Below are 72,089 nucleotides of genomic sequence, written 5' to 3'. Positions count from 1 at the left end.
ACATGAAGAAGAGCGAAACTGAACCACTGTATTTCACTGAACACAAAAGTAAATTCCAAATAAATCAAGGACTTGAGTGTTAGACCAGAAATTATCAAATACTTAGATGAAAATACTGGCAGAACTCTTTTTCGTCTAAAATTTAAAGGTATCTTCAATGAAATAAATCTAATTACAGAGAAGACTAAATAAAAAAAAATGAACCAATGGGACTACATCAAATTAAACAGCACAAGCTATGAAGCAGGTCTGCAGATGTCTCTTTCTTTATATTCCCCTCCTCTCCCAATTTCCCTTGAAAAAATGGCCGGCAGGTGCAGTGGATTTGTAGTGCCGGGTGCATCTGGGTGACAAGTCTAGCAGATGGAGACTTGTCTCAAGTGGCCTCCCCCAGGGCTCTGTTCTGGCTCCTACGCTATTTAATATTTACATCAATGACCTCCCAGAAACTTCTTCAAGGAAGTTCATCTACGCCGATGACATCTGCTGTGCAACTCAGGCATCAAAGTTTGACATCCTTGAGGAAACACTCATGAAAGACACGTCTCTGATATCTGATTACTGTAAAAAACGGCGACTAATCCCTAGCACTGCAAAAACGGTATCATCTGTTTTCCATCTACACCATGCCTCGGCCTCGCGTGAGCTTAATGTGCAGCTTGGCGATACGAGAATCCGGCATGAAGCCCAGCCAGTCTATCTTGGCGTTACTCTTGATCGCACTCTGTCATTTCACGAACATCTCATAAAAACTGCAGCAAAGGTGGGCGCGAGGAATAACATCATTGCAAGACTGGCCAGCTCCTCATGGGGTGCGAGCGCTTCCACACTACGATCATCATCTCTGGCATTATGCTATTCCACTGCAGAATACTGTGCCCCAGGATGGTTCCGTAGCCCCCATGTCCAATTGGTCGATTCCAAATTATATTCCTCCATGAGGATAATTTCTGGAACCATCCGTTCCACCCCGGTCCCATGGCTGCCAGTTCTTAGCAACATCGCGCCGCCAGATATTCGTCGGGATGTGGCATCATCTAAGTTCATTTCCCACGTCTACGCTCGACCGGACCTGCCAATATACTGGATATCTTTGCCCACCCTGTCCAATGCTTGAAGTCTCGTCACCCAATCTGGTCCCCTACGCCTACACTGAACTTCTCTGTTCCAGACTCTTGGAAACAGAGTTGGCAGTCAGCTGAGGTAAAGAACAAACACCTCATCACAGACCCCTGCAAGCGTCAACCCGGCTTTGACCTAGCACGTTATGATTGGGCCCTCCTCAATCGCTATCGAACAGGCCATGGCTGGTGCACCGCTATGTTCCATCGCTGGGGAGCCAGAGACACCCAAACTGCCCCTGCGGCTACAGACAGACTATGACCCACATAGTCAACGACTGCCACCTCTCCAGATTCAAAGGAGGTCTCGAAACTTTACATCAGGCTCAACCTGACGCTGTTGACTGGCTACGGAAGAAGGGCAAACGCTAGAAGAAGTGCCTGAACTGAGCCCCAACAAAGATTAAATTTTATTTTATTTTAAAAATGTTAAAGGTCTTCTTTTACTTTATATTAGATAAAATTTCATGAGAGAGTGATGAGTGGAGAGAGATTGAGAGGGAGAGAGAGAGAGAGATCAGAATATAACTGTAGTTGATGCAACACCAGGGCTAACACTGAGTTCTTCTTCAGGCATGTGACCCCTGAGCTCTACCAGCTGAATTGTGTCTCCCCACCTACCCACCCCCCACCATAATCTGCCTTTATTTAATAGAACTGAAAGTAAAGAGAAGAAAGAGTACCACATAACTTTAGGTCAGATTTTTGTTGCTAACAGAGTTATGGGAAATCGTGGCTTTCATGGGCTGAGGATATGGTTAAAATTGTAGAGCACCACACTTGCAAACCTGAGACTTTTGATCCCCAGAACTTCATGTACCAGAGTGGTGGTGCTGGTGACTAAACCTGACATTTTGGAGCCTCAGGAATGAAGCTGTTTGCATTGCTAATATGCTATCTTCTTGATTTTCAGGCGTTTTGGCTTTAATATTAACAAAAAATCTTGAAAAATTTTGCTTCAATAATAATTACAATTAGTGAAATAAAAAATAATTAGTGAGTATTTTTCCATGTTCTGCAGTAAATAACATTTTATGCAGTTTAATTTTATTGTTTAAAAGATTTATTTATTCAGGAATCAATGAGAGAGAGATGAGAAGAGAAAGGGAGGGCAGGGGAAGGGAGGGGAGGGGGGGCGAGGAGAGGAGAGGAGAGAATCAGAGCATTGCTTCAGTACATGTGATACTGAGGATTGAATGCAGGAACTCATGCTTGAGAGTTCAGCACCTTTTTACTGAACCACCTCATGTCGCACATGCATATTTAAAAAAACTGTTTTCTCTTCTGTGAGAACGTCAACATCAGAAAGCATAGTAATAACAAATGTTGGAGATGTTGCAGGGCAAATGAACCTGTTTACACTGCTGGTGGGAATGTAAATTGACCCAAACCCTGTGGACTGCACTCTGGAGAACTCTCAGGTTAGAAATGGACCTACCCGATGACCTGGCAATTCCTCTCTTGTGGATATATCCTAAGGAAACAAACACACTCATCTATTTGTAATAACCCAAACTTGGAAGCAACCTAGGTGTCCAACAACAGATGAGTGGCTAAGAAAGTTGTGCTATATATACACAGTGGGTTACTACTTAGCCATTAAGAATGATGAAGTCAGGAGTCCGGAGGAAGCACAGCGGGTTAAGGGCACGTGGCGCGAAGTGCAAGGACCCGTGTAAGGATCTCGGTTGGAGCCCCGCTCCCCACCTGCAGGGGAGTCGATTCACAAGCAGTGAAGCAGGTTTCCAGGTGTCTTTCTCCTCCTCTCTGTCTTCCCCTTCTCTCTCCATTTCTCTCTGTCCTATCCAACAACAACAATAATAATAACTACAGCAATAAAACAAGGGCAACAAAAGGGAATAAATAAATAAACAAATATTAAAAAACCAGTTATGTTGTATTAAAAGAAAAAAAGAATGAAGTCAGGAGTCGGGCAGGTTAAGCGCACGTGGCGCAAAGACCAAAGTAAGGATCCCGGTTCTAGCCCCGGGCTCCCCCCCTTAGGGGAGTCACTTCATAGGCAGTGAAGCAGGTCTGAAGGTGTCTATCTTTCTCTCCCCCTCTCTGTCTTCCCCTCCTGTCTCCATTTCTCTCTGAACTATCCAACAACGATGACAACAATAATAGCTACAACAAAAAGGGAATAAATAAATAAATTAAAAAAAAAGAATGACAAAATCATCTTCTTTACCTCATCTTACATGGAGCTTAAAGGAATCATGTTAATTGAGATAAGCCAGAAAAAGAAGAATGAATATGGGATGGTCTTATCTGTGGGAAGGGCTTAAGAAACAAGAAGAGAATAGGGAAACATAAAGTAGAACTTGGACTGGTTTGGTGTATTGCACCAAAGCAGAGAATTCTTTGGAGGGGGAACAGGGAGAGGGGAGGGAGGAGGGGAAGCTTCCAGATCCTGGTAGATGATAGTGGACCTAATTAAGGGGTGAGAATGCTTTGCAGAGACCTATCTTTGTGAGTTGAGAAATTATACCCATGTGCCAACAACTGTACTATAAACCATCAATCAACCTCCTAATAAAAAAAAGAGAAAAAAACCTGTTTACTCATTCTATACTTATTAAACATCTATATAACTCATACGTGACCAGAGTACATAGGTTTCACAAAGTCTTAGTGGCAATTTTGTTGTTGTGTGTGTGTATTTTACAGAAGTTGAATTGCACATATGAATGAAACTATTTGGTAGTTACCTTTCAGAGAAATTTGGTAGCAGATATACACTATAGCAAGATGAGTCCTTGAACACAAAGAACTAACGGATAAAGCATCTTGACTTTACCTCTTCCTCCCTTCCTCACATTTTTTCAGTTTTTAAAATTTTTTAAAAATTATCTAATATTATTTAATTATTTAATATTACTGACTTAATATTGATTTACAAAATTATAAGATAACAGGGGCACAACTCCACACCATTCCCACCACCAGAGTTCTATATATCCAATCCCTCCATTGTAAGCTACAGCAGTTCTCTTAAGGTTGTAGATATGGGTTAACTATTATTTCTACAACTATCCGCTTATATTTGTATATATTTGCCCACCCCCCCCCATAGTCCCATCTTCTCGTCCTTTCCAAGTCACACACACACACCTATTATTACATCCAAATGCTCCTCCTTTTCCCCCTCTTCTCTCTTTGGGTCCCGATGGACTTGGAGTTCAGAGCCCTCTGGTCATCTTTCCTCTATCATCTCTCCCCCACTGGGAATATGGATCAAAATTCTATTTGGGGTGCAGAAGGTGGTGATTCTGGCTTCTGTAATTGCTTCTCTGCAGGACATGGCTGCTGGTAGGACAATCCATGACCCCAGCATGTTTCTATCTTTTTCTAGTGGGGTAGGGCTCTGGAGAGGTGAGATTCCAGGATAAATTGGTGAGGTCATCTGCCTAGGAGAGTCAGGATGGTATCTACAACTTGGTGGCTGAAAAGTGGTAAGATACAAAGTGGAACAAAATGACTAATGAGCAGCAACTAAAAAGTAGGACAAGAGTAGGAGAAGAGCAAATGAGAAGAGGGATCTTAGACTAGAAAAAAGTGTGGAAGTCCATTTAAGGTATGTTCCTAAAGACGCTTGACTCTCATAGCTTTTGCTGGAGTTTGATAGCTAATATGGAATTGGAAAAAATACTGTCTGAGAAGATGGTGTCAGAGTTGAGAAAAGGGCTAGAAAGTTGGATTAGGGCAGAGAGTAGTTCCCAATCTTGAAACAAATCTGTGAATAAAATTCACATGGCACGAAGCCCAAGGACCAGCGTAAGAATCTCCACCTGCAGGGGGGTCGCTTCACAAGTGGTGAAGCAAATCTGCAGGTGTCTATCTTTATCTTCCCCTCCTCTCTCGATTTCTCTATGTCCTATCTGGCAATAACAACAGCAATAACAACAATAACAATAGCAACACAGCAACAAAATGGAAAAAATGGCCTCCAGGAGCAGTGGATTTATAGTGCAGGCACTGGGCTCAAGAAATAACATTGGAGTCCTCCCCCCCAAAAAAGCCACAAACAACTGGGAGTCGGCCGGCAGCGCAGCAGGTTAAGCACAGGTGGCACAAAGCACAAGGACCAGCTTCTGGTTCCAGCTTCTGGCTCCCCACCTGCAGGGGAGTCGCTTCACAAACGGTGAAGCAGGTCTGCAGGTGTCTATCTTTCTCTCCCCCTCTCTGTCTTTCCCTCCTCTCTCCATTTCTCTCTGTCCTATCCAACAACAATGACATCAATAATAATTACAACAATAAAGCAACAAGAGCAACAAAAGGGAATAAATTAATATTTAAAAAAAGAATGAGAACTAAAAAATATTACAGACTTAAAAAAAAACCTGTTTACCCCATCCTGACCCAGGGCATATATATGTAAATATTTAAATATGCACATGTATACATATTTCTGGGTGGTTTCTCTTACTTTGTTTATTATGGGATAGAGACAGAGAAGAACTTAGAGGGGAGAAGGAGACAGAGAGACGCTTGCTGATCTTCACTGCTCATGAAGCTTTCCCCCACCAGGTGGGGACCAGGAGCTTGAACCCTGGTCCTTGCCCACTATAATGTGATTGCTTAACCAGGTGCACCACAGCCTGGTCCCTGATATCTACTCTTCTCTAGCAACTTTGAAATATGCAGTATACTGGGAGTCGGGCGGTAGCCGCAGGTTAAGCGCACATGGAGCAAAGCGCAAGGACCAGCTTAAGGATTCCGGTTTGAGCCCCCGGCTCCCCACCTGTGGTGAAGCAGGTCTGCAGGTGTCTATCTTTCTCTTCCCCTTTTTGTCTTTCCCCTCCTCTCTCCTATCCAACAATGACAACAATAATAACTACAACAATAAAGCAACAATGACAACAAAAGGGAATAAATAAATATTAAAAAAAAGAAATATGCAGTATAGTGCTACTAACTACAATCACGCTAGACTTAAGTGTGAATGGCAGTACGATTATTTTATTGCTATTGTCATCACTGGGGCTTTACTGCTTCAAAGCCGACTTTTTCAGATAGACGGAGTTAGAAACAGGGAGAGACAACAAAGCACAGAAACTTCTTTCAGTGGGGGCCAGATTGGAACTTGTGTCAAGTGTATGACAAAGCAAACACACTATCCAAGTGAGCTATCCTGCTGTCTTACCAATGATTTATTTATTTTTAATCCAATGCGTGCCTTTTGAATCTCTGCACAATTGCCCACCCTGCATATTTTGCCTTTGGCTCCCACCTATCTGTTCTCTGGCCTATGAACTCTGATGACTCTGAAAAAGAATTTACATAAATCTGAGTTCACAGGGCATTTACATTTCTCTACAAGACTTATTACTTATTAGCATAATGTTCTCAAAATCCTATATTTTTAATTTGTTAATGGGTGATAATAACCCATTGTGATGTATGGCACATTTTCCTTGTTCATTCTCTGTAAACAATTAGGTAGTTTCTACATCTTATGTATTGTAAGTATTGATATAATAAAATGGGACTGAAGATATATAATTGAATTAGAGGTCTTTTTTCTTTCTTTCTTTCTTTCTTTCTTTCTTTCTTTCTTTCTTTCTGTCTTCCTTTCTTTCCTTCCTTCCTTATTTCTTTACTTCTTTATTTCTTCCTTTCTTTCTTTTCAAGAGTCTCATGCTCTACCAACTGAGCTAGCCAGGCTGGTCTTTTTTTCTTTTTAACAAGAGCACTGATCAGCTCTGACTTATGCTGGTGCGGGGGGTTGGGGCTTTCTTTTTCTTTTTTTTAAATTTTTTAAATTTTATTTATTTACTTTCCCTTTTGTTGCCCTTGTTGTTTTTATTGTTGTCGTTGTTAGATAGGATAGAGAGAAATGGAGAGAGAAGGGGAAGACAGAGAGGGGGAGAGAAAGATAGACACCTACAGACTTGCTTCACCTCCTGTGAATCGACTCCCCTGCAGGTGGGGAGCTGGGGGCTCCAACCCGGATCCTTTTGCCCGTCCTTGCGCTTCACACCACGTGCGCTTAACCTGGTGCGCTTAACCTGCTGCGCTACTGCCCAACTCTGGGGTTTTCTTTTTCTTCACATAAATCCCAAGACATGAAATTGTTGGATTATATGGTGCTTCCATTTTTCAGTTTTGGAGGAACCTCCATACTGTTCTCCATAGTGGCTGCACCCAATTTATAGTCCCACTAACAGGGCACAGGTGTCCCCATTTCTCCACATAAATGTAAAATTTAATTATTTCTTATCTCTGATACTAGGTATTGTGACAGATGTGAAGTGGTATTTAATTTTAATTTATATCCCCTTGGTGACTGTTGATTTAGAGAATTTTTTCACCTATCTATTTGCAATATGCTTATCTTCTTTTTTTAAAAAAATATTTATAAAATAAAAAATATCGACAAGACCATAGGATAAGAGGGGTACAATGTCACAAAATTCCCACCACCAGAGTTTTGCATCCCATCCCGTCCCTTGAAAGCTTTCCTATTCTTTGTCTCTCTGGGAGCATGGACCCAGAGTCATTATGGGGCGCAGAAGGTGAAAGGTCTGGCTTCTGTAATTGCTTCTCTGCAGAACATGGGTGTTGGCAGTATGTCCATATTCTTCTTTTTTTAAAAAGAATTTAAAAAATCTTTATTTGATAGTGAAGTGGTGAAGTAGTGCTGCAGGTGTCTCTCTTTCTCCCTCTCTATCATCTCCTTCTCTCTCAATTTCTAGTCGTCTCTATCCAATAAATAAATAAATAAATAAATAAAATAAAAAATTTTAGATTGGGTTGTTCTTAATTATGTGAGTTCTTTAGATATTGTGAATAATCATTCAGTGTATTATTGCCTTTCATTTTTTTCTTTGAAAGTTTATTTATTAATGAGAGAAGGAGAAAGAACAAAAGCATTAGTCTGACACCTGTGGTTCTGGAGATCAAACTTGGGACCTTAGATCTGAAGAATCCAAGGTTTTATCTATTGCACCACCTCCCAGACTATTGTTGTCTTTCATTTGGTAATGATTTTCTGCTGAGTCACCTCTACAGAGATGCTGTAGATGTTTTATTTCTTTGCAGATCTCTTGGAGTTTTATCAGTAGTGACTGTTCACATTCATATTTTGTCAAAAGACAGTGGTGATGTGGGGGGGAGAGGGAGTGATTTCATATTTGAGTAGATGAATCAGAAGTCAAAAACATCTTTTCCCTGGCATTGTGTGATAGAAACCAGGACAGGATAAATAATTTATATATTTTTTAAATTTTTTATTTTTTAATTCATATTATTTTTACATTGTGACTCTGTGCATGGTAATACTTTAATGAGGAGGTAGAATAAGTATGAAAACAATCACTACAAAGACTCCTTTGATAGTTCTAATTAAATGGAAGGAAGTGTTATTTCTCACAAAACTGAGTAATTGTAGTATAAAAAGATACATTAGACAGAATGCCATGTGAAATCTTAGCTGAATACCTTGTCTATATGTCTATTACTATACTTAGCACATCTCATAATTGTATATTTATAGTTTTTGAATAATCTTGACATGTTTTGAATTTTATTATATATATATGTATTTTTTTTCCCCACTGCTCAGGTCTAATTCATGGTGGTACAAGGGACTGAACCTGGGACTTTGGAGCCTCATGCATTAGAGTCTCTGCAAAACCAATATGCTATCTACCCCTGCTCTGTGTTTTGAATTTTATTAATGCGTCTAAATCTATTTCCTTGTAATTCTGTAACTCCAACCTATTTATAAAGTCAGCACTTAATGCAATTCTTGGTACATGATAAATCTTCAGGAAATATAAAACAAAACCAAAAAAGCATAGGCATCTTTAGTTTGTCTACCCACCATGAATAATAGTCCATAATCTCATTTGTATTAAGGAAGAATGATTTATTAAAGCAATGTACAACATGGAAGGATGGACACTATGTCCCAGATAATACTCTTCATGCTGTCATTTTTGTCTCATTTAAAAGGATTTTGATTGGCTGGTGTTATGAATCAAACTGCCAACGCCCATGTCCAATAGAGAAGCAACTACTACCTTCTGCACCCCAAAAAGAATATTGGTCCCTATCCCCAGAAGGGGAGAAATGTTAGGGGAGGATGACTAGAGGGCTCTGAAACCAACTTCCATCAGGACCCAGAGAGAGAGAAGTTGAAAAAAGGAAAGGCCTTCAGAAGTGTAGGTGTGACTTAAAAAGGAAGAGAATTCAGGACCACAGAAAAAAGGGACAAAAATATAGATAGATAGACAGACAGACAGTTATAGAAACAATAGTCAATCCATGTCTGTGACCTTGCGAGAACCACTACATGTAACCACATTTTCCCTTTTGTGCTCACATTCTCCCATAACCCAATAAAATAATAAAAGGTCCCTTTCTCCTATGTTTCTGGTGGTCGGAACAGTGTAAAATTGTACCCTTGTTATTTATTTTTTCAAAATATTTATTTTATTTATTTATTCCCTTTTGTTGCCCTTGTTATTTTATTGTTGTAGTCGTTGTTGGATAGGACAGAGAAAAATGGAGAGAGGGAGGGGAAGACAGAGAGGAGGAGAGAAAGATAGACACCTGCAGGCCTGCTTCACGGCCTGTGAAGGGACTCCCCTGCAGGTGGGGAGCCGGGGTTCGAACCAGGATCCTTATGCCGGTCCTTGTGCTTTGCACCACCTGCGCTTAGCCTGCTGCACTACAGCCCGACTCCCCCCTTGTTATTTTGTAACTTTGTAAATCACTAATAAAAAACAGAAGAAATAAAATAAAAGGCTCCTGATTGCATCAGGCCTGTTTCTAAGGTCAAATGGTGAGGTTAAGTGTTTATCCAGATGGTGTTGAGGATACTACATGTTGTCCAGTTGAACTGCAAGTTCAAATGCAAGTTTTTGGGTTGAGCAGTCAGAGTTCCAAGTTGAGGTGCAAATCAGTATTTCCTTAAGAGATAATTGATCTTCTCCTAAAGTATTTTAATCTTTTATTGCTCTGTTACAAATATCCTTGAATAAAACAATTGATTTATCTTCTGTTGGTAAAGATCCACATTATTTATTTAACTTTCTACACTGATTGTTTTTCCATTAATTCATGATATTGCTGACCAATTTTTTTACACACAGTATTTTCTTTATTGCACTCTTTACATCTTTATTTCTTAAAGTATAGATCAGTGGGTTAAGACTAGGTGTTACTATTGTGTAAAAGAGTGTAAGGAACTTTCCCTCATCTAGGGAGGTGCCATTATTCTGTGGCTTCATGTACATATAAATGACTGTCCCATAAAACAGAGTTACTACTGTGAGGTGAGAGCCACAAGTATTGAGGATCTTGCGCCATCTTCCTGCTGACTTGATCCTCATGACAGCTTGAGTGATGACTCCGTATGAGATGAGAATGAGTGAGAGAGGTACTAGAAGAAACACCACTCCAAGAGTAAAGACAACAATCTCAAGTACTTTTGAATAGACACAAGCCATTTTGATCAATGCTGGCATCTCACAGAAAAAGTTGTCCACCTCTCGGTGCCCACATCTTGGTAGTTTCAAAATTAAAGAGCAAACAGTTAAGGCACCAGCAAGACCACTTAACCAGGTGGTCAGCACCATCTTCTGGCAGAGCTGAGGGTGCATGATGACTGTGTAGTGAAGAGGTTGGCAGACAGCAGCATAGCGGTCATAGGCCATCACAGCCAGGAGGAGACATTCTGTGGCTCCCAAGTCAAGGGCAAAGAAGAATTGCAGCACACAGCCTCCATAAGTAATGGACTTTTTGGGACCCCAAAGATTCACCAACATCTGGGGTACAATGCTAGTTGTATAACAGAGGTCCAAAAAGGACAAATTGGATAAGAAGAAATACATGGGAGTATGGAGGTGAGTGTCTAGATAGGACACAAGAATGATAGTTGTGTTTCCTACTAGAGTCACAAGGAAGAAGATGCAGACAACCCCAGAGATGATGTGCTCTAGTTGAGGCCAATTAGAAAACCCCAGAAGAATGAAGTCTGTTGTTGAACTTTCATTGCTTGTTTCCATTGTTTCTTTCGAAAGGCTAGAAGACAATATCAAAGTGACATAAATACTCTTGTGTTGTATGCTTTACATTGGGTTGTCCTAGCTCTCCCCCGCCAAGAGAATTGGATCAGTCCTGTTAGTTTCGCGGGCCGCTTGGCCCCGCCCCAAGGAACCCCGAGAGAGTTCCAGAGTTGCAGAGTTCAAGAGTAAGAGAGAGTGCTTGGCGCCACCGCGGGGGGGGAAAGAGGCAGCAGAGTTCTGTTTGGTGATTAGTTTGGTTTAGTTTATGAATCGTTGTTCCTGAATAAAGAAATACAGCTTCCGTGCCCAGCCGTTGTCTCCGCGTCTCTGTTACCCACCCGTGAAGCTAGCCTGGCTAGCAGGAGCCGCTGAATTTTAACAACACTCTTGGTTTTAGGTAGGACTAAGACTCTCTAAAGATTAGTCTGGGTATATAAAACTCATGTACTTGCATACTTCCTCCCATCTGTAGTCCTTGTCTTTGTATGTTATATATGTAGAGTGCTCAAATCTTCTTAGCATTTATTTATATCCAGATTTTGAAAAACAATATGTTAAATCCAATCACACTGTATTGGGAGTCTCTGAAAACTTGCTATGATATGCCATTGATGGCTTGGTATATTTTAATTGTATAACTAATCCATTATTGTGATGGAATTCTCAGGTTGAGATATATTTTGAGGAGTCATTTCTCCTTTCAACTATATCATACATATTATATGATCATAGCAAAGGTTTTCTTATAAAAGGAGGTAAATATCTGCAAGAAGGATATTTCAGAGCCCCTAGTTTTTGTAGAAGTTTGGATAAATTTAGATTTATGTAATTGGCTAGTTTTGTTTATTCCTCAGTGGACTCAATTAAAGCAAATCCAAAGGTTCATTCATCATTTTTCTGAAAGCCATCTGAGATTAAAATATTCCCAAAGAACACTTTTTTTTTTTTTAACATGAGCATTGTTCAGCTCTGGTTTATGGTGGTGTCGGGGATTGAGCCTAGGACTTTGGAGCCTCAGGCATGAGAGTCTCTTTGCATAATCATTATGCTATCTACTCCTGCCTGAACATTTTGTTAATATAGAGAAATGCGGGAGAATATGGGCTGAGGCCAAATAAAGAATATATTGCTACCTTTCAAAGAATGACATTAGAATATTAAAGCCCACCTGCTCTATATTCATTAACTGAGAAAGAATGTCAAAAGTACCCTTCTGAAAATGGAAATTCTCCAGTCAAAAGTACAAAACTCAAGTACTTTGTTAATTTGAAAATCCCTAAGTCTTACAGATCTTCTCAACTATATTATTATATTGGTGGAAACACATCTTCACTCAGTAACACTTCAAGTGTACATTAAGCATTTTCTTTTTCTTTTTTTTTTACACCAAGCATTTTCTATGTGGTGGGCATGTGTGCACTGAGGACTTATTTTGACTTGTTAATAAGAAGAGACTTAATAAGTAAATGAATAAGTTGAATGTTGATTTACCTTGTTCATGAATTGAAAACAGAGTTCTTGCATTATTGAATGTGATATTCAAAATTACTATAAAGACCCTATTCAAAAGTAAAAAAAAAAAAAGAAGAGGTAAAAAATGAAATGTCATGGTAATTTTTGGATGAGACATGCCCTTAATTAGCAGAAACACTTTCAATATTTACTTTCAAACATTTAGAACTATTTACTATTCATAGTCAAAACCATTATTATTGTCAACCTTCTTCCCCTGTATTCTTTCTTCTGTTAAGCATTGTAGATGTATTTGTTCTTGCATCAACTTCAGTTTTTACTGCTGAATGTTCTGTTTATTTGCATGTGCTGGTTTGACCACAAAATCTCTATTGTTTGCATATATAGAAGTTATATGTTTATTCTTATACCTTTCATGATTCTTGCAGAATCTAAGTGGTTTTAGTGATTATTTGCAAAAATCAAAAATTGATATAGTTTCCTTGGTTACTACAGAGATATTAAGAGCATTTGTTCTAGCATCTTTTCACCTGACAACTCCACACAGTTAGCAATCTTGATGATTCAAACAATAGGCGGTCCCTTATGCCAGGTTTGTTATATGCTAATAAAGATAATGATAATTCCTTCTTCAAAGGAAGGGTACAAAGGTTAATATTGTAGAGACCCAAAGTGGATGGGGCTGGAAGTGATTATACTAACAGAAATAAGTAAAGAGGTGAAAAACAACTAGTGGAGAGTTTGACTCACCTTTTTTTTTTTTTTTTTAATTTTTAACTTTTTTTCTTGCCTCCAGGGTTATCGCTGGACTTCTACTGCTCCCAGAGGCCATTTTGCCCATTTTTGTTGCCCTTGTTATTATTGTCATTGTTGCTGTTGGTTAGGACAGAAAGAAATTGAGAGAGGAGGGGATGACAGAGATGGGGAGAAAAAGATAAATACTTGCAGACCTGTTTTACTTCTTGTGAAGCGACCCCCATGCAGGTGGGGAGCTGGGGGCTCGAACCTGGATATTTACTCCAGTCCTTGCGCATGTGCGCTTAATCAGCTGCACTACTACTGCACATCCCTGAGAGTTTTATTCATTTGTGGAATATTGATAACCAAAGCAAGGGAACTTACAAAGAATATAGCAACCAAACTATCTTTTAGCTTTTGTGAAAACGGTGGTGGTTGTGGAGGGAGGGCACAGGGGAACTACGGTGATGGACTGGGGTGAATTGCACACACATTATAGGTGTGAAACTATGCTCCTAATTTTTAAAAAGTTATTTATTTACCACCAGAGCTTCTACGGGGGGCTGGCGATTATACTACAGCTCCTAGTAGTCATTTTATCTTTTTAAGTTAGAACAGAGAGAAATAGAGATGGAGGAGAGTAAAGGAGAAAGAGATACCTGCAGTAGTTCTCTAAGGCTTGAGAAGCTTCTGCCTCGACAGGAGGGAACTAGGGGCTTGAACCTAGACTCTCACACATGGTGGCATGAGCATTCTACATAGTGTGCCACTGCCTAGGCCCCACCCCTGAAATTTTATACTTTGATGTCAATTCCACACGTAGAGCAAAGGAGCTGCTCTGTGTATGTCACTCACGACAGAAGCCCTTGAAATTTTATACTTTGTATACCAGATGATTACTCAATATTAATAAAAATTTAAAAATAATTGTGAAAGCACTTGGTATTGTGCTTGACTTGTTATTAATTAGAATATTAAAAGCTACTAACTACAGTAGAAACTCAAGAATTACTGATATGTCCATAATTAACATAAGCACATCAAAACATAAAAAAGCTACTAGAAGACATAAAATGAGAAATGGTTATCAACACAATAACAGTAATGGACTTTAAACTTCACTTATGCTACTTGGGAGGTGGTTAAGCAGGTGTGGCACTGATTCCCCAAGAATGAGGTCCCTCCTATCTTCAGTCCTGCTACTTCAGTCCTGTACTACTCTCTGTTTCTCTCTCTCTGCCTTTCTCAGTGTGTACCTTTTTCTCTCTCTGTGTCCCTATATATTTATATTGTGAAATAAAAATTAAAAAATGGTAACATCAATATAGTGATCATTCAGACAGAGAGTTAACAAGAAAACAAGTTATTTTTTAAATATAAATAGGTTATGTTCTAATATGAAGAAACAAAGATGTGACATATTATTCAAGTTAAACATTTGTTCTTTTTTATTTTATTTTATCAGTTTCTCTTTTTTATTTTTTAATTTTTTTAAATAATTTATTTCTTTATTGGGGAATTAATGTCTTACATTCAACAGTAAATACAATAGTTTGTACATGCATAACATTCCCCAGATTCCCATTTAACAATACAACCCCCACTATGTCATTCATCATCTTTCATGGACCTGTATTCTCCCCACCCACCCACCCACCCCAGAGTCTTTTACTTTGGTGTAATACTCCAATTCCATTTCAGGTTCGACTTGTGTTTTCTTTTCTAATCTTGTTTTTCAACTTCGGCCTGAGAGTGAGATCATCCCATATTCATCCTTCTGTTTCTGACTTATTTCACTCAACATGATTTTTCAAGGTCCATCCAAGATCTGCTGAAAACGGTGAAGTCACGATTTTTTACAGCTGAGTAGTATTCCATTGTGTATATATACCATTACTTGCTCAGCCACTCATCTGTTGTTGGACACCTGGGTTGCTTCCAGGTTTTGGCTATTACAAATTGTGCTGCCAAGAACATATGTGTACACAGATCTTTTTGGATGGATGTGTTGGGTTCCTTAGGATATATCCCCAGGAGGGGAATTGCAGGGTCATAGGGTAGGTCTATTTCTAGCCTTCTCAGAGTTCTCCAGACTATTCTCCACAGAGGTTGGACCAATTGACATTCCCACCAGCAGTGCAGGAGGGTTCCTTTGACCCCACACCTTCTCCAGCATTTGCTGCTGTTACCTTTTCTGATGTATAACATTCTTACAGGAGTGGAGTGATATCTCATTGTTGTCTTGATTTGCATTTCTCTGACAATCAGAGACTTGGCGCATTTTTTCATGTGTTTCTCGGCCTTTTGGATCTCTTCTGTGGTGAATATTCTGTCCAAGTCCTCCCCCCATTTTTGGATGGGGTTATTTGTTGTCTTGTTGTTGAGTCTGGCTCAACAACAAGCTCTTTATATATGTTGGTTATTAAACTCTTGTCTGATGTATGGTATGTAAAGATCTTCTCCCATTATGTGAGGGGTCTCTTGGTTTGGATAGTGGTTTCTGTTGCTGTGAAGAAGCTTTTTAATTTGATGTAGTCCCATAGGTTTATACTTGCCTTAGTCTTCCTTGTAATTGGATTCGTTTCATTGAAAATGTTTTTAAAATTTATGCGGAAAAAAGTTCTGCCAATATTTTCCTCTAAGTATCTGATAGTTTCTGGTCTAACATCCAAGTCCTTGATCCACTTGGAATTTACTTTTGTATTCGGTGAAATACAGTGATTCAGTTTCATTCTTCTGCATGTTTCAACCCATTGTTTCCAACACCATTTGTTGAAGAGACTCTGCTTTCCCCATGTAATAGTCTGGGCCCCTTTGTCAAAGATTAGATGTCCATAAGTGTGGGGCCTCATTTCTGGGCTCTCAATTCTATTCCACTGGTCAGTGTGTCTGTTCATGTTCCAGTACCAAGCAGTTTTGATGACAATGGCCCTATAATACAGTTTGAGATCTGGGAGTGTGATGCCTTCGGTTCTGTTCTTTTTTCTCAAGATTGTTTTGGCAATTCTAGGTCTTTTCTGGTTCCAGATAAACATTTGTAGCATTTGTTCTATTCTCCTAAAAAATGTGCTTGGGATCTTGATGGGGATAGCATTAAATTTGTAGATGGCTCTGGGTAATATATTCATTTTGATGATGTTAATTCTTCCAACCCATGAACATGGAATATCTTTCCACTTCTTTGTGTCTTTTTCAATTTCTTTGAGTAGTGACTCATACTTTTCAGTATACAAGTCTTTCACTTCTTTGGTTAGGTTTACTCCTAGATATGTTATTGTTTTTGTTGCTATAGAAAAAGGAATTGATTTCTGGATTTCAATTTCTTCTAACTTAGTGTTTGTATAAGTAATGCCACTGACTTTTGAATGTTAATTTTATAGCCTGACACCTTACTGTATTGCCTGATGATTTCCAAAAGCTTCTTGCTGGATTCCTTAGGTTTTTCCATGTATACTATCATGTCATCTGCAAATAAGGAGAGTTTGACTTCTTCTCTTCCAATCTGTATGCCTTTAATTCCTTGCTCCTGCCTGATTGCTATGGCAAGAACTTCCAACACTATGTTGAATAGTAATGGTGATAGTGGGCAGCCCTGTCTAGTACCTGATCTGAGTGGAAATGCTTCCAGTTTTTCACCATTGAGTATGATGTTGGCTATAGGTTTGCTATATATAGACTCCACTATCTTCAGGAATTTTACATCTATTCCCATTTTTTGTAGTGTTTTGATCATAAAGGGATGTTGTATTTTGTCAAAGGCTTTCTCTACATCTATTGATATGACCATGTGGTTTTTGGTCTTGCTTTTGTTGATGTGGTGGATCACATTGATTGATTTACATATATTAAACCAATGCATGCCTGGGATAAACCCCACTTGGTCATGATGAGCAATCTTTTTGATATACTGCTGTATCCGGTTGGCTAGAATTTTGTTCAATATTTTCGCATCTATGTTCATCAGAGATATTGGTCTGTAGTTTTCTTTTTTGGTTGTGTCCCTGTCTGCTTTTGGTATCAGGGTGATGTTGGCTTCATAGAAGCTGGCAGGGAGTATTCCAGTGTCTTCAATCTTCTGGAAGACTTTTAAAAGTAGAGGTATTAGTTCTTCTTTGAAGGTTTTGTAGAATTCATTTGTTAAACCATCTGGTCCAGGACTTTTATTTTTGGGAAGATTTTTGATAACTGTTTCAATTTCATTAGCTGTCATGAGCCTGTTCATGTTATCCACTTCCTCTTTACTTAGTTTTGGAAGTTGGTAGGTATCTAGGAAATCATTCATTTCTTCCAGGTTCTCTAACTTGGTGGCATATAGTTGTTCATAGAAGCCTCGCATGATATGTTGAATTTCTGCAGTGTCTGTTGTGATATCTCCTTTTTCATTTACTATCCAATTTATTTGGGTCTTCTCCCTTTTTTGTTTTGTGAGTTTGGCTAAAGGTTTGTCGATTTTGTTTACTCTTTCGAAGAACCAACATTTACTTTCATTGATCTTTTGTATGGTTTTCCTATTCTCAATGTTATTTATTTCTGCCCTAACTTTAGTGATTTCTGGCCTTCTGGTTGCTTTAGGATTCCTTTGTTGTTCTTCTTCTAGGTCTTTAAGATGTGCAATCAGGCCGTTTATTTGTGCCTTTTCTTGTTTCCTAATGTGTGCTTGTATAGCTATGAACTTCCCTCTTAGGACTGCTTTAGCTGTGTCCCAAATATTTTGATAGCTTGTGTCTTCATTTTCATTGAACTCTCGAAACATTTTGATTTCTTCCTTGATTTCCTCTTTGACCCAGAAGTTGTTAAGAAGTGTACTGTTGAGCTTCCACATTTTGGCACTGTTACTAATCTTTTGTTGATTGTTAAGTGTTAGTTTAATTCCACTGTGGTCTGAGAATATGTTTGGGATGAAATCAGTGCTCTTGAATTTGCTGATGCTGTCTTTGTGGCCTAACATATGGTCTATCCTTGAGAATGATCCATGTGGATTTGAGTAAAATGTGTATTCCAGTTTCTTGGGATGAATGACTCTGAAAATGTCCAATAGTTCTAGTTTATCTATCTCTTCATTTAGCTCCCTTATGTCTTTACTGATTTTCTTCCTGGATGATCTGTCAAGTTGAGAGAGTGGGGTGTTGATGTCCCCTACTATGATTGTGTTACTGTTAATATATTGCTGTAGCTCTTTCAGTAGAAGTTTGATGTATTTAGATGGCTTCTCATTGGGTGCATAGATATTAATAATTGTTAAGTCCTCTTGATTGACTGATCCTCTGAGCATTAAGTAGTGTCCATTCCTATCTTTTTTAATCTTATCAATTTAAAGTCTATCATGTCAGATATGAGAATAGCTGTTCATGCTCTTTTTTGTGGGCCATTGGCTTGTATGATAGTTTTCCATCCTTTCACTTTAAGTCTGTGTTTGTCTTGTTGCGTTAGGTGAGTTTCCTGTAGGCAACATATTGTTGGGTTGTGTTTTCTGATCCATCTTCCTACTCTGTGTCTTTTAATAGGTGAATTCAGGCCATTGACATTTATTGATATCAAAGATTGAAGATATTTTAACGCCATTCTTGTAGAGTTTTAGAGTGTTTTGATATATGTCCTATTTGTGGTGGTCTGGTTGTTTATAGGAGACCTTTCTGAACTTCTTTCAGGGCAGGCTTGGTGATGGTTGCTTCCTTCAACTGTTGCTTGTCTGAGAAGGTTTTGATGCCTCCATCTAGTCTGAATGACAGTCTAGCAGGATATAGTATTCTTGGCTGAAAGCCTTTCTCATTGAGCACTCGATAGATATCTTGCCATTCTCTTCTGGTCTGTAGTGTTTGTATGGAGAAGTCTGCTGCTAATCTTATGGGTTTTCCTTTGTAGGTGACTCTGTTTTCTCTTGCAGCCTTGAGGATCCTTTCTTTATCCTTATTCCTTTCCATTCTAAGTATGACATGTCTTGGTGTCTTTAGGTGTGGGTTAATTCTGTTTGGGACCCTCTGGGCTTCTTGAATCTTTATGTCTTTGGTGTTGTCTAGACTACAGAAATTTTCAGCTATTATGGCCTGGAGAAATGCTTTCTTCTTCTCCTTCTCTTTCTTCCTCTGGTAAGCCAATAGTGTGTATATTGTTTCTTTTGAAGTCATCCCATAGGACTCTGTTGTTGTTTTCAGCATCTCTTAATCTCTTTTTGAGATCTCATAGTTCTTTTTTAGTTGTCTCTAATTCATCCTCAATCTTGCTAATTCTGTCTTCAGCCTCATAGATTCTATTCTCTCTACCCTCTACTGCTTTCTGGAGTTCATCTATTTTGTTGCCCTGCTCTGATACTGTTTTAGCTTGTTCAGCTAGTTGCCTTCTTAGCTCAGAGATTTCAGCTTTCAGCTCTCTAATAACCATGAGATAATTAGAATTTTCTTCCATATTCTCATTTGTTGGTCCTGCATTTCTGATTACAATTTTTTCAAATTCTTTACTCACTCCTGTTATTTCCTTAGCTAATGTTTGGATGTTGAACTCGTTGTTTTGTGCTTCACCCTCTGGAGGACTTTTAGCTGGACTCTTGTCCTGGTTCGAGTCTCCAATATTTTTTCTTGTTGTTTTAACCATTTTATATAGTATGTTATGAGTTCCCTTTATCAGTACTTTTCAAATTATTGATCACTATTGCCTGGATTGACTTGTGTCTAAGTAAGTTAATTAAAGGGTTCACAGTGTTGGAAGTTAACAGTTGTTTCAATCCCTGAGTTGGAGCTCAGTGGTGTAAAAGCCTCTTTTTTTTTCTTCCCTGTAGGCTATGGGAGCCTGAGGGCTTTTAAACTATCAATAGGCTTCTTAGCTTAATCACTGACTCCAGACCAAGAGATAAAGCAGGGTGTGGCAGAGATAATCCAGTGGTTATGCAAAGAGACTTTCACAGCCCCTCAGCTATGCCACTGAGGTATAGGTCTTCTCCTGAGTTTCCTGGTTAGATCTCTGTCCCCTGGTGTCCCTCCCTGTTGCTGCTCCAGATTCTGAGGGTAGTAGCAATGGAGACTCAGAGTTGCACTTGGTGAGTCTCTGGGGAGTCCTCTCCTCCCTTCAGCTGTCCCCTTGTTGGTGGAGCAGACTGGAGATGGTGTCTCCACTGATAAACTGTTGAACTGTTAGCAGTCACTTAATCTCTCCTTAGGCCCTTCTCTCCTCTCTGTCACCAGCCACGCGTGTTTGTACTCACGGGTGATTTACTGGGTTCCTGTGGTCATTCTAGTCCTGTCTTGTTTCAGTCTGGGTGGTCTCCTTTGGTATTCCTAGTTGATCCGGGAGAGGAGAGGAGAGGAGAGAAAGCGATCTGCTGCTCGTAGCTCTGCCTCTCTGTTCTTTTTTTTTCCCTTAGGATTTATAATAATTCTCCCTCACAGTACTAGAGTATTAAAGAAAAAGTGATTCTGCACAAGCATAAATTGTCCAAAGGTTCCTAGTATTTTTAGTTATTTCTGAAAATTTAACATACTAAGATACCATACATAGTAGTATCTAGTGGTCAATAGAATTATAGCTCCGGTTATTTATTTATTTATTTATAAAATGGAAACACTAACAAGACCATCGGTTACGAGGGGTACAATTCCCACCATCAGAGCTCCATGTCCCATCCCTTCCCCTGATAGCTTTCCTATTCTTTATCATCCCTCTGGGAGTATGGGCCCAAGGTCATAGTGGGATGCAGAAGGTGGAAGGTCTGGCTTCTGTAATTGCTTCCCCGCTGAACACGGGCATAGCTCTGGTCTTTTATCTGTATTCTGAATCTGAATCTTCTCAGCTCTTTTTTTTTTCTTTCTTACTTTTTTTTTTTTTTTTTTTTTGAATGGTGACGATGGTCCTCATGCTGTGCCTTCATTGTTCCATCAACATTGGCTGCAACAAGTAGTGTATATCATTCTACTGCTTTGGAAGAATCTCTAATGACCTTGTATTAGCTTTCAGTTTTAGATGGTACTCAATGATACATAAGTGAACTCTTATAGCTCTTATTATGTTATTTGCATCAATTGCTGAGAAATAGGCACTGTTTTAAATACTTTATATCTTTTCTATTTCTCTTTCAATGAACATTGTAGGCTACACAGATGTATCTAGTCCATATCTTCAAATTCAATGATTTTTCTCTTTGGTCATCTCCACTTTATTTACTTAGCACATACAGTGATACTCGTGTTTGCTATTGTATTTTCATGTATGTTGTATAATTTCCACTGAGGTTTTTTTTTTGGGGGGGGGCTAGGAACAAAGTCTGACAGGAAATTCCCTAGTGGGACCCATAGACTAGGTCTCAGGTCTGGGAAGACAGTGAGACTTCTGCTCTTAATTCTTACTGTGCGTGCTTTTCAGTGATACTCTCGTTCATCAATATTTTCTGGTAGAGCAGGAGAGGAAACAAGTTCTAAACTGACACATTAATTGGATATAGTAGAAACAGAACATTTGTCCCAAGTGAATATATATAATCTTTTCTATATATTTTCCAGGAATATATATAGTAGGGTCTTTTCAAGAATAGTGGCTGGGAGTCGGGCGATAGCACAGCGGGTTAAGAGCATGTGGCACAAAGCGCAAGGACTGGCAGAAGGATCCCAGTTCAAACCCCTGGCTGCCCATTTCACAGGCGGTGAAGTAGGTCTGCAGGTGTCTTTCTCTCCCCCTCTGTCTTCCTCTCCTCTCTCCATTTCTCTCTGTCCTATCCAACAATGACGACATCATCAACAACAATAACTACAACAATAAAACAACAAGGGCAACAAAAGGGAATAAATAAATAAATAAATAAATAAAAAGAATAGTGGCTGAGCAAGTATGAGCAATATATGTGGTATATATACACAATGAAATACTACTCAGCTATTAAAAATGGTGCTTTCACCATTTTCAGCCCATCTTGGATGGAACCTGAAGAAATTATGTTAAGTGAAATAAGTTAGAAACAGAAGGATGAATATGGGATGATCTTACAGGCAGAAGTTGAAAAATAAGATCAGAAGATAAAACACCAAGCAGAACTTGGACTGGAGTTGGTGTATTGCACCAAAGTAAAAGACTCTGGGGAAGGGGGTGGGGAGAGTTCAGGTCCTGGAACAGGATGGCAGAGGACGTAGTGAGGGTTGTATTGTGTGGAAAATTGAGAAATATTATGCATGTACAAACTATTATATTTACTGTCGACTGTAAAACATTAATCCTCCAATAAAGAAAAAGAAGAATGAAACCTGTTGAAACTCATAAGTCTATCAGTTTATGAAGACTCAGATTATACCAGATATATCTTATGATCATGATTACATGGAACTGCAAATCAATAATGAAGAGAAAGTTGAATGTGTTGATACCAGACTACAAGTTCCTAAGCAAGGTGGTGGTGTCATGCGTGAAGTACTGGGCTTTTTGGGGGTCAGGTGGTAGCACAGCTGGCTAAGCAAACATGGCGCAAAGCGCAAGGACCGGCTTAAGGATCCTAGTTCCAGCCCCACGACTCCCCACTTGTAGGAGGGTCTCTTCAGGTGTCTTTCTCTTCCTTTCTCTGTCTTCCCTTCCCCTCTCTATTTCTCTCTGCTCTATCCAACAACAACGACATCAGTAACAACAACAGTAATAACTACAACAATGAAACAAGGGTAACAAAAGGGGAAAAGTAGCCTCTAGGAGCAGTGGACTTGTGGGGCAGGCACTGAGCCCCAGCAATAACCTGGAGGAAAAAAAAATAGTACTGGGCTCTCAAGCATGTGATCTTGAGTTCAGTCTCCAGCATTACAAGTACAGTAGTGATTTTAATTAAGAGAAAGAAATATTTTTCACTTTCTTTCTTTTCTTTCTCCCTTCCTTCTTTTCTTCCTCCTTTCCTTTCTCCTTTCCTTCCTTCCTTCCATCTTCCTTCTCCTTTCCTCCCTCCCTTCCATTTTCCTTCCTTCCTCCCTTCCTTCATAGAGTGACAGAAATAATTGAAAGGGCAGGGGGATAGAGAGGGAAACAGACACCTGAGCAATGTTCCATCATTTGTGAGGCTTCCTCCTTGTAGGTGGGGACCAGGAGCTTGAACCCAGGTCCCTGAGCATGGAAATGTATGTCATCTATGAGAAACAACAATGCTGGTTCCCCCACCCCCTACCCCTGAAAAAAAGCTTTAAAAATGTGAATAACTTAAAATTGTGTGTGTGTGTGTATTTTTTTTTTTTTTTATCAGAGCACTGCTCAGCTCTGGTTTATGGTGGCCTGAGAGATTGAACCTGGGATTTTGGAGCCTCAGTCATGAGAGTCTCTTTGTATAACTATCATACTATTTAGCCCCGCCCATTTATTTGTTTGTTTTGTTTATTTATTTCCTTTTTGTTGTCCTTGTTGTTTTTATTGTTGTGGTTATTATTGTTGTTATTGATGCCGTCGTTGTTGGATAGGACAGAGAGAAATGCAGAGAGGAGGGGAAGACAGAGAGGGGGAGAGAAAGATAGACACCTGCAGACCTGCTCACATGCGCTTAACCCGCTGCGCTACTGCCAGACTCATTTATTTGTTTGTTTGTTTGTTTATTTATTTATTTATTTTTTAATGAGAGAGATACAGACAGAAGGAGAGAAAGAGACCAGAGCATTTTTCAGCTCTGTCTTATGGTGGTTCTGGGAATCAGTACTGGGATCTCAGAACCACAGACATGTAAGACTTTTTGATAACCTTATGCTATCTCCCAAGTGCCAGCCCTCCCCACTCCTTAAAACATAAATTGGACTGGGGAGATAGCATATTGATTGTGCGAATGATTTTCAAGCCTGCAGTTCCCAGGTTCCAAGTTCAGTACCCAGTACCGCTGTATGTAAATCAGAGCTGAGCAGTACACTGACAAACAAAACAAAATAGAACAACAAAAGCCAAAACCACAACAGTAAACAAACATATATCATTCCTTCATGTTCTCAATAAAAACTTCGGACTAACTGAAACTTTGGTGTGTTTTTGATTTCCCTCCTATATGTACTTTCTTGTAGCTGTTTCTATTCTACTCCCACCCATACTGACTTTTATTATTTATGAGAATCATGTAGATTTTCATTCCCAGTGCCACCCTCTCTACCAACTTTCCTCCTTCCCTTCCTTGTTCCTTCCATCTTATTTACTTCCTTTTTTTTTTTTTTTTTTGAAGATTTCTTTTATTTATTCCATTAGGTAGAGATAAAGGCAAAGAAAGAAAAGAAAAAGAGACCAGAGTGACCCTGTGGCATATGTTGCTAGGATTGAATCTGAGACCTCATACTCCAGTCCAAAGCTTCACCACTGCACTAACTCTTCAAGTTTTATTATGTTATCTTAATAAATATTTTACCTTCTCTTACTCCACAAATGAGCTAATATCTCTATTCTTAAAAAAAAAAAAGGCTAATTAGGGGAGGCAGACATAGTGTCCTATTTTTCCTTGTGTGTTGTCCAAATTTGAGCCTAGGCCCCACTGTGTTGAAGGAAGATTTGTGCAGTGTTTTATTTCCCTCTCCCTATTTGTGGAAAAACACAAAGAACAATGGTTATTTAATCTAACACAATAAACATTCAGTGCAATCACATTGTTTATCATAACTGTAGTGACCTCTTTCACATATAGAAAGAGGTGGGAGAGGTGTCACAACCTTTATGCAAAAAGACTGTCATGCCTGAGGCTCTAAGGTCCCAGGTTCAATTCCCCCACAACACTATAAGCTAGAGCTGAGCAATGCTCTGGGGGGAAGAGGGGGAAAAGTGATAATATCTACTAGGGAATATAAAAACACCAGATAATCAAAATAAGCCCAAGGAATAAAGAACAACAACAACAAAAAGGGCATTGCTATACTTCTTGATTTCTTTTATTTCTTTTTAAAGGTTTATTTATTTAATTAATTAATTTATTTTCCTTTTTGTTGCCCTTGTTGTTTATTGTTGTTGTTATTGCTGTTGTTGTTGGATAGGACAGAGAGAAATTGAGAGAGGAGGGGAAGACAGAGAGGGGGAGAGAAAGAGACACCTGCAGACCTGCTTCACCACCTGTGAAGTGAACCCCCAGCAGGTGGGGAGTCGGGGGCTCAAACTAGGATCCTTAAGCCAGTCCTTGCGCTTAGCACCATGTGCACTTAACCCACTGTGCCACTGCCCAGCTCTCTATTTCTTGATTTCTGTCTATATTGAAAAAAGATAGTAATAAGAAGCATGATAGTGGAATGAAGTTAGAAACACAGTTCCATCACATAGAATTGAGAGCCCAGAAATAAATCCACACAGACATGCATAATTAAGTTATATCAAAGGAACCCAAGGATAAAATGGAGTAAGGAAAGTGCCTTCAGTAAAAGGTGCTATGTGAACTGCACTGAGGGAGGAAACCCATCTCTTTCATAACAAACACAAAAAATTAACTTATAATAGGCTAGAGAATAGATTTTAAGACTGGAAATGAAAAATACATAAAAGAGTAGGTTACAAAGTCTTCAACACTGTTTTTAGTATATTTATAATAGCAAGGTGAACAAAAAGGACATCATTAAATTAATGTAGAATGAAAGAGTTATTAAAATGAAAAGGTGGGACCAGGGAGACGTCATAATGGTTATACAAAGTGCTTTTATACTTGGGGTTCTGAAGTGCCTATTCAAACCCTGGCATCACTGTAAGCCTGAGTTGAGCATTGCCTGGTTTAAAACAAAAGATTATATATGGGAGTCGGGCGGTAGCGCAGCGGGTTAAGCGCAGGTGGCACTAAGCACAAGGACCAGTGGAAGGATCTCGGTTCGAGCCCCCGGCTCCCCACCTGCAGGGGAGTCGCTTCACAGGTGGTGAAGTGGCTCTGCAGGTGTCTGTCTTTCTCTCCCCCTCTGTCTTCCCCTCCTCTCTCCATTTCTCTCTGTCCTATCCAACAACAATGACATCAATAATAATTACAACAACAAAAACAACAAGGGCAACAAAATAAATAAATTAATTAATTGATCAAAAAAAAGAAAAAAAAAGATTATATATATAAGATGATGTATGTCTTTGCTGCCTGGCAGGTGGTTCAGTGGCTAGAGCTTTAGCTTTTAAAATGTATAAAGAGCTAAAAATTGGATCTTTTAAAATAAATTTTCAAGCAAGAGGCATATTGCTGTAAATATTCAAAGTCAGGGAAGAAAAAGGCAATATAAAAATATGTTAGTTCCTGGAATTACATATAATGAAGTGGCTAGCCTCTCTCTTAAAATCAATCAATCCAAATCTAATATAATAATTAAAAAAATCAAGACAGTTAAGAACCTAGCTTTTATGGTCAGAGAACCATAATTTCCTTCCTTCCTTCCTTCCTTCCTTCCTTCCTTCCTTCCTTCCTTCCTTCCTTTCTTTCTCTCTTTCTTTTTTCTTTTCTTTTCTTTTTCTTTTTTGAGTATAACTAATCAATTACCTCACAGTTTGAACTTGAGCAAGTTAAGTAACTCTCTAAGTATTAGTTACTACCTTTGTAAAGCAGTTGTTCTAATAGAATCTGTTTTGTAGAGTAGTTATCAGAATGAAAAAATAATGTTAAGTGTAAAATATTTACTACAATGTGGAGCAAAGAAAGCATTCAAAAACGTTAATACTCACTATTAACTCTTGCTGAAATTTAGTATAACCCTAATTCCCAAGTGGACATTAGTATACTGGTGTTAGGCCTCACACACCTTTCCCATCTTCCCTTTCCTGTTTTCTTAAATTACACATTTTAAAATTTATAAATTAATTAATTTGTTAAATTATGATAGAGACATAAAGATACGGGAAGGAGAAGAAAGAGAGAGAGAGAGAGAGAGAGAGAGACACCTGCAGGACCACTCTACTTCTAGTGAAGTTTCCCCTTTACAGTTTAGGGCTGGGGGTTTGAATCCAGCCCCTTTCACTTGGTAACTGTAACTTGTGCACATCCCTTTCATGTGAAACAGAGGCTTTCGCTGAGGCCTATTTTTTCCCCACCATATAAGACAAATGTATCTGAATTTATTTAAGTTGTCATCAGGAGGAACTCACAGTTGCCAGGATTTCATGGAGTCTACATGTAGTCTTTTCCCTTGAAGATGATCCACCACTTCATTGACAGTTCAGAAAAACTCTTCTTCATGGCATCGCCTCTCAGAAGTATTGGGCTATCCTACCACCAGTTTCCTATGCTAACAAGCGATCACATTTGCTTTTGAAAGCAACAGCTGACTCAGACTCAATAGAAACATGTTGATAAGAAATGTGGGTGATGGAGCAACACTAAGTGTGGACTGGTGGAAGAGTTGAGAAATAAGTTTTTGTTAAATATATTTTCTATAGGGTATTTGTAGTTGTTTGGTGTGTGCTCTGTTTACAGGACTGTGAAGAGGGAAGTATTTACAACACCAAGGGCTACTGTTCTGATGTGATTCAGACCTGAGGGACTGATATTCCACAGAGGTGATTAAGAAATCTATGACTGTGATCAGAAGGTTATCCAAAAGCCAATTTTATGAGAAGTTCCCTTAGGAGATTTTTCTCCTTTCTTTTATGCAATTTAATTTCAGGAATGAATTTATTTATTTACTGTATACAATTTAGGATTGAAGGTAGAACAATAATACAAATCATACATATTTATAAGTTAGCACATTTAATTAAGTTTGTTCAACAGGTAAGATAACAAACAAATTGGAGGAAAACACTTTCCTTGTTTTGTAGAGGCAGGAAAATAAGTAGCCAGCAGCATAAAATCATGGGATAATTATAGTTCTTCAATGATGAGTCACACTGTGGTTATTCTGTTTTTGAGGAATGAGTAATATCATAAACACCGTTGAAGTTCCTATTTAGTTGGAGAACTGGAAACTTACAAACAACTTAGCTTACCTATATAGCTCAACAAAACCTACAAGATTCCCAGGAAATCACAATCCTGATTTTTCTGTTCATCACATTTTTGCCTTAGAATGTAATTTATGGGAGTCGGGTGGTAGCGCAGTGGGTTAAGCGTAGGTGGCACAAAGTGCAAGGACTGGCATAAGGATCCTGGTTCCAGCGCTCCCCACCTGCGGGGGAGGGGGGGTCGTTTCACAAGCGGTGAAGAGGTCTGTGGGTGTCTATCTTTCTCTCCCCCTCTCTGTCTTCCCCTCCTCTCTCCATTTCTCTCTGTCCTATCCAACATCAACAACAACAATAATAACTACAACAATAAAACAATAAGGGCAACAAAAGGGAATAAATAAATATTAAAAAAGAACATAATTTATATGTGGACACACTCACATGAACATTGAAATAGATTAGGTATGCTTGAACCTTTACAAAGAGTATTGTATTTATTATATTAACATATTATATTTGCTTTGAGGATTTTGTATTCATTTTGTTATTAATTATTTAATGTTCTATACACATAAGAAAGTGTGTATGCCTACACTCCACTTACATCCTTTGCTTATAATGTCCAGTATGTCAATATGTTACAACAGTTTTGCCACTTGCAATTTTATGATAATAGTTTTTGGCTCATATGACAATATTAAGTTATGTTGAACATTTTTTGATAAATCTCTTGAGAACTTATTTGTAATAATATCTTCAGGGTATAGATTGAGAAGAGGAATTGCAGGATTATTGTTAGATTAAGATATTTATTATGGAATAAGTGAAAACTTATATTAACAAGTCATTTTATTACAAAATGGCTACAATTTATCCTACCTTTGGTGTGTATTAATTCTTCAGTTGATCTATTCAATACATATCCCAACACCTGTTCTCACAGAATAGCTAACTGCTATTTTAGTTTCCATTCCCTAATAAGTGATGATTAGAACTTATTTAATGGGGGCTGGGTGGTGGTGGACCCAACTGATTTCACACTTTACCATGTTTGAAGATTCTGTTTAAGCCCCAGCTCCCCCCTTGTAGGAGGGGATCTTCGTGAATGGTACAGTAAATATAGCAGGTTTCTCTCTGTCTCTCTCCCTCTCTGCCTCCCTCTTCCACCTAGATTCTGTAGGTTCATGATTAGTCAACAACTTGTTTGGCTTTATATGTTAACTCGTCTTTCAGCCACCAGGTTCCAGATGATACCATGATGCCAGCTGGACTTCCCTGGACAGATGACCCCACTAATGTGTCCTGGAGCCCCACTTCCCAAGAGCCCAGCCTCACTAGGGAAAGAGAGAGACGGGCTGGGAGTATGGATCGACCTGTCAACACTCATGTTCAGCGGGGAAGCAATTACAGAAGCCAGACCTTCCACCTTCTGCATCCCATAATGACCCTGGGCCCATACTCCTAGAGGGTTAAAGAATAAGAAAGATATCAGGGGAGAGGATGGGATATAGTGTTCTGATAGTGGGAATTGTGTAGAGTTGTACCCCTCTTATCCGCTGTTTTTTGTCAGTGTTTCTTTTTTATAAATAAAAATAAAAAATAAACAACAAAAAAAGAAGTGTTCCTTGAATTAATGAATCATCTTTTATTGGTTATGAGACAACGAGAAAGGGAGACATAGAAATAGAGAGGCGAAACAAAAGGATACTTAATTACCTATGGAACTTCACTTTGTCTTTGTTGGTCTTCTGTGGTGTTAGGGATTTGACTCAGGACCTCAGCAATGCAAAACAGGTGCTCTACTAGTAGGCCACTTCCCAGATACTGGGACATATACTTTAGCTCTCTGTGTTCTTATTCACGACTTTCCACCTTACTCATGACTTTCCTGTCCATTTTTTAATACATAGTATTCTCTTTATTGCACTCTTCACATCTTTGTTTCTTAAAGTATAGATCAGAGGGTTAAGACTGGGTGTAATGATTGTGTAAAAGAGTGTAAGAAATTTCTCCTCATCCAGGGAAGTGCTATTATTTTGTGGTTTCATGTACATATAAATGGTTGTTCCATAAAATAGAGTTACTACTGTGAGGTGAGAACCACATGTATTAAGGATCTTGTGCCATCTTCCTGCTGACTTGATTCTCATGACAGCTTGAGTGATGACTCCATATGAGATGAGAATGAGTGACAGAGGTACTAGAAGAAGGATCACTCCAAGAGTAAATACAACAACCTCAAGTATTTTTGAATAGACACAAGCCATTTTGATCAATGCTGGCATCTCACAGAAAAAGTTGTCCACTTCCCGTTGCCCACATCTTGGCAACTTCATAGTCAGGGAACAAAGAAGTAAGGCACTTCCTAGACCACCTATCCAGGAGGTCAGCACCATCTTCTGGCAGAGCTGAGGGTGCATGATGACTGTGTAGTGAAGAGGTTGGCAGACAGCAGCATAGCGGTCATAGGCCATCACAGCCAAGAGGAGACATTCTGTGGCTCCCAAGTCAAGGGCAAAGAAGAATTGCAGCACACAGCCTCCATAAGTAATGGACTTTTTAGGGCCCCAAAGATTCATCAACATCTGGGGCACAATGCTAGTTGTATAGCAGAGGTCCAAAAAGGACAAATTGGATAAGAAGAAATACATGGGAGTATGGAGGTGAGTGTCTAGATAGGACACAAGAATGATGGTTGTGTTTCCTACTAGAGTCACAAGGTAGAAGATGAAGACAACCCCAGAGATGATGTGCTCTAGTTGGGGCCAATTAGAAAACCCCAGAAGAATGAAGTCTGTTGTTGAACTTTCATTGCTTGTTTCCATTGCTTCTTTCGAAAGGCTAGAAGACAATATCAAAGGAACATAAATACTCTTGGTTTTAGGTAGGACTAAGACACTCTGAGATTAGTCTGGCTATACAAAACTCATGTATTTTCATAATTCTCTGATCTGTAGCCCCTGTCTTTGTATGTTACTCATGTTGAGTGATCAAATTATCTTAGCATTTAATTATATCCAGAGATTGTTCAACATCATGTCAAATTCAGTCACTCTGTATTGGGAGTCTCTGAAAAGCTTGCTATGATGGCTTGGTATATTTTAATTAGAGAACTTATCCACTATTGTGAATGAATTTTTTAAAAAGTATTTATTTATTTTCATTTTTTTTTGCCTTTGTTTTTTTAAACTCTTTAAAAATATATATATTTTTTGTGAATGAGAAAGGAGGAGAGAAAGAACCAGACACCTCTCTGGTACATGTGCTGCGGGGCGTTGAACTCAGGACCTCATGCTTGAGTGTCCAATGCTTTGTCCACTGTGCCACCTTCTGGACCACTTAAATGCTTTAAAATTTTAAAAAATATATTTTCTTTATTAATGAGAAAGGAGGAGAGAGAGAAAGAACTGCACATCATTCTGGTACATGTGCTGCTGGGGGTTGAACTCAGGACCTCATGCTTGAGAGTCTAATGCTTTATCCACTGTACCACCTCCTGGACCACTGTGAATCAATTTTAAGGGTGAGATAAATTTTGAGGAATTGTTACTCCTCTGCACTACATCATATGTATTACATGATTATGGCAAATGCTTTGTTATAAAAGGTTGCAAAAAGTGAAATGACATGGCATATTTTTGGGTGAGACCTAACATTAATTAGTAGAAATACTTTCTTATTCACCTCCAAATATTTAGAACCAATCATTATTCGTAGTCAAAACCATTGCCATTGCCAACTTTTTCCTTCTGTATTCTTCTGTTCAACATTATAGATGTATTTGTTCTTGCATTAATTTCAGTGTTTACTCTTTGTTGTTTGAATTTTTTTTTCTTGACAGAAATTTCCACTATTTGCATACACTGAAGTTATGCTTATTTTCATATTTTCCATAATTTTTGCCAAATCTGAATGGTTTTGGTAATGTTTGCAAAGTCATAAGTGGTCATAATTTCACAGTTCCTTGGTCTCTACATAAACATTAAGACCATTTGTTTTAGCATCTTTTCATCTGACCATTCCATACAGTTAGCAATCTTGGTGATTCAAACAAAAGGCACTTCCTTATGCCAGGTGTGTTATGTGCTTATTAATAAAGATAATGATAATTCCTTCTAAAAGGGAGGGTGTAAAGCTTAAGATTGAAAGATGCAAAATGGATGCAACTGGAGGTGAAACAAGTGAAAAACACTTGCTGGAGAGGCTTACTCATTTGTAGAATACTGAAAACTAAAGCAGAAGAACTTTCAAAGAATATAGCAACCAAACTATTTCTTGAAGCCTTTGTACTATTGTGGAGGACACACATGAACTAGAACAATAAATGATGGATGAATTGCATACATATGATAGGTGTGAAAGTACATCCCTAAATTTTATCTACTTATTGGATTCGACTTCCGGAGGCAGAACTACAAACAGCAGATCGCTTTCTCTCCTCTCCTCTCCTCTCCTCTCCTCTCCTCTCCTCTCCTCTCCTCTCCTCTCCTCTCCTCTCCTCTCCTCTCCTCTCCTTTCCTCTCCTCTCCTCTCCTCTCCTGAATCAACTAGGAATACCAAAGGAGACCACCTGGGACCGAAACAAGACAGGACTAGAATGACCACAGGAACCCACTAAATCACCGGTGAGTACAAACATGTGTGACTGGTGACAGTGAGGAGAGAGGAGCCTAGGGAGAGATTAAGTGACTGCTAACAGTTCAGCAGTTTATCAGTTGAGACACCACCTCCAGTCTGCTCCACCAACAAGGGGACAGCTAAAGGGAGGAGAGGACTCCCCAGAGACTCACCAAGTGCAACTCTGAGTCTCCATTGCTACTACCCTCAGAATCTGGAGCAGCAACAGGGAGGGACACCAGGGGACAGAGATCTAACCAGGAAACTCAGGAGAAGACCTATACCTCAGTGGTATAGCTGAGGGGCTGTGAAAGTCTCTTTGCATAACCACTGGATTATCTCTGCCACACCCTGCTTTATCTCTTGGTCAGGAGTCAGTGATTAAGCTGAGAAGCCTATTGATAGTTTAAAAGCCCTCAGGATCCCATAGCCTACAGGGAAGAAAAAAAAAGAGGCTTTTAAACCACTGAGCTCCAACTCAGGAATTGAAACTACTGTTAACTTCCACCACTGTGAACCCTTTAATTAACTTACTTAGACACAAGTCAATCCAGGCAATAGTGATCAATAATTTGAAAAGCACTGATAAAGGGAACTCACAACATAATATATAAAATGGCTAAAACAACAAGAAAAAATATTCGAGAATCAAACCAGGACAAGAGTCCAGCTAAAAGTCCTCCAGAGGGTGAAGCACAAAATAACGAGTTCAACATCCAAACATTAGCTAAGGAAGTAATAACAGGAGTGAGTAAAGAATTTGAAAAAATTGTAATCAGAAATGCAGGAACAACAAATGAGAATATAGAAGAAAATTCTAATTATCTCATGGTTATTAGAGAGCTGAAAGCTGAAATCTCTGAGCTAAGAAGGCAACTAGCTGAACAAGCTAAAACAGTATCAGAGCAGGGCAACAAAATAGATGAACTCCAGAAAGCAGTAGAGGGCAGAGAGAATAGAATCTATGAGGCTGAAGACAGAATTAGCAAGATTGAGGATGAATTAGAGACAACAAAAAAGAACTATGAGATCTTAAAAAGAGATTAAGAGATGCTGAAAACAACAACAGAGTCCTATGGGATGACTTCAAAAGAAACAATATACACATTATTGGCATACCAGAGGAAGAAAGAGATGGAGAAGAATAAAGCATTTTCCAGGCCATAATAGCTGAAAACTTCTCTAGTCTAGACAACATCAAAGACATAAAGATTCAAGAAGCCCAGAGGATCACAAACAGAATTAACCCACACCTAAAGACACCAAGACATGTCATACTTAGAATGGAAAGGAATAAGGATAAAGAAAGGCTGCAAGAGAAAACAGAGTCACCTACAAAGGAAAACCCATAAGATTAGCAGCAGACTTCTCCATACAAACACTACAGGCCAGAAGAGAATGGCAAGATATCTATAGAGTGCTCAATGAGAAAGGCTTTCAGCCAAGAATACTTTATCCTGCTAGACTGTCATTCAGACTAGATGGAGGCATCAAAACCTTCTCAGACAAGCAACAGTTGAAGGAATCAACCATCAATAAGCCTGCCATGAAAGAAGTTCAGAAAGGTCTCCTATAAACAACCAGACCACCACAAATAGGACATATATCAAAACACTCTTAAAACTCTACAAGAATGGCGTTAAAATATCTTCAATCTTTGATATCAACAAATGTCAATGGCCTGAATTCACCTATTAAAAGACACAGAGTAGGAAGATGGATCAGAAACACAACCCAACAATATGCTGTCTACAGGAAACCCACCTAACTCAACAAGACAAACACAGACTTAAAGTGAAAGGATGGAAAACTATCATACAAGCCAATGGCCCACAAAAAAGGCCAGGAACAGCTATTCTCATATCTGACATGATAGACTTTAAAATAGATAAGATTAAAAAAGATGGGAATGGACACTACTTAATGCTCAGAGGATCAGTCAATCAAGAGGACTTAACAATTATTAACATCTATGCACCCAATGAGAAGCCATCTAAATACATCAAACTTCTACTGAAAGAGCTACAGCAATGTATTAACAGTAACACAATCATAGTAGGGGACCTCAACACCCCACTCTCTCAACTTGACAGATCATCCAGGCAGAAAATCAGTAAAGACATAAGGGAGCTAAATGAAGAGATAGATAAGCTAGAACTGTTGGACATTTTCAGAGTCATTCATCCCAAGAAACTGGAATACACATTTTACTCAAATCCACATGGGTCATTCTCAAGGACAGACCATATGTTAGGCCACAAAGACAGCATCAGAAAATTCAAGAGCACTGAAATCATCCCAAGCATCTTCTCAGACCACAGTGGAACTAAACTAACACTTAACAATCAACAAAAGATTAGTAATAGTCCCAAAATGTGGAAGCTCAACAGTACACTTCTTAATAACCTCTGGGTCAAAGAGGAAATCAAGGAAGAAATCAAAATGTTTCGAGAGTTCAATGAAAATGAAGACACAAGCTATCAAAATATTTGGGACACAGCTAAAGCAGTCCTAAGAGGGAAGTTCATAGCTATACAAGCACACATTAGGAAACAAGAAAAAGCACAAATAAACGGCCTGATTGCACATCTTAAAGACCTAGAAGAAGAACAACAAAGGAACCCTAAAGCAACCAGAAGGACAGAAATCACTAAAGTTAGGGCAGAAATAAATAACATTGAGAATAGGAAAACCATACAAAAGATCAATGAAAGTAAATGTTGGTTCTTCGAAAGAGTAAACAAAATCGACAAACCTTTAGCCAAACTCACAAAACAAAAAAGGGAGAAGACCCAAATAAATCGGATAGTAAATGAAAGAGGAGATATCACAACAGACACTGTAGAAATTCAACATATCATGCGAGGCTTCTATGAACAACTTTATGCCAACAAGCTAGAGAACCTGGAAGAAATGAATGATTTCCTAGATACCTACCAACTTCCAAAACCAAGTAAAGAGGAAGTGGATAACATGAACAGGCTCATGACAGCTAATGAAATTGAAACAGTTATCAAAAATCTTCCCAAAAATAAAAGTCCTGGACCAGATGGTTTAACAAATGAATTCTACAAAACCTTCAAAGAAGAACTAATACCTCTACTTTTAAAAGTCTTCCAGAAGATTGAAGACACTGGAATACTCCCTGCCAGATTCTATGAAGCCAACATCACCCTGATACCAAAAGCAGACAGGGACACAACCAAAAAAGAGAACTACAGACCAATATCTCTGATGAACATAGATGCGAAAATATTGAACAAAATTCTAGCCAACCGGATACAGCAGTATATCAAAAAGATTGTTCATCATGACCAAGTGGGATTTATCCCAGGCATGCAAGGTTGGTTTAATATAAGTAAATCAATCAATGTGATGCACCACATCAACAAAAGCAAGACCAAAAACCACATGGTCATATCAATAGATGTAGAGAAAGCCTTTGACAAAATACAACATCCCTTTATGATCAAAACACTACAAAAAATGGGAATAGATGGAAAATTCCTGAAGATAGTGGAGTCTATATATAGCAAACCTACAGCCAACATCATACTCAATGGTGAAAAACTGGAAGCATTTCCACTCAGATCAGGTATTAGACAGGGCTGCCCACTATCACCATTACTATTCAACATAGTGTTGGATGTTCTTGCCGTAGCAATCAGGCAGGAGCAAGGAATTAAAGGCATACAGATTGGAAGAGAAGAAGTCAAACTCTCCTTATTTGCAGATGACATGATAGTATACATGGAAAAACCTAAGGACTCCAGTAAGAAGCTTTTGGAAATCATCAGGCAATACAGTAAGGTGTCAGGCTATAAAATTAACATTCAAAAGTCAGTGGCATTCCTCTATGCAAACACTATGTTAGAAGCAACTGAAATCCAGAATTCAATTCCTTTTACTATAGCAACAAAAACAATAAAATATCTAGGAGTAAATCTAACCAAAGAAGTGAAAGACTTGTATACTGAAAATTATGAGTCACTACTCAAAAAATTGAAAAAGACACAAAGAAGTGGAAAGATATTCCATGTTCATGGGTTGGAAGAATTAACATCATGAAAATGAATATATTACCCAGAGCCATCTACAAATTTAATGCTATGCCCATCAAGATCCCAATCACATTTTTTAGGAGAATAGAACAAATGTTAGAAATGTTTATCTGGAACCAGAAAAGACCTAGAATTGCCAAAACAATCTTGAGAAAAAAGAACAGAACTGGAGCCATCACACTCCCAGATCTCAAACTGTATTATAGGGCCATTGTCATCAAAACTGCTTGGTACTGGAACATGAACAGACACACTGGCCAGTGGAATAGAATTGAGAGCCCAGAAATGAGGCCCCACACTTATGGACATCTAATCTTTGACAAAGGGGCCCAGACTATTACATGGGGAAAGCAGAGTCTCTTCAACAAATGGTGTTGGAAACAATGGGTTGAAACATGCAGAAGAATGAAACTGAATCACTGTATTTCACCGAATACAAAAGTAAATTCCAAGTGGATCAAGGACTTGGATGTTAGACCAGAAACTATCAGATACTTAGAGGAAAATATTGGCAGAATTCTTTTCCGTATAAATTTTAAAGACATTTTCAATGAAACGAATCCAATTATAAAGAAGACTAAGGCAAGTATAAACCTATGGGACTACATCAAATTAAAAAGCTTCTTCACAGCAAAAGAAACCACTACCCAAACCAAGAGACCCCTCACATAATGGGAGAAGATCTTTACATGCCATACATCAGACAAGAGTTTAATAATCAACATATATAAAGAGCTTGCCAGACTCAACAACAAGACAACAAATAACGCCATCCAAAAATGGGGGGAGGACTTGGACAGAATATTCACCACAGAAGAGATCCAAAAGGCTGAGAAACACATGAAAAAATGCTCCAAGTCTCTGACTGTCAGAGAAATGCAAATCAAGACAACAATGAGATATCACTTCACTCCTGTGAGAATGTTATACATCAGAAAAGGTAACGGCAGCAAATGCTGGAGAGGGTGTGGGGACAAAGGAACCCTCCTGCACTGCTGGTGGGAATGTAAATTGGTCCAACCTCTGTGGAGAACAGTCTGGAGAACTCGCAGAAGGCTAGAAATGGACCTACCCTATGACCCTGCAATTCCTCTCCTGGGGATATATCCTAAGGAACCCAACACATCCATCCGAAAAGATCTGTGTACACATATGTTCTTGGCAGCACAATTTGTAATAGCCAAAACCTGGAAGCAACCCAGGTGTCCAACAACAGATGAGTGGCTGAGCAAGTAGTGGTATATATACACAATGGAATACTACTCAGCTGTAAAAAATTCACCATTTTAGCTGATCTTGGATGGACCTTGAAAAAATCATGTTGAGTGAAATAAGTCAGAAACAGAAGGATGAATATGGGATGACCTCACTCTCAGGCAGAAGTTGAAAAACAAGATCAGAAAAGAAAACACAAGTCGAACCTGAAATGGAATTGGCGTATTGCACCCAAGTAAAAGACTCTGGGTTGGGTGGGTGGGGAGAATACAGGTCCATGAAGGATGATAAACGACATAGTGAGGGTTGTATTGTTAAATGGGAAACTGGGGAATGTTATGCATGTACAAACTATTGTATTTACTGTTGAATGTAAAACATTAATTCCCCAATAAAGAAATAAATTAAAAAAGTTTTATGTACTTATTTATCTATTTACTTATTTATTTCCACCAGGATTATTAATGGTCTGATGATAATATCACAATTCCTAATGGTACTTTTATTTTTTCTTTTCTTTTCTTTGGTAGGATAGAGGAACACTGGGGGTTGGGAGAGTAAGGGAAAGAAAGAGAGATGGTGAGAGGGAGAGAGAGAGAGATACCAGTAGCAGTACTCTAAGACTTGAGAAGCTTTTGCCTCAGCAGGTGGTGATGGGGCTTGAACATAGGCTTTCACACATGGTAATGTGAGTGTACTACCCAGTGTGCTATTGTCTAGGGCCCATCCCTGAAATTCTGTATTTTGGAAATCAATGTTAAATCAATATTAATTAAAAAATTTAGATACTGTGAAAACACTTGGTATTGTGCTTCATTCATTATTAGAATATAAAAAATGACTGTAGTAGGAACACAAGAATTACTGATATGTACATAACTAAAAGAAGAACAAAAAAACATAGAAAGAGATACTAGGAGACATAATATGAGAAACAGACATCAACACAGTCATAGTAGTGTAACTTAAACCCCATGTATGCAGCCTGAGACACAGTTTAACCAGTGTGGTACTGAGTTCTCATGTCTGAGGTCCTTGTTTAATCCAGGTACTGAATTTGTCAGAGTACTAGTCTTCTGTCCTCACTCCCCCTTCTCTGTCCCTACATATCTACATTGTGAAAAAAATCTTTAAAAAAAAAATCTGACATCAATATAATGATCATTCCAACAGAAAGTTAACAAGGAACTTAGTTCTCAACTGATACATTAATGGATATAATAGAAATACACAGGAAATTTGTCCCATGGTAGAGGAATGTACGTTCTTTTCTTCTCCATGGTACATAGAATCTGTTTTATGAATAAACCATATGTTGAAACTCCTAACAGTTATTTATGAAAACTCAAATTATGTCAAGTATATCTTTTTTTTTAAAATTAAGTCTGAGACTTTATCATCTACAGAATGGTGAGTCTGCAGTATTTTTATTTATTTAATTAAATTTTTAAAAAAAATTATCTTTATTTATTAGATAGAGACGGACAGAAATTGAGAGGATAGAGAGGGAGAGACAGAGAGACACCTGCAGCTCTGCTTAACCACTCATTAAGCTTTCCTCCTGCAGGTGGGGGCAGGGGCTTGAACCGGGTCCTTGCTCACTGTAACATATGTGCTCAACCAGGTACGCCACCACCCAGTACCCATCAGGTATATCTTATGATAATAATGACATGGAATTCAAAAGCATGATATTGGAATGAAGTTAGAAACACAGTTCCATCACATAGAATTGAGAGCCCAGAAATAAATCCACACAGATATGCGTAATTAAGCTATATCAAAGGAACCCAAGATAAAATGGAGTAAGGAAAGTGCTTTCAGTAAAAGGTGCTATGTGAACTGCACTGAGCGGGGAAACCCATCTCTTTCATAACATACACAAAATTTAACTAAAGACTGGAAATTAAAATTTAATTATAAATTTTGTAATTTATTAATTTTGTTAAGTTATGGTAGAGATAAGGAGAAATAGGTAGAGGGAGGAAAGAAAGAGTGAGAAAGAGAGACACCTGCAGCACCACTCCACTGCTTGTGAAGTTTCCCTTTATAGTCTGGGACTTTATAGTTTGACCCACTCACTTGGTAACTTGTGCACTTGCCCTGTTACATCCTTTTCATGTGAAACAGAGGCCCTTGCTGTATGACATCTTTCTTTCTACCTTCTGTTTTGACTCCATATCTTTTTCAGTTGCAATAGCTGAGAATACTAACTAGTAGACAAATGTATCTGAATTTATTGAAGTTGTCATCAGGAGGAACTCACAGTTGCCAGGATTTCATGGAGTCTACATGTAGTCTTTTCCCTTGAAGATGATCCACCACTTCATTGACAGTTCAGAAAAGCTCTTCTTCATGGCATCGCCTCATGGGCTATCCTACCACCAGTTTCCTATGCTAACAAGCGATCACATTTGCTTTTGAAAGCAACAGCTGACTCAGACTCAATAGAAACATACTGATAAGAAATGTGGGTGATGGAGCAGCACTAAGTGTGGACCGGTGGAAGAGCTGAGAAATAAGTTTTTGTTAAATATATTTTCTATAGGGTATTTGTAGTTGTTTGGTGTGTGCTCTGTTTACAGGACTGTGAACAGGGAAGTATTTACAACACCAAGGGCTACTGTTCTGATGTGATTCAGACCTGAGGGACTGATATTCCACAGAGGTGATTAAGAAATCTGTAACTGTGATCAGAAGGTTATCCAAAAGCCAATTTTTTATGAGAAGTTCCCTTAGGAGATTTTTCTCCTCCTCCCCCCTATTTATTTATTTATTTATTTATTTATTTATTTATTTATTTGTTATTACTATTTTAAAATATTTATTTGTTTGTTCCCTTTTGTTGCTCTTGTAGTTTTATTGTAGTAGTTATTATTGTTGTCACTGATGTCATTGTTGTTGGATAGGACAGAGAGAAATGAAGAGAGGAGGGGAAGACAGAGAGGGACAGCGAAAGGCAGACACCTACAGACCTGCTTTACCACTTGTGAAGCGACTCCTCTGCAGATGGGGAGCTAGGGGCTCGAACCGGGTTCTTCATGCCAATTCTTGCACTTTGTGCCACATGTGCTTAACCCGCTATGCTACCGCCCGACTCCCTATTTAAAATTATTTATAAAAGTATCGACACCATTAGAATAAGAGGGGTACAATTCCACACAATTCCCACTATCAGAGTTCTGTATCCTATCTCCTCCTTTGAAAGTTTTCCTTTTCTTTATCCATCTGGGACCATAGACCCAGGATCATTATGGGGTGTAGAAGGTGGAATATCTGGCTTCTGTAATTGCTTCTTCGTTGAACATGAATGTTGGCAGGTCAATCCATACTCCAAGCCTGTCCTAGAGGTTCCAGGATTGTGAGAATATGGGCTTTATAGAGAATGGGGAAAGTTTCCTGCTGTCTTGGGGTTTAAGAATGCAATAGAAAGTTATTATTATAACCAAGTTATTTGGAAATCTGGTTGACTCTGAAAATCCCATCATTAGGATTTTCAGTATCATACAAGACCTCACCATAATTTATGTCACTTAATGCTATTAACTCTCTCTTTTTAAAATAAATTTCTTTTATGTCATTTAATTTTAGAGGTGAGTTTATTTATTTATTTATTTATTTACTGTATTCAATATATTGTTGAAGGTAGAACAATAGTACAAACCATACATGCTTTCAAATTAACAGATCTAATGAAATTTATTTATTTAACAAATAAGATAAACAAGTTGGAGGAAAACAGTTACTTTCCTTGTATTTGTAGGCACAGGGAAGAAAGTATCCAGTTGCATAAAATTATGGAATAAGGGGTAACATGCTGGTCCACCAGGTTAAGCACACATAATACTAAGCGCAAGGACACAAGCAAATACTCAGGTTCAAGCCCCTGGCTCCCCACCTGCATGGTGGGGGTGGGTACTTCACAAGCAGTGAAGCAGGTCTGCAGGTGTCTTTTTCTCTCCCTCACTATCTCTCCCTTCTCTCTCAATTTCTCTTTGTCCTATACAATAAAATGGGAGAAATGGCCACCAGGAGCAGTGGGTTTGTAGTGCTGGCACTGAGTTTCAGTGATAAGCCTGGAGGCAAAAACAAACAAACAGTGGTCTAGGAGGTGCCACAGTGGATAAAATGCTGGTCTCTCAAGCATGAGGTCCTGAGTTCAATCCCAGGAAGCACATGTACCAGAGTGATATCTGGTTCTTTCTCTCTCTCTCTCTCTCCCTCCTATATCTCTCATTAATAAATAAATAAAATACATAAAAAACAAAAACCAAACATATAGAGTAATCCTAGTTCTTCAGTGGTGAGTCATACTGTGGTTGTTTTGTTTGTAAGGACAGAACAGGGGAACACCTTTGAGGTTACCACTCAGAGAACTGGAGACTGAGAAACAACCTAGGCAACTTAAATGCCTCAACAATCTTCTACCTAACAAATTATCAGGAAATCACTATCCTGAATTTTATATTCATCACATCTTTGCTTTAGAACATAAGTTATATGTTGACATACTTATATGCATAAGTGAATATTGAAATAGCATGTATTTAAAATTAGTTGTGTTTGAACTTTAACAAAGAGTATTATACCATATATATATGTTTATACACATGCTTTTGAGTTTTTTCATCACTTTGTTACTCAGATTATTTAGTGCTTTATGCACTTAAATCATTAGTGTACCTAAACTTTATTTACATCATCTGTGTATCAATATGTTACAACAGTTTTGCCATTCATTGACTTACAATTTTGCCGATAACAGTTTTTGGCTCATATGACAAAATTCAGTTATGCTGAAAAATTTTCCCATAAATCTCTTGAGAGCTTATTTGCAATAATGCCTTTAGGGTATATATATTGAGAAGAGGAATTGCTGGATTATTGTTGGATTAAAATATTTATTATGGAATAAGTGAAAAATTAGATTAGCAAGTCATTTTCTCAAAAAAGACTGTAATTTATCATGTCCTTGATGTGTATTAATTCATCTATTGATCTATTCAATACACAGTCCAACACCTGTTCTCACAGACTTAGTTAGGTGCCATCTTAGTTTCCATTTCCTTAATAATTGGTGATTAGAACTTATTTTTATGGAGATTGGGTGGTGGTGTACCCTGTTGAGTGCATACATTACCAAGGCTGAGAACCTGGTTTCTGCCCTCACTCCCCACCTGCCAAGGAGAAGATCTCTAGCAGAGAATAAGTACTGCATGTATTTCCCTCTTTCTTCCTCTCTGTCTATCCCTTTCCCCATAAATTTCTCTCTTCTTATCAAATCAAGACAAAAAAGAAAAAAAAAAGGTGGTCAGGAGGTGGATTGTTGTGCAGGCATGGAGACACTGTGATAACACCAGTGGCAATAAAAAAAAAGTCTTTATTTTTTATTTTATTTATTTGTTTGTATTTTTAAACTTCATTTATTTATTTATTCCCTTTTTTTGCCCTTGTTGTTTTGTTGTTGTTGTTGGATAGGACAGAGGGAAATGGAGAGAGGAGGGGAAGAGAAAGACACCTGCAGACCTACTTCACTGCCTGTGAAGTGACTCTCGTGCAGGTGGGGAGCCAGGGGGCTCAAGCCAGCGGCTCGAACCGGGATCCTTACTCCGGTCCTTGGGCTGTGCGGTACTATGCTTAACTCACTGCGTTACTGCCCGACTCCCCAAAATTTATTTTTATTAACAGTTTCAATGTGTAATTTCTTTCTATAAAAACCTGTCTGTAGATTAAGACTATTCTGCTTTGTTGTTGTTGTTGTTTTGTGTTTTAATCCTGTGCCTTGGGCTTTTTGGCCACACTACCATGACTTAACAATAGGGACTACATTTTATATTTGTAGTTGTATTCATTTATCATCTTACTATTTCTTACAACTTATTTACCCAGTCAGAATCTAGTACAATTCTTGGTGCATGGTAAATGCTTAAGAAGTGTTTTTTTTTTTTTTTAATTTTTATTTATAAAAAGGAAACACTGACAAAACCATAGGATAAGAGGGGTACAACTTTGAACAATTCCCACCACCAGACCTCTGTATCCAATCCCCTCCCCTGATAGCTTTCCTATTCTTTTTTTTTAATTCCCTTTTGTTGCCCTTGTTGTTTTTATTGTTGTAGTTATTGATGCCATTGTTGTTGGATAGGACAGAGAGAAATGGAGAGAGGAGGGGAAGACAGAGGGGGAGAGAAAGACAGACACCTGCAGATGTACTTCACCGCTTGTGAAGTGACACCCCTGTAGGTGGGGAGCCGGGTGTTCGAACCGGGAACCTTAGGCAGGTCCTAGCGCTTCGCAGCACGTGCAGTTAATCCGCTGTGCTACCCCCTGACTCTCAACTTTCCTATTCTTTACCCCTCTGGGAGTATGGACCCAAGATCATTGTGGGATGCAGAAGGTGGAAGGTCTGGCTTCTGTAATTGCTTCTCAGCTTTCCTATTCTTTACCCCTCTGGGAGTATGGACCCAAGATCATTGTGGGATGCAGAAGGTGGAAGGTCTGGCTTCTGTAATTGCTTCCCCGATGAACATGGGCGTTGACAGGTCGACCCATACTCTCAGCCTATCTCTCTTTCTTTCCCTAGTGGGGAAGGGCTCTGAGGAAGCGGAGCTCCAAGGCATATTGGTGGGGTTGTCTGTCCAGGGAAGTCTAGTCGCATCCTGCTAGCATCTGGAACCTGGTGGCTGAAAAGAGAGTTAACAATATAACCCCCCAACACTTCATCTGCACTATTCCAGGCTTTAGGCCCATGATTGTTCAAGAAGTGTTCCTTAAATTAATGAATCATTTTATTGGTTATAAGACTGTGATATAAGAAGACATAGGGATAGAGAGATGAAGCAAAGGAATAATGCACTGCCTATGGAACTCCACTTTGTGGTTATTGGTCTTCTGTGGGTTTGGGGATCAAACTCATTGTCTTACCCATAGCTCTACCAGTGGGTCATCTTCCTAGCTACTAGGAAATATTGTACTTTCGCTCTCTCCATTCTTACTCATGTGTTTCTACCTGACTCACAACTTTTCTGTCCATTTAAAAAAATACATAGCATTCTTTTTATTGCACTCTTTACATCTTTGTTTCTTAAAGTATAGATCAGTGGGTTAAGGCTGGGTGTAATGATTGTGTAAAAGAGTGTAAGGAACTTGCCCTCATCTAGGGAGGTGCTATTATTCTGTGGTTTCATGTACATATAAATAGCTGTTCCATAAAACAGAGTTACAACTGTGAGGTGGGAACCACAAGTATTGAGGATCTTATGCCATTTTCCTGCTGACTTGATCCTTATGACAGCTTGAGTGATGACTCCATATGAGATGAGTATGAGTGAGAGAGGTACTAGAAGAAATACTACTCCAAGAGTAAAGACAACAATCTCAAGTACTTTGGAATAGACACAAGCCATTTTGATCAATGCTGGCATCTCACAGAAAAAGTTGTCCACTTCCCGTTGCCCACATCTTGGCAACTTCATAGTCAGGGAACAAAGCAGTAAAGCACTTCCCAGACCACCTATCCAGGAGGTCAGCACCATCTTCTGGCAGAGCTGAGGGTGCATGATGACTGTGTAGTGAAGAGGTTGGCAGACAGCAGCATAGCGGTCATAGGCCATCACAGCCAGGAGGAGACATTCTGTGGCTCCCAAGTCAAGGGCAAAGAAGAATTGCAGCACACAGCCTCCATAAGTAATGGACTTTTTAGGGCCCCAAAGATTCACCAGCATCTGGGGCACAATGCTAGTTGTATAGCAGAGGTCCAAAAAGGACAAATTGGATAAGAAGAAATACATGGGAGTATGGAGGTGAGTGTCTAGATAGGACACAAGAATAATGGTTGTGTTTCCTACTAGAGTCACAAGGTAGAAGATGAAGACAACCACAGAGATGATGTGCTCTAGTTGGGGCCAATTAGAAAATCCCAGAAGAATGAAGTCTGTTGTTGAACTTTCATTGCTTGCTTCCATTGTTTCTTTTGAAAGGCTAGAAGACAATATCAAAGGGATGTTGCGGAGGAATTATTCTGATGCAGTCTCTGCCCCCAGATTTTACCACGCCCCGCAAAATCCTAGCAGTGCCCCTTTCAACCAATCTTGGCCCCACAGTCACCCCTGATTGTCGCCCAATAAAAAGCCCCCTCTCCCCCTCTCTGGGCTCTCAGCTCCCCCTTTCTCAGGTCTCGCTTCCTTCTCTAGCCCAGTGGTCAGGTAGTGTGACGGCCATTGTTGGCTGACTCCACGTGGCCTGAGCCACCCCCCTCCATCCTATAATAAAGATTTGTGTACCCCCTTGCTCTGGACGTCCACTCTCTTCTCCGTGGTGCAGCCCGACACGTGACCACTACAACAACAAAGGGACATAAATAATCTTGATTTTAGGTAGGACTAAGACACTCTGAGATTAGTCTGGCTATACAAAACTCATGTATTTTCATATTTCTCTGATCTGTAGCCCCTGTCTTTGTATGTTACTTATGTTGAGTGATCAAATTATCTTAGCATTTATTTATATCCAGAGATTGTTCAACATCATGTTAAATTCAATCACGCTGTATTGGGAGTCTCTGAAAAGCTTGCTGTGATATTCCATTGATGGCTTGGCATATTTTAATTAGAGAACTTATCCACTATTGTGAATGAATTTTTAAAAAAGTATCTATTTATTTTCATTTTTTTGCCTTTTTTTTAAACTCTTTTTTTTAAAAAAATATTTTCTTTGAGAATGAGAAAGGAGGAGAGAGAAAAAGAACCAGGCATCACTCTGGTACATGTGCTGCGGGGCGTTGAACTCAGGACCTCATGCTTGAGTGTCCAATGCTTTGTCCACTGTGCCACCTTCTGGACCACTTAAATGCTTTAAAATTTTAAAAAATATATTTTCTTTATTAATGAGAAAGGAGGAGAGAGAGAAAGAACCGCACATCATTCTGGTACATGTGTTGCTGGGGGTTGAACTCAGGACCTCATGCTTGAGAGTCTAATGCTTTATCCACTGTACCACCTCCTGGACCACTGTGAATCAATTTTCAGGGTGACATACATTTTGAGGAATTGTTACTCCTCTGCACTACATCATATGTATTACATGGTTATGGCAAATGCTTTGTTATAAAAGGTTGTAAGAAGTGAAATGACATGGCATATTTTTGGGTGAGACCTATCATTAATTAGTAGAAATAACTTTCTTATTCACCTCCAAATATTTAGAACCAATCATTATTTGTAGTAAAAACCATTGCCATTGCCAACTTTTTCCTTCTGTATTTTTCTGTTCAACATTATAGATGTATTTGTTCTTGCATTAATTTCAGTGTTTACTCTTTGTTGTTTGAATTTTTTTTCTTGACAGAAATTTCCACTATTTGCATACACTGAAGTTATGTTTATTTTTATATTTTTCATAATTTTTGCCGAATCTGAATGGTATCGGTAATGCTTGCAAAGTCATAAATGGTCATAGTTTCACAGTCCCTTGGTCTCTATATAAACGTTAAGACCATTTGTTTTAGCATCTTTTCATCTGACCATTCCATACAGTTAGCAATCTTGGTGATTCAAACAAAAGGCACTTCCTTATGCCAGGTGTGTTATGTGCTTATTAATAAAGATAATGATAATTCCTTCTAAAAGGGAGGGTGTAAAGCTTAAGATTGAAAGATGCAAAATGGATGCAACTGGAGGTGAAACAAGTGAAAAAGTGAAAAACACTTACTGGAGAGGCTTACTCATTTGTAGAATACTGAAAACTAAAGCAGAAGAACTTTCAAAGAATATAGCAACCAAACTATTTCTTGAAGCCTTTGTCAAAAGTATAGTAATTGTGGAGGGCACACATGAACTAGAACGATAAATGATGGATGAATTGCATACATATGATAGGTGTGAAAGTACATCCCTAAATTTTATCTACTTATTTATCTATTTACTTATTTATTTCCACCAGGATTATCAATGGGGTCTGATGATAATATCACAATTCCTAATGGTACTTTTATTTTTTCTTTTCTTTTCTTTGGTAGGATAGAGGAACATGGGGGGTTGGGAGAGTGAGGGAAAGAAAGAGAGATGGTGAGAGGGAGTGAGAGAGAGAGAGATACCAGTAGCAGTACTCTAAGACTTGAGAAGCTTTTGCCTCAGCAGGTGGTGATGGGGCTTGAACATAGGCTTTCACACATGGTAATGTGAGTGTACTACCCAGTGTGCCATTGTCTAGGGCCCATCCCTGAAATTTTGTATTTTGGAAATCAATGTTAAATCAACATTAATTAAAAAATTTAGATACTGTGAAAACACTTGGTATTGTGCTTCATTCATTATTAGAATATAAAAAATGACTGTAGTAGGAACACAAGAATTACTGATATGTACATAACTAAAAGAAGAACAAAAAAACATAGAAAGAGATACTAGGAGAAATAATAAGAGAAACAGATATCAACACAGTCATAGTAGTGTAACTTAAACCCCATGTATGCAGCCTGAGACACAGTTTAACCAGTGTGGTACTGAGTTCTCATGTCTGAGGTCCTTGTTTAATCCAGGTACTGAATTTGGCAGAGTACTAGTCTTCTGTCCTCACTCCCCCTTCTCTGTCCCTACATATCTACATTGTGAAAAAAATCTTTTTAAAAAAAAGCTGACATCAATATAATGATCATTCCAACAGAAAGTTAACAAGGAACTTAGTTCTCAACTGATACATTAATGGATATAATAGAAATACACAGGAAATTTGTCCCGTGGTAGAGGAATATACGTTCATTTCTTCTCCAGGGTATATAGAATCTGTTTTATGAATAAACCATATGTTGAAACTCCTAACAGTTATTTATGAAAACTCAAATTATGTCAAGTATATCTTTTTTTTTTAATTAAGTCTGAGACTTTATCATCTACAGAATGGTGAGTCTGCAGTATTTTTATTTATTTATTTAAAATTAAAAAATATCTTTATTAGATAGAGACAGACAGAAATTGAGAGGATAGAGAGGGAGAGACAGAGAGACACCTGCAGCTCTGCTTCACCACTCATGAAACTTTCCTTCTGCAGGTGGGGACAGGGGCTTGAACTGGGTCCTTGCTCACTGTAACATGTGTGCTCAACCAGGTACGCCACCACCCAGCACCCATCATGTATATCTTATGATAATAATGACATGGAATTCAAAACCAACCATGAGAAGAAAGTTGAAAAATCACAAATGTGTGGATACCAGATCACATGGCCCTAAAAAAATAAGGAGGTGTTGTAGTAGATAATGCATTGCACTCTCAATCATGTGATCCTGACGTCAATCTCCAGCATCACATGAGCCACATTATTCTGATACAAAAAGGAAACATTCCATTCCTTCTTTCCTTCCTTCCTTCCTTCCTTCCTTCCTTCCTTCCTTCCTTCCTTCCTTCCTTTCTCCCTTTATCTCTCTCTCACTCTGTATTTCTCTCTTTTTTTCTCTCCCTCTTGTTCATGCTCTGTTCTTCCTTTATTTATAGAGACAGAGAGAAATTGAAAGGGCAAAAGGATAGAGAAGGAGACAACTGCAATACATTCTTGTTGTTGAGCCTCTTGTGAGGCTTCCTCCCTGTAGGTAGGGACCAAGAGCTTGAACCAGGTCCTTGAGCATGGAAATGTGTGTGCTCTATGAGGTGTGATAATGCTTGGCCAAAAAAACAAATTCTTTTTTTCAAATGTGAGTAACTTAAAAAAGTTACTTATTTATTTTTTATGAGAGAGAGAATGAGAGAGAGAGAGAGACCAAAGCACATCTCAGCTCTAGCTTATCTTAGTGCTGGTAATTGAATCTGGGATCTCAGAGCCACAGGCAAGAAAGACTTGCATAACCGTTATGCTATCTCCCAAGCTGAGACCCCCACCTTGAAAATATATATTGGGCTGGAGAGATAGCATAATGATTATGGAAATTACTCTTATGCCTGAGATTCCCAGGTCCCAGGTTCAGTCTCCAGTACCATGGTAAACCAGAGTTGAGCAGTGCTGTAGTAACTAAACAGAACAAAAATAAACAACAAAAAGCCCATAACAACAACAAACTAAAATCAGTTGTGTATGCTCTCTATAAAACCTTTGGACTAATTGAAACTTTACTGTGTATTTGATTTCCCTCTTATATGTACTATCTTGTACCTGTTTTTATTGTAATTCAATCTACATTTACTTCAATTATTTCTGAGAATCATGTAGATGTGTATTCCTTGTCCCTCCCTCCCTTTCTTTTCTCTTTCTTCTTTCCTTTTTTTTTTTGATTTATTTTATTTATTTCATTAGACAGAGATAGAGGCACAGAAAGGAGAAAGAGGCCAGAGTGGCAGTCTGGCATATGTGTTTCTGGGATTGAACCTGACACCTCATGCTTCAAAGTCCAAAGCTTCACCACTGCACCACCTCTTAGTCCTCCATTCCTGGCTTTTTAACATGCTAACACTACTAGCTTTTTAAATTTGATTATATGTTATCTTTTAAAAAATATTTATTTGTTTATTCCCTTTTGTTGCCCTTGCTGTTTTTTTTTTATTGTAGTTATTATTGTTGTTGTCGTTGTTGGATAGGATAGAGAGAAATGGAGAGAGCAGGGGAAGACAGAGAGGGAGCGAAAGATAGACACCTGCAGACCTGCTTCACCGCTTGTGAAGCGACTCCCCTGCAGATGAGGAGCTGGGGGGCTCAAGCCGGCATCATTACGTTGGTCCTTGGGCTTTATGCCATCTGCGCTTAGCCCGCTACGCTACCGCCCGACTCCCTATTATATGTTATCTGTTTAAAAATATTATTTATTTATTTATTCACTTTTGTTGCCCTTGCTGTTTTATTGTTGTAGTTATTATTGATGTAGTTGTTGTTGGATAGGACAGAGAGAAATGGAGAGAGGAGGGGGAGAAAGAGTGGGGGAGAGAAAGACAGATACCTGCAGACCTGCTTCAACGCCTGTGAAGCGACTCTCCTGCAGGTGGGGAGCTGGGGGCTTGAACCAGGATCCTTATATGCCAGTCCCTGCGCTTGGCGCCAGGTGCGCTTAACCCGCGGCTCTACCGCCCGGCTCCCTATATGTTATCTTGATAAATATTTTACCTTCTCTGACTCAACAAATAATATCGCTAATCTTTAAAAAAAAAAAAGAAAAGAAAAGACAAAACTTATTTAGGCTTGGTAAAATAGCTCATTTTATTAATGCACTAGTTTTCCCTTTGTTTTATTCAGGTTTGAGCCTAGCCCCCATTACACTGAAGGGAGCCTGGTGCAGTGGTTTCTTTCCATCTCCTTATCTCTGGAGAAACAACAGCAGCAACAATGGTGATTTATCTACTGCAATACACATATTCAAGGCTCACTCTCATTATAACTTTAGAGACCTCTTTCACAGAAAGTAATAATGGGAGGAGGAGGTTTCATGATTTTTATGCAAAAAGTCTGTCATGCCCCACAAGAACCAGTTCAAGCCCTGGCTCCCCACCTGCCGGGGAGTTGCTTCATATGCGGTGAAGCAGGTCTGCAGGTATCTATCTTTCTCTCCCCCTCTGTCTTCCCCTCCTCTCTCAATTTCTGTCTTATCCAACAACGACAACATCAACAACAACAACAACAACAATAATAACTACAATAACAATGAAAAGCAACAAGGGCAAACAAAGGAAAAACAAATAAATAAATATTTAAAAAATTAGAAAAAAAAAAAAAAGACTGTCATGCCCGAGGCTCTAAGGTCCCAGGTTCAATTCCCCCGCAACACCATATAACAAATCTGAGCAATGTACTGGGGGGAAAAAAGAGTGATAATATTTACTAGGAAATATAAAAACACCAGATAATCAAAACAAGCCTAAGAAAAAAAAAAGAACAAAAAAAGGGCATTGTTATACTTCTTGATTTCTATGTATATTACAAAAGGATAACAATAAAAAGCATGATATTGGAATGAAGTTAGAAACACAGTTGCATCACATAGAATTGAGAGCCCAGAAATAAATCCACACAGATATGCGTAATTAAGCTATATCAAAGAAACCCAAGATAAAATGGAGTACGGAAAGTGCTTTCAGTAAAAGGTGCTATGTGAACTGCACTGAGCGAGGAAACCCATCTCTTTCATAACAAACACAAAATTTAACTAAAGACTGGAAATTAAAATTTAACTGGAAGACTAGAAATGGAAAAATACACAAAGAAGTGACAAAGCCTTCAACATTTTTTTTGGATAGTTTTATGGCATATTTACAATAGCAAGGTGAACAAAGGGGACATCATTAAATTAATGGAGAGTGAAAGAATTATTAAAATGAAAAGGCGGGGCATTGTTATGCAAAGTGCTTTTATACATGAGGTTCAAATCCCTGGCATCAGAGTAAGCCAGAGTTGAGCACTGCCTGGTCTAAAATAAAAGATTATTACAAAAAATTATGTACGTCTTTGCTGCCTTGGAGGTGGGTTAGTGACTAGAGCTTAAGCTTTTAAAATGTGTAAAGAAAAGCGCCAAGCGGTGGCGAAGCGGGTTAAGCGCACATGGCACAAAGAACAGGGACTGGGTTAAAGATCTCCACTTGCAGGGGGTTCACTTCCCAAGCAGTGAAGCAGGTCTGCAGGTCTGTCTCTCCTCCTCTCTGTCTTCCCCTCCTCTCTTGATTTCTCTTTGTCCTATCTGACAGCAATAACAACAACAATAATAACAGCAACAATAAACAACAAGGGCAACAAAAAGAGAAAAAAAATAGCCTCCAGGAGCAGAGGATTCATAGTGTAGACACTGAGCCCCAGCGATAACCCTGGAGGCAAAAAATAAAATAGAATATATAGAGATATTAATTGGATTTTTAAAAATTATTTTTCAAGCAAGAGGTACATTTCTGTAAATATTGAACGTCAGGGAAGAAAAAAGCAATATAAAAATATAAGTTAGTGGTTCCTTGGAATTCCATATAATGAAGTATTGGGTAGCCTGTCTCTTAAATCAATCCAAATCTAATATAATAATTAAAAAAATCAAAACAGCTAAGACCCCAGCCTCTAGCTCAGAGCATTGTGATTTTCTTTCTTTCTTCTGTTTTAAGAGTATAATTATATAATTACCTCACAGTGTGAACTTGAGCAAGCTAAGTAATTCACTAATTATTAGTTACTACCTTTGTAAAGTAGTTGTTCCAATAGAACCCACTTTGTAGGGTGGTTATCTGGATGATGAAATATTAAGTGCAAAATATTTAATACAATGTGGAGCATAGAAAGCATTCAAAAACTTTAGTACTCACTATCAGCTCTCACTGAAATTTAGTATAACCCAAATTCCTGGTGGATATTAGTATACTGACGTGTAGGCCTCACATACCTTTCCTATCTTCTCTCTCCTATTGTTATTATTATTATTTTGCCTCCAGGATTATTGCTGGGGCTTGGTGCTCGCACCACAAATCCACTGCTCCTGGAGGCTATTTTTTCCCCTTGTGTTGCTCTTGTTTTATTGTTGTTGTGGTTATTATTATTGTTGTTGTTATTGATATCATTGTTGTTGGATAGGACAGAGAGAAATGGAGAGAGGAGGGTAAGACAGAGGGAGAGAGAAAGATAGACACCTGCAGACCTGCTTCACCGCCTGTGATGCGATCCCCCCTCTGCAGGTGGGGAGCCAGGGGCTTGAACCGGGATCCATGCACTGGCCCTTGCACTTTGCACCATGTGTGCTTAACCCATTGCGCTACTGCCTGACCCCCTCCTCTCCTGTTTTTTTAAATTATAAATTTTGTAATTTATTAATTTTGTTAAGTTATGGTAGAGATAAGGAGAAATAGGTAGAGGGAGGAAAGAAAGAGTGAGAAAGAGAGACACCTGCAGCACCACTCCACTGCTTGTGAAGTTTCCCCTTTATAGTCTGGGACTTTATAGTTTGACCCACTCACTTGGTAACTTGTGCACTTGCCCTGTTACATCCTTTTCATGTGAAACAGAGGCCCTTGCTGTATGACATCTTTCTTTCTACCTTCTGTTTTGACTCCATATCTTTTTCAGTTGCAATAGCTGAGAATACTAACTAGTAGACAAATGTATCTGAATTTATTGAAGTTGTCATCAGGAGGAACTCACAGTTGCCAGGATTTCATGGAGTCTACATGTAGTCTTTTCCCTTGAAGATGATCCACCACTTCATTGACAGTTCAGAAAAGCTCTTCTTCATGGCATCGCCTCATGGGCTATCCTACCACCAGTTTCCTATGCTAACAAGCGATCACATTTGCTTTTGAAAGCAACAGCTGACTCAGACTCAATAGAAACATACTGATAAGAAATGTGGGTGATGGAGCAGCACTAAGTGTGGACCGGTGGAAGAGCTGAGAAATAAGTTTTTGTTAAATATATTTTCTATAGGGTATTTGTAGTTGTTTGGTGTGTGCTCTGTTTACAGGACTGTGAACAGGGAAGTATTTACAACACCAAGGGCTACTGTTCTGATGTGATTCAGACCTGAGGGACTGATATTCCACAGAGGTGATTAAGAAATCTGTAACTGTGATCAGAAGGTTATCCAAAAGCCAATTTTTTATGAGAAGTTCCCTTAGGAGATTTTTCTCCTCCTCCCCCCTATTTATTTATTTGTTTATTTATTTATTTATTTGTTATTACTATTTTTAAATATTTATTTATTTGTTCCTTTTTTTGCTCTTGTTGTTTTATTGTAGTAGTTATTATTGTTGTCACTGATGTCATCGTTGTTGGATAGGACAGAGAGAAATGGAGAGAGGAGGGGAAGACAGAGAGGGGCAGTGAAAGACAGACACCTACAGACCTGCTTTACCGCTTGTGAAGCGACTCCTCTGCAGATGGGGAGCTGGGTGTTCGAACCGGGTTCCTCATGCCAATCCTTGCACTTTGTGCCACATGTGCTTAACCCGCTATGCTACTGCCCGACTCCCTATTTAAAATTATTTATAAAAGTATCGACACTGTTGGATAGTATGCCAGCTCCCCCTGGCTTCTGCTTAACCATATGCCTATATAGGGATGGATTTAATCCCATTCAAAGCTTTGGTCTATTTACATAAATCACTTTTACATAAAGCTCTGCCTCCAGGGCATTGGTGGTTCAGTGATAGGATTTTCACCTGCTCCGCCCCCTCTGTCACACTCTGATTTTCACCAGTCACTTTTCTCTCCACCCTCTCTATGTCACATCCTGTTTCCACCCTACTTGGCAAGTATATATAAAGACAGCATTGTGAGTTTTAGAGTACTTGAGTTTAGCTTAGCTCGTCTTAGATTGTGCTGCATCCTGCATGAATAAAGAGATACTGCCTACAGCTCAACCATGAGTCCCTGGTCGTCTGTTACCCGCCCGTGAAGCCAGCCCGGTGAAAACAACCTAGCCCGCACAAAACAACAGACACTATTAGAATAAGAGGGGTACAATTCCACACAATTCCCACTATCAGAGTTCTGTATCCTATCTCCTCCTTTGAAAGTTTTCCTTTTCTTTATCCATCTGGGACCATAGACCCAGAATCATTATGGGGTGTAGAAGGTGGAATATCTGGCTTCTGTAATTGCTTCTCCGTTGAACATGAATGTTGGCTGGTCAATCCATACTCCAAGCCTGTCCTAGAGGTTCCAGGATTGTGAGAATATGGGCTTTATAGAGAATGGGGAAAGTTTCCTGCTGTCTCGGGGTTTAAGAATGCAATAGAAAGTTATTATTATAACCAAGTTATTTGGAAATCTGGTTGACTCTGAAAATCCCATCATTAGGATTTTCAGTATCATACAAGACCTCACCATAATTTATGTCACTTAATGCTATTAACTCTCTCTTTTTAAAATAAATTTCTTTTATGTCATTTAATTTTAGAGGTGAGTTTATTTATTTATTTACTGTATTCAATATATTGTTGAAGGTAGAACAATAGTACAAACCATACATGCTTTCAAATTAACAGATCTAATGAAATTTATTTATTTAACAAATAAGATAAACAAGTTGGAGGAAAACAGTTACTTTCCTTGTATTTGTAGGCACAGGGAAGAAAGTATCCAGTTGCATAAAATTATGGAATAAGGGGTAACATGCTGGTCCACCAGGTTAAGCACACATAATACTAAGTGCAAGGACACAAGCAAATACTCAGGTTCAAGCCCCTGGCTCCCCACCTGCATGGTGGGGGTGGGTACTTCACAAGCAGTGAAGCAGGTCTGCAGGTGTCTTTTTCTCTCCCTCACTATCTCTCCCTTCTCTCTCAATTTCTCTTTGTCCTATACAATAAAATGGGAGAAATGGCCACCAGGAGCAGTGGGTTTGTAGTGCTGGCACTGAGTTTCAGTGATAAGCCTGGAGGCAAAAACAAACAAACAGTGGTCTAGGAGGTGCCACAGTGGATAAAATGCTGGTCTCTCAAGCATGAGGTCCTGAGTTCAATCCCAGGAAGCACATGTACCAGAGTGATATCTGGTTCTTTCTCTCTCTCTCTCTCTCCCTCCTATATCTCTCATTAATAAATAAATAAAATACATAAAAAACAAAAACCAAACATATAGAGTAATCCTAGTTCTTCAGTGGTGAGTCATACTGTGGTTGTTTTGTTTGTAAGGACAGAACAGGGGAACACCTTTGAGGTTACCACTCAGAGAACTGGAGACTGAGAAACAACCTAGGCAACTTAAATGCCTCAACAATCTTCTACCTAACAAATTATCAGGAAATCACTATCCTGAATTTTATATTCATCACATCTTTGCTTTAGAACATAAGTTATATGTTGACATACTTATATGCATAAGTGAATATTGAAATAGCATGTATTTAAAATTAGTTGTGTTTGAACTTTAACAAAGAGTATTATACCATATATATGTTTATACACATGCTTTTGAGTTTTTTCATCACTTTGTTACTCAGATTATTTAGTGCTTTATGCACTTAAATCATTAGTGTACCTAAACTTTATTTACATCATCTGTGTATCAATATGTTACAACAGTTTTGCCATTCATTGACTTACAATTTTGCCGATAACAGTTTTTGGCTCATATGACAAAATTCAGTTATGCTGAAAAATTTTCCCATAAATCTCTTGAGAGCTTATTTGCAATAATGCCTTTAGGGTATATATATTGAGAAGAGGAATTGCTGGATTATTGTTGGATTAAAATATTTATTATGGAATAAGTGAAAAATTAGATTAGCAAGTCATTTTCTCAAAAAAGACTGTAATTTATCATGTCCTTGATGTGTATTAATTCATCTATTGATCTATTCAATACACAGTCCAACACCTGTTCTCACAGACTTAGTTAGGTGCCATCTTAGTTTCCATTTCCTTAATAATTGGTGATTAGAACTTATTTTTATGGAGATTGGGTGGTGGTGTACCCTGTTGAGTGCATACATTACCAAGGCTGAGAACCTGGTTTCTGCCCTCACTCCCCACCTGCCAAGGAGAAGATCTCTAGCAGAGAATAAGTACTGCATGTATTTCCCTCTTTCTTCCTCTCTGTCTATCCCTTTCCCCATAAATTTCTCTCTTCTTATCAAATCAAGACAAAAAAGAAAAAAAAAAAGGTGGTCAGGAGGTGGATTGTTGTGCAGGCATGGAGACACTGTGATAACACCAGTGGCAATAAAAAAAAAAGTCTTTATTTTTTATTTTATTTATTTGTTTGTATTTTTAAACTTCATTTATTTATTTATTCCCTTTTGTTGCCTTTGTTGTTTTATTGTTGTTGTTGTTGTTGTTGGATAGGACAGAGGGAAATGGAGAGAGGAGGGGAAGAGAAAGACACCTGCAGACCTACTTCACTGCCTGTGAAGTGACTCTCGTGCAGGTGGGGAGCCAGGGGGCTCAAGCCAGCGGCTCGAACCGGGATCCTTACTCCGGTCCTTGGGCTGTGTGGCACCTATGCTTAACTCACTGCGTTACTGCCCGTCTCCCCAAAATTTATTTTTATTAACAGTTTCAATGTGTAATTTCTTTCTATAAAAACCTGTCTGTAGATTAAGACTATTCTGCTTTGTTGTTGTTGTTGTTTTGTGTTTTAATCCTGTGCCTTGGGCTTTTTGGCCACACTACCATGACTTAACAATAGGGACTACATTTTATATTTGTAGTTGTATTCACTTATCATCTTACTATTTCTTACAACTTATTTACCCAGTCAGAATCTAGTATAATTCTTAGTGCATGGTAAATGCTTAAGAAGTGTTTTTTTTTTTAAATTTTTTATTTATAAAAAGGAAACACCAACAAAACCATAGGATAAGAGGGGTACAACTTTGAACAATTCCCACCACCAGACCTCTATATCCAATCCCCTCCCCTGATAGCTTTCCTATTCTTTTTTTTTTAATTTCCTTTTGTTGCCCTTGTTGTTTTTATTGTTGTAGTTATTGATGCCATTGTTGTTGGATAGGACAGAGAGAAATGGAGAGAGGAGGGGAAGACAGAGAGGGGGAGAGAAAGACAGACACCTGCAGATGTACTTCACCGCTTGTGAAGTGACACCCCTGTAGGTGGGGAGCTGGGTGTTCGAACCGGGAACCTTAGGCAGGTCCTAGCGCTTCGCAGCACGTGCAGTTAATCCGCTGTGCTACCCCCTGACTCTCAGCTTTCCTATTCTTTACCCCTCTGGGAGTATGGACCCAAGATCATTGTGGAATGCAGAAGGTGGAAGGTCTGGCTTCTGTAATTGCTTCCCCGATGAACATGGGCGTTGACAGGTCGACTCATACTCTCAGCCTATCTCTTTTTCTTTCCCTAGTGGGGAAGGGCTCTGAGGAAGCGGAGCTCCAAGGCATATTGGTGGGGTTGTCTGTCCAGGGAAGTCTAGTCGCATCCTGCTAGCATCTGGAACCTGGTGGCTGAAAAGAGAGTTAACAATATAACCCCCCAACACTTCATCTGCACTATTCCAGGCTTTAGGTCCATGATTGTTCAAGAAGTGTTCCTTAAATTAATGAATCATTTTATTGGCTATAAGATAGTGATATAAGAAGACATAGAGATAGAGAGATGAAGCAAAGGAATAATGCACTGCCTATGGAACTCCACTTTGTGGTTATTGGTCTTCTGTGGGGTTGGGGATCAAACTCAATGTCTTACCCATAGCTCTACCAGTGGGTCATCTTCCTAGCTACTAGGAAATATTGTACTTTCGCTCTCTCCATTCTTACTCATGTGTTTCTACCTGACTCACAACTTTTCTGTCCATTTAAAAAAATACATAGCATTCTTTTTATTGCACTCTTTACATCTTTGTTTCTTAAAGTATAGATCAGTGGGTTAAGACTGGGTGTAATGATTGTGTAAAAGAGTGTAAGGAACTTGCCCTCATCTAGGGAGGTGCTATTATTCTGTGGTTTCATGTACATATAAATAGCTGTTCCATAAAACAGAGTTACAACTGTGAGGTGGGAACCACAAGTATTGAGGATCTTATGCCATTTTCCTGCTGACTTGATCCTCATGACAGCTTGAGTGATGACTCCATATGAGATGAGGATGAGTGAGAGAGGTACTAGAAGAAGGACCACTCCAAGAGTAAAGACAACAATCTCAAGTACTTTTGAATAGACACAAGCCATTTTGATCAATGCTGGCATCTCACAGAAAAAGTTGTCCACTTCCCGTTGCCCACATCTTGGCAACTTCATAGTCAGGGAACAAAGCAGTAAAGCACTTCCCAGACCACCTATCCAGGAGGTTAGCACCATGTTCTGGCAGAGCTGAGGGTGCATGATGACTGTGTAGTGAAGAGGTTGGCAGACAGCAGCATAGCGGTCATAGGCCATCGCAGCCAAGAGGAGACATTCTGTGGCTCCCAAGTCAAGGGCAAAGAAGAATTGCAGCACACAGCCTCCATAAGTAATGGACTTTTTAGGGCCCCAAAGATTCACCAGCATCTGGGGCACAATGCTAGTTGTATAGCAGAGGTCCAAAAAGGACAAATTGGATAAGAAGAAATACATGGGAGTATGGAGGTGAGTGTCTAGATAGGACACAAGAATGATGGTTGTGTTTCCTACTAGAGTCACAAGGTAGAAGATGAAGACAACCCCAGAGATGATGTGTTCTAGTTGAGGCCAATTAGAAAACCCCAGAAGAATGAAGTCTGTTGTTGAACTTTCATTGCTTGTTTCCATTGCTTCTTTTGAAAGGCTAGAAGACAATATCAAAGGGATGTTGCTGAGGAATTATTCTGATGCAGTCTCTGCCCCCAGATTTTACCACGCCCCGCAATATCCTAGCAGTGCCCCCTTCAACCAGTCTTGGCCCCACAGTCACCCCTGATTGTTGCCCAATAAAAAGCCCCCTCACCCCCTCTCTGGGCTCTCAGCTCCCCCTTTCTCAGGTCTCGCTCCCTTCTCTAGCCCAGTGGTCAGGTAGTGTGACGGCCATTGTTGGCTGACTCCACGTGGCCTGAGCCACCCCCCTCCATCCTATAATAAAGATTTGTGTATCCCCTTGCTCTGGACGTCCACTCTCTTCTCCGTGGTGCAGCCCGGCACCTGACCACTACAACAACAAAGGGACATAAATACTCTTGGTTTTAGGTAGGACTAAGACACTCTGAGATTAGTCTGGCTATACAAAACTCATGTATTTTCATATTTCTCTGATCTGTAGCCCCTGTCTTTGTATGTTACTTATGTTGAGTGATCAAATTATCTTAGCATTTATTTATATCCAGAGATTGTTCAACATCATGTTAAATTCAATCACGCTGTATTGGGAGTCTCTGAAAAGCTTGCTGTGATATTCCATTGATGGCTTGGCATATTTTAATTAGAGAACTTATCCACTATTGTGAATGAATTTTTTAAAAAGTATTTATTTATTTTCATTTTTTTGCCTTTTTTTTAAAACTCTTTTTTTAAAAAAATATTTTCTTTGTGAATGAGAAAGGAGGAGAGAGAAAAAGAACCAGGCATCACTCTGGTACATGTGCTGCGGGGCGTTGAACTCAGGACCTCATGCTTGAGTGTCCAATGCTTTGTCCACTGTGCCACCTTCTGGACCACTTAAATGCTTTAAAATTTTTTAAAATATATTTTCTTTATTAATGAGAAAGGAGGAGAGAGAGAAAGAACCGCACATCATTCTGGTACATGTGTTGCCGGGGGTTGAACTCAGGACCTCATGCTTGAGAGTCTAATGCTTTATCCACTGTACCACCTCCTGGACCACTGTGAATCAATTTTCAGGGTGACATACATTTTGAGGAATTGTTACTCCTCTGCACTACATCATATGTATTACATGGTTATGGCAAATGCTTTGTTATAAAAGGTTGTAAAAAGTGAAATGACGTGGCATATTTTTGGGTGAGACCTAACATTAATTAGTAGAAATAACTTTCTTATTCACCTCCAAATATTTAGAACCAATCATTATTCGTAGTCAAAACCTTTGCCATTGCCAACTTTTTCCTTCTGTATTCTTCTGTTCAACATTATAGATGTATTTGTTCTTGCATTAATTTCAGTGTTTACTCTTTGTTGTTTGAATTTTTTTTTCTTGACAGAAATTTCCACTATTTGCATACACTGAAGTTATGTTTATTTTTATATTTTTCATAATTTTTGCCGAATCTGAATGGTATCGGTAATGCTTGCAAAGTCATAAATGGTCATAGTTTCACAGTCCCTTGGTCTCTATATAAACATTAAGACCATTTGTTTTAGCATCTTTTCATCTGACCATTCCATACAGTTAGCAATCTTGGTGATTCAAACAAAAGGCACTTCCTTATGCCAGGTGTGTTATGTGCTTATTAATAAAGATAATGATAATTCCTTCTAAAAGGGAGGGTGTAAAGCTTAAGATTGAAAGATGCAAAATGGATGCAACTGGTGGTGAAACAAGTGAAAAAGTGAAAAACACTTGCTGGAGAGGCTTACTCATTTGTAGAATACTGAACTAAAGCAGAAGAACTTTCAAAGAATATAGCAACCAAACTATTTCTTGAAGCCTTTGTCAAAAGTATAGTAATTGTGGAGGGCACACATGAACTAGAACGATAAATGATGGATGAATTGCATACATATGATAGGTGTGAAAGTACATCCCTAAATTTTATCTACTTATTTATCTATTTACTTATTTATTTCCACCAGGATTATCAATGGGGTCTGATGATAATATCACAATTCCTAATGGTACTTTTATTTTTTCTTTTCTTTTCTTTGGTAGGATAGAGGAACATGGGGGGTTGGGAGAGTGAGGGAAAGAAAGAGAGATGGTGAGAGGGAGTGAGAGAGAGAGAGATACCAGTAGCAGTACTCTAAGACTTGAGAAGCTTTTGCCTCAGCAGGTGGTGATGGGGCTTGAACATAAGCTTTCACACATGGTAATGTGAGTGTACTACCCAGTGTGCCATTGTCTAGGGCCCATCCCTGAAATTTTGTATTTTGGAAATCAATGTTAAATCAATATTAATTAAAAAATTTAGATACTGTGAAAACACTTGGTATTGTGCTTCATTCATTATTAGAATATAAAAAATGACTGTAGTAGGAACACAAGAATTACTGATATGTACATAACTAAAAGAAGAACAAAAAAACATAGAAAGAGATACTAGGAGACATAATAAGAGAAACAGATATCAACACAGTCATAGTAGTGTAACTTAAACCCCATGTATGCAGCCTGTGACACAGTTTAACCAGTGTGGTACTGAGTTCTCATGTCTGAGGTCCTTGTTTAATCCAGGTACTGCATTTGGCAGAGTACTAGTCTTCTGTCCTCACTCCCCCTTCTCTGTCCCTACATATCTACATTGTGAAAAAAATCTTTTTAAAAAAAATCTGACATCAGTATAATGATCATTCCAACAGAAAGTTAACAAGGAACTTAGTTCTCAACTGATACATTAATGGACATAATAGAAATACACAGGAAATTTGTCCCATGGTAGAGGAATATACGTTCATTTCTTCTCCAGGGTACATAGAATCTGTTTTATGAATAAACCATATGTTGAAACTCCTAACAGTTATTTATGAAAACTCAAATTATGTCAAGTATATCTTTTTTTTTAAATTAAGTCTGAGACTTTATCATCTACAGAATGGTGAGTCTGCAGTATTTTTATTTATTTATTTAAAATTAAAAAAATATCTTTATTAGATAGAGACAGACAGAAATTGAGAGGATAGAGAGGGAGAGAGACAGAGAGACACCTGCAGCTCTGTTTCACCACTCATGAAACTTTCCTTCTGCAGGTGGGGACAGGGGATTGAACTGGGTCCTTGCTCACTGTAACATGTGTGCTCAACCAGGTACGCCACCACCCAGCACTCATCATGTATATTTTAGGATAATAATGACATGGAATTCAAAACCAACCATGAGAAGAAAGTTGAAAAATCACAAATGTGTGGATACCAGATCACATGGCCCTAAAAAAATAAGGAGGTGGTGTAGTAGATAATGCATTGCACTCTCAAGCATGTGATCCTGACGTCAATCTCCAGCATCACATGAGCCACATTATTCTGATACAAAAAGGAAACATTCCATTCCTTCTTTCCTTCCTTCCTTCCTTCCTTCCTTCCTTCCTTCCTTCCTTCCTTCCTTCCTTCCTTTCTCCCTTTATCTCTCTCTCTCTCTGTATTTCTCTCTTTTTTTCTCTCCCTCTTGTTCATACTCTGTTCTTCCTTTATTTATAGAGACAGAGAGAAATTGAAAGGGCAAAAGGATAGAGAAGGAGACAACTGCAATACATTCTTGTTGTTGAGCCTCTTGTGAGGCTTCCTCCCTGTAGGTAGGGACCAAGAGCTTGAACCAGGTCCTTGAGCATGGAAATGTGTGTGCTCTATGAGGTGTGATAATGCTTGGCCAAAAAAAACAAAATTCTTTTTTCAAATGTGAGTAACTTAAAAAAGTTACTTATTTATTTTTTATGAGAGAGAGAGAGAGAGACCAAAGCACATCTCAGCTCTAGCTTATCTTAGTGCTGGTAATTGAATCTGGGATCTCAGAGCCACAGGCAAGAAAGACTTGCATAACCGTTATGCTATCTCCCAAGCTGAGACCCCCACCTTGAAAATATATATTGGGCTGGAGAGATAGCATAATGATTATGGAAATTACTCTTATGCCTGAGATTCCCAGGTCCCAGGTTCAGTCTCCAGTACCATGGTAAACCAGAGTTGAGCAGTGCTGTAGTAACTAAACAGAACAAAAATAAACAACAAAAAGCCCATAACAACAACAAACTAAAATCAGTTGTGTATGCTCTCTATAAAACCTTTGGACTAATTGAAACTTTACTGTGTATTTGATTTCCCTCTTATATGTACTATCTTGTACCTGTTTTTATTGTAATTCAATCTACATTTACTTCAATTATTTCTGAGAATCATGTAGATGTGTATTCCTTGTCCCTCCCTCCCTTTCTTTTCTCTTTCTTCTTTCCTTTTTTTTTTTGATTTATTTTATTTATTTCATTAGACAGAGATAGAGGCACAGAAAGGAGAAAGAGGCCAGAGTGGCAGTCTGGCATATGTGTTTCTGGGATTGAACCTGACACCTCATGCTTCAAAGTCCAAAGCTTCACCACTGCACCACCTCTTAGTCCTCCATTCCTGGCTTTTTAACATGCTAACACTACTAGCTTTTTAAATTTGATTATATGTTATCTTTTAAAAAATATTTATTTGTTTATTCCCTTTTGTTGCCCTTGCTGTTTTTTTTTATTGTAGTTATTATTGTTGTTGTCGTTGTTGGATAGGATAGAGAGAAATGGAGAGAGCAGGGGAAGACAGAGAGGGAGCGAAAGATAGACACCTGCAGACCTGCTTCACCGCTTGTGAAGCGACTCCCCTGCAGATGAGGAGCTGGGGGGCTCAAGCCGGCATCATTACGTTGGTCCTTGGGCTTTATGCCATCTGCGCTTAGCCCGCTACGCTACCGCCCGACTCCCTATTATATGTTATCTGTTTAAAAATATTATTTATTTATTTATTCACTTTTGTTGCCCTTGCTGTTTTATTGTTGTAGTTATTATTGATGTAGTTGTTGTTGGATAGGACAGAGAGAAATGGAGAGAGGAGGGGGAGAAAGAGTGGGGGAGAGAAAGACAGATACCTGCAGACCTGCTTCAACGCCTGTGAAGCGACTCTCCTGCAGGTGGGGAGCTGGGGGCTTGAACCAGGATCCTTATATGCCAGTCCCTGCGCTTGGCGCCAGGTGCGCTTAACCCGCGGCTCTACCGCCCGGCTCCCTATATGTTATCTTAATAAATATTTTACCTTCTCTGACTCAACAAATAATATCGCTAATCTTTAAAAAAAAAAAAAGAAAAGAAAAGACAAAACTTATTTAGGCTTGGTAAAATAGCTCATTTTATTAATGCACTAGTTTTCCCTTTGTTTTATTCAGGTTTGAGCCTAGCCCCCATTACACTGAAGGGAGCCTGGTGCAGTGGTTTCTTTCCATCTCCTTATCTCTGGAGAAACAACAGCAGCAACAATGGTGATTTATCTACTGCAATACACATATTCAAGGCTCACTCTCATTATAACTTTAGAGACCTCTTTCACAGAAAGTAATAATGGGAGGAGGAGGTTTCATGATTTTTATGCAAAAAGTCTGTCATGCCCCACAAGAACCAGTTCAAGCCCTGGCTCCCCACCTTCCGGGGAGTTGCTTCATATGCAGTGAAGCAGGTCTGCAGGTATCTATCTTTCTCTCCCCCTCTGTCTTCCCCTCCTCCCTCCATTTCTCTCTGTCTTATCCAGCAACGACAACATCAACAACAACAACAGTAATAACTACAATAACAATGAAAAGCAACAAGGGCAACCAAAGGAAAAACAAATAAATAAATATTTTAAAAATTAGGAAAAAAAAAAACTGTCATGCCCGAGGCTCTAAGGTTCCTGGTTCAATCATCCCGCAACACCATAAAACAAATCTGAGCAATGTTCTGGGGGAAAAAAAGAGTGATAATATTTACTAGGAAATATAAAAACACCAGATAATCAAAACAAGCCTAAGGAAAAAAAAAAGAAAAAAAAAAAGGGCATTGTTATACTTCTTGATTTCTATGTATATTACAAAAGGATAACAATAAAAAGCATGATATTGGAATGAAGTTAGAAACACAGTTGCATCACACAGAATTGAGAGCCCAGAAATAAATCCACACAGATATGCGTAATTAAGCTATATCAAAGAAACCCAAGATAAAATGGAGTACGGAAAGTGCTTTCAGTAAAAGGTGCTATGTGAACTGCACTGAGCGAGGAAACCCATCTCTTTCATAACAAACACAAAATTTAACTAAAGACTGGAAATTAAAATTTAACTGGAAGACTAGAAATGGAAAAATACACAAAGGAGTAAGTGACAAAGCCTTCAACATTTTTTTTTTTTGGATAGTTTTATGGCATATTTACAATAGCAAGGTGAACAAAGGGGACATCATTAAATTAATGGAGAGTGAAAGAATTATTAAAATGAAAAGGTGGGGCATTGTTATGCAAAGTGCTTTTATACATGAGGTTCAAATCCCTGGCATCAGAGTAAGCCAGAGTTGAGCACTGCCTGGTCTAAAATAAAAGATTATTACAAAAAATTATGTACGTCTTTGCTGCCTTGGAGGTGGGTTAGTGACTAGAGCTTAAGCTTTTAAAATGTGTAAAGAAAAGCGCCAAGCGGTGGCGAAGCGGGTTAAGGGCACATGGCACAAAGAACAGGGACTGGGTTAAAGATCTCCACCTGCAGGGGGTTCACTTCCCAAGCAGTGAAGCAGGTCTGCAGGTCTGTCTCTCCTCCTCTCTGTCTTCCCCTCCTCTCTTGATTTCTCTTTGTCCTATCTGACAGCAATAACAACAACAATAATAACAGCAACAATAAACAACAAGGGCAACAAAAAGAGAAAAAAAATAGCCTCCAGGAGCAGAGGATTCATAGTGTAGACACTGAGCCCCAGCGATAACCCTGGAGGCAAAAAATAAAATAGAATATATAGAGATATTAATTGGATTTTTAAAAATTATTTTTCAAGCAAGAGGTACATTTCTGTAAATATTCAACATCAGGGAAGAAAAAAGCAATATAAAAATATAAGTTAGTGGTTCCTTGGAATTCCATATAATGAAGTATTGGGTATCCTGTCTCTTAAATCAATCCAAATCTAATATAATAATTAAAAAAATCAAAACAGCTAAGACCCCCAGCCTCTAGCTCAGAACATTGTGATTTTCTTTCTTTCTTCTGTTTTAAGAGTATAATTATATAATTACCTCACAGTGTGAACTTGAGCAAGCTAAGTAATTCACTAATTATTAGTTACTACCTTTGTAAAGTAGTTGTTCCAATAGAACCCACTTTGTAGGGTGGTTATCTGGATGATGAAATATTAAGTGCAAAATATTTAATACAATGTGGAGCATAGAAAGCATTCAAAAACTTTAGTACTCACTATCAGCTCTCACTGAAATTTAGTATAACCCAAATTCCTGGTGGATATTAGTATACTGACGTGTAGGCCTCACATACCTTTCCTATCTTCTCTCTCCTATTGTTATTATTATTATTTTGCCTCCAGGATTATTGCTGGGGCTTGGTGCTCGCACCACAAATCCACTGCTCCTGGAGGCTATTTTTTCCCCTTGTGTTGCTCTTGTTTTATTGTTGTTGTGGTTATTATTATTGTTGTTGTTATTGATATCATTGTTGTTGGATAGGACAGAGAGAAATGGAGAGAGGAGGGTAAGACAGAGGGAGAGAGAAAGATAGACACCTGCAGACCTGCTTCACCGCCTGTGATGCGATCCCCCCTCTGCAGGTGGGGAGCCAGGGGCTTGAACCGGGATCCATGCACTGGCCCTTGCACTTTGCACCATGTGTGCTTAACCCATTGCGCTACTGCCTGACCCCCTCCTCTCCTGTTTTTTTAAATTATAAATTTTGTAATTTATTAATTTTGTTAAGTTATGGTAGAGATAAGGAGAAATAGGTAGAGGGAGGAAAGAAAGAGTGAGAAAGAGAGACACCTGCAGCACCACTCCACTGCTTGTGAAGTTTCCCCTTTATAGTCTGGGACTTTATAGTTTGACCCACTCACTTGGTAACTTGTGCACTTGCCCTGTTACATCCTTTTCATGTGAAACAGAGGCCCTTGCTGTATGACATCTTTCTTTCTACCTTCTGTTTTGACTCCATATCTTTTTCAGTTGCAATAGCTGAGAATACTAACTAGTAGACAAATGTATCTGAATTTATTGAAGTTGTCATCAGGAGGAACTCACAGTTGCCAGGATTTCATGGAGTCTACATGTAGTCTTTTCTCTTGAAGATGATCCACCACTTCATTGACAGTTCAGAAAAGCTCTTCTTCATGGCATCGCCTCATGGGCTATCCTACCACCAGTTTCCTATGCTAACAAGCGATCACATTTGCTTTTGAAAGCAACAGCTGACTCAGACTCAATAGAAACATACTGATAAGAAATGTGGGTGATGGAGCAGCACTAAGTGTGGACCGGTGGAAGAGCTGAGAAATAAGTTTTTGTTAAATATATTTTCTATAGGGTATTTGTAGTTGTTTGGTGTGTGCTCTGTTTACAGGACTGTGAACAGGGAAGTATTTACAACACCAAGGGCTACTGTTCTGATGTGATTCAGACCTGAGGGACTGATATTCCACAGAGGTGATTAAGAAATCTGTAACTGTGATCAGAAGGTTATCCAAAAGCCAATTTTTTATGAGAAGTTCCCTTAGGAGATTTTTCTCCTCCTCCCCCCTATTTATTTATTTGTTTATTTATTTATTTATTTGTTATTACTATTTTTAAATATTTATTTATTTGTTCCTTTTTTTGCTCTTGTTGTTTTATTGTAGTAGTTATTATTGTTGTCACTGATGTCATCGTTGTTGGATAGGACAGAGAGAAATGGAGAGAGGAGGGGAAGACAGAGAGGGGCAGTGAAAGACAGACACCTACAGACCTGCTTTACCGCTTGTGAAGCGACTCCTCTGCAGATGGGGAGCTGGGTGTTCGAACCGGGTTCCTCATGCCAATCCTTGCACTTTGTGCCACATGTGCTTAACCCGCTATGCTACTGCCCGACTCCCTATTTAAAATTATTTATAAAAGTATCGACACTGTTGGATAGTATGCCAGCTCCCCCTGGCTTCTGCTTAACCATATGCCTATATAGGGATGGATTTAATCCCATTCAAAGCTTTGGTCTATTTACATAAATCACTTTTACATAAAGCTCTGCCTCCAGGGCATTGGTGGTTCAGTGATAGGATTTTCACCTGCTCCGCCCCCTCTGTCACACTCTGATTTTCACCAGTCACTTTTCTCTCCACCCTCTCTATGTCACATCCTGTTTCCACCCTACTTGGCAAGTATATATAAAGACAGCATTGTGAGTTTTAGAGTACTTGAGTTTAGCTTAGCTCGTCTTAGATTGTGCTGCATCCTGCATGAATAAAGAGATACTGCCTACAGCTCAACCATGAGTCCCTGGTCGTCTGTTACCCGCCCGTGAAGCCAGCCCGGTGAAAACAACCTAGCCCGCACAAAACAACAGACACTATTAGAATAAGAGGGGTACAATTCCACACAATTCCCACTATCAGAGTTCTGTATCCTATCTCCTCCTTTGAAAGTTTTCCTTTTCTTTATCCATCTGGGACCATAGACCCAGAATCATTATGGGGTGTAGAAGGTGGAATATCTGGCTTCTGTAATTGCTTCTCCGTTGAACATGAATGTTGGCTGGTCAATCCATACTCCAAGCCTGTCCTAGAGGTTCCAGGATTGTGAGAATATGGGCTTTATAGAGAATGGGGAAAGTTTCCTGCTGTCTCGGGGTTTAAGAATGCAATAGAAAGTTATTATTATAACCAAGTTATTTGGAAATCTGGTTGACTCTGAAAATCCCATCATTAGGATTTTCAGTATCATACAAGACCTCACCATAATTTATGTCACTTAATGCTATTAACTCTCTCTTTTTAAAATAAATTTCTTTTATGTCATTTAATTTTAGAGGTGAGTTTATTTATTTATTTACTGTATTCAATATATTGTTGAAGGTAGAACAATAGTACAAACCATACATGCTTTCAAATTAACAGATCTAATGAAATTTATTTATTTAACAAATAAGATAAACAAGTTGGAGGAAAACAGTTACTTTCCTTGTATTTGTAGGCACAGGGAAGAAAGTATCCAGTTGCATAAAATTATGGAATAAGGGGTAACATGCTGGTCCACCAGGTTAAGCACACATAATACTAAGTGCAAGGACACAAGCAAATACTCAGGTTCAAGCCCCTGGCTCCCCACCTGCATGGTGGGGGTGGGTACTTCACAAGCAGTGAAGCAGGTCTGCAGGTGTCTTTTTCTCTCCCTCACTATCTCTCCCTTCTCTCTCAATTTCTCTTTGTCCTATACAATAAAATGGGAGAAATGGCCACCAGGAGCAGTGGGTTTGTAGTGCTGGCACTGAGTTTCAGTGATAAGCCTGGAGGCAAAAACAAACAAACAGTGGTCTAGGAGGTGCCACAGTGGATAAAATGCTGGTGTCTCAAGCATGAGGTCCTGAGTTCAATCCCAGGAAGCACATGTACCAGAGTGATATCTGGTTCTTTCTCTCTCTCTCTCTCTCCCTCCTATATCTCTCATTAATAAATAAATAAAATACATAAAAAACAAAAACCAAACATATAGAGTAATCCTAGTTCTTCAGTGGTGAGTCATACTGTGGTTGTTTTGTTTGTAAGGACAGAACAGGGGAACACCTTTGAGGTTACCACTCAGAGAACTGGAGACTGAGAAACAACCTAGGCAACTTAAATGCCTCAACAATCTTCTACCTAACAAATTATCAGGAAATCACTATCCTGAATTTTATATTCATCACATCTTTGCTTTAGAACATAAGTTATATGTTGACATACTTATATGCATAAGTGAATATTGAAATAGCATGTATTTAAAATTAGTTGTGTTTGAACTTTAACAAAGAGTATTATACCATATATATGTTTATACGCATGCTTTTGAGTTTTTTCATCACTTTGTTACTCAGATTATTTAGTGCTTTATGCACTTAAATCATTAGTGTACCTAAACTTTATTTACATCATCTGTGTATCAATATGTTACAACAGTTTTGCCATTCATTGACTTACAATTTTGCCGATAACAGTTTTTGGCTCATATGACAAAATTCAGTTATGCTGAAAAATTTTCCCATAAATCTCTTGAGAGCTTATTTGCAATAATGCCTTTAGGGTATATATATTGAGAAGAGGAATTGCTGGATTATTGTTGGATTAAAATATTTATTATGGAATAAGTGAAAAATTAGATTAGCAAGTCATTTTCTCAAAAAAGACTGTAATTTATCATGTCCTTGATGTGTATTAATTCATCTATTGATCTATTCAATACACAGTCCAACACCTGTTCTCACAGACTTAGTTAGGTGCCATCTTAGTTTCCATTTCCTTAATAATTGGTGATTAGAACTTATTTTTATGGAGATTGGGTGGTGGTGTACCCTGTTGAGTGCATACATTACCAAGGCTGAGAACCTGGTTTCTGCCCTCACTCCCCACCTGCCAAGGAGAAGATCTCTAGCAGAGAATAAGTACTGCATGTATTTCCCTCTTTCTTCCTCTCTGTCTATCCCTTTCCCCATAAATTTCTCTCTTCTTATCAAATCAAGACAAAAAAGAAAAAAAAAAAGGTGGTCAGGAGGTGGATTGTTGTGCAGGCATGGAGACACTGTGATAACACCAGTGGCAATAAAAAAAAAAGTCTTTATTTTTTATTTTATTTATTTGTTTGTATTTTTAAACTTCATTTATTTATTTATTCCCTTTTGTTGCCTTTGTTGTTTTATTGTTGTTGTTGTTGTTGTTGGATAGGACAGAGGGAAATGGAGAGAGGAGGGGAAGAGAAAGACACCTGCAGACCTACTTCACTGCCTGTGAAGTGACTCTCGTGCAGGTGGGGAGCCAGGGGGCTCAAGCCAGCGGCTCGAACCGGGATCCTTACTCCGGTCCTTGGGCTGTGTGGCACCTATGCT

At 38.8% G+C, this 72,089-nt stretch overlaps 3 protein-coding genes and 1 pseudogene across 3 annotated transcripts; all 4 read right to left on the bottom strand.

Moving 5' to 3' along the window:
- Positions 1-10,188: 10,188 nt before the first annotated feature.
- Positions 10,189-11,137, bottom strand: LOC103127764 (olfactory receptor 2W1-like; annotated as a pseudogene).
- An 18,887-nt stretch (positions 11,138-30,024) lies between these two features.
- Positions 30,025-30,972, bottom strand: LOC103127766 (olfactory receptor 2W1-like). Its single transcript, XM_007538644.2, has one exon. It carries the CDS (start codon positions 30,970-30,972, stop codon positions 30,025-30,027), a length of 948 nt encoding a protein of 315 aa, XP_007538706.2.
- A 14,063-nt stretch (positions 30,973-45,035) lies between these two features.
- On the bottom strand, positions 45,036-46,004 carry LOC132538193 (olfactory receptor 2G3-like). The gene has a single exon (XM_060190792.1). It carries the CDS (start codon positions 46,002-46,004, stop codon positions 45,036-45,038), a length of 969 nt encoding a protein of 322 aa, XP_060046775.1.
- A 13,190-nt stretch (positions 46,005-59,194) lies between these two features.
- LOC132538192 (olfactory receptor 2W1-like) lies at positions 59,195-60,163 on the bottom strand. Its single transcript, XM_060190791.1, has one exon. It carries the CDS (start codon positions 60,161-60,163, stop codon positions 59,195-59,197), a length of 969 nt encoding a protein of 322 aa, XP_060046774.1.
- Between the last annotated feature and the right edge of the window lie 11,926 nt (positions 60,164-72,089).

This window comes from Erinaceus europaeus, chromosome 4, assembly GCF_950295315.1.
Source record: "Erinaceus europaeus chromosome 4, mEriEur2.1, whole genome shotgun sequence".
Taxonomy (NCBI): domain Eukaryota; kingdom Metazoa; phylum Chordata; class Mammalia; order Eulipotyphla; family Erinaceidae; genus Erinaceus; species Erinaceus europaeus.
The sequence above is the reverse complement of the archived record's forward strand: the minus strand, read 5'-3'. Positions and strand labels throughout refer to the sequence as shown.

Bases quoted from the DNA above. Each gene is read 5' to 3' on its own strand.
- LOC103127766 (XM_007538644.2), bottom strand. From the start codon at position 30,972: ATGGAAACAAGCAATGAAAGTTCAACAACAGACTTCATTCTTCTGGGG.
- LOC132538193 (XM_060190792.1), bottom strand. From the start codon at position 46,004: ATGGAAGCAAGCAATGAAAGTTCAACAACAGACTTCATTCTTCTGGGA.
- LOC132538192 (XM_060190791.1), bottom strand. From the start codon at position 60,163: ATGGAAACAAGCAATGAAAGTTCAACAACAGACTTCATTCTTCTGGGG.